Below are 72,089 nucleotides of genomic sequence, written 5' to 3' on the forward strand. Positions count from 1 at the left end.
AATGCAAGTGTTGTGTGTGAGGAGAAATGTTCAAACCTTTGCGGTCCCCAGCAGAGTCGCCAAGCTGTCGTAACCGGTTTTCGTCCGGGCACGAAATATTATTCTTGGCGGTGAAATTGATGTGAATAAATAGTTTTGAAAATAATTTGGGAGTCGCCATTGGCCTTTTGGATCAGGTAGGTCGAATACCTAAATTTTTTTTTTTTTTTTTTTAAAAAAAGTTTTAAGAAAACATCAATAAAAAATTAACTGATCTGCGTTTATAACCAAAAATTCGTTCTTTTTAATAATAAAAAGGGATTCGTGGTCGGTTACGTTTAGGGAAGGATTAGCACCCCTACAACGCCCAAAATTGGTACTTTTTTAATTATAAATTGTCTCTATTATTAAAATTTTAAAAATTCAAAATATATTTAATTTATCCTATTATTTCAAAATTATATAAAAAATTTTTATTTATTTAAAAATATCAGAAAGAACTTCTAGGTGCCTTAAGACAGCTCTTTTCGTTGATATTGATAATATTAATTAAATAATATTGTTTAATTTTAAAATACCAGAACAGGACATCCAGTTGTATTAAGACTGTCCTTTTCTTCGATATTAAAAAAATATTTAAAAATTTAATTACTATTTATTATATATATTTTGAATACATAAAAATTTAAAAATATAAACAAATAAAATAAAAAAACCACTAAAACAATATATTTTAAAAGCAGTAAAATAAATGAAAACATATAAATAAATGACTAAATTACAGTGAAAATAAAATTAAAAATCTAATTCATAATTAATCAAACATTAGGGATTAAACATGCTATTTCTTTATTTTATTTATTAATGACTAAAATAAAATTATCTAAAATTAGGATATATAATAAAATAAATTAAATATATAAACTAAGGATTAAAATATTATTTATTAAAATTAAAGGATTAAATCTGTTATTTATCCTAAATATTATTTTAATATAAAGGACTAAAAAAGAAATTAAAATTAAAGATCTGAATTAAAAGTATTATAAAATTGATTTAGTGACTAAAATGTAAAACATATAAACAGAGAGATTACAGAAAGGGTTTAACATTTATAAAATTACACAAATAGCCCTCCCCAAAACGGCGTCGTTTGGGAAGGGCTATTTAAGCCCGAAACGGCTGGCCCGAAGGGCCAGCTCTCTCATTTCTCAATTTACTCTCTCTCTCTAAACTGAGAGAGTTTAAAAACTCTCTCGCCTCTCTCTAGCTTCCCTCATCGGAGGGAAGCCGGTCACCGGGCGGCAGCCGTCTGCCGCCGTGACCCTCACCGCCGGCCACCGCATAAGGTGGCCGAAAAATTTTATTTTTATACCATCGGATAGATCGGACCGTCCTAAGGACGGTTCCGGTGTTCTTTTCACCTAAATATCTCCTGATCGGAGCGAATCTAAAGAAGTACCTTCGGTTTCCGAAGGTTTTGGTGATGTTCGAAGGGGTCCGATGGCTTCCTCGGTAAGCTCCTTTCTTCTTTCTTTTTTTTTCTTCTGTTTTGGTTTTTGCTTTGTAGTATGTTGCTCTCTGTTTTCGGTTTCTCTCTGTCTCTGTGTTCTCTGTCTCTCTCTCTGTTTTTTTTTTCAGGTTCGGGTGGTGGCTTTTATAGCCACCACCGGTGTGGCCGTCGGACCGGTCTGAAGAGGGGGTTTCGGTGAGTCACCGGACTACCAGTGGTGACTCACCCCTTAGCCATGGCGTGTGGAGGGCAGCTGGTCTTCTGGAGCCTTCGGTTGGGACGTGGCAGCGGCGGAGGCGGCGAGAGAGTGTCGGCAGCGGTGATTGGAAACTGGGGCGGCGCCGCGTGGCCCTAGGGTAATGATACCCTAGGGTTTCTTCTGGCATATCTGAGGACCGTTGGATCTCTCAGATCCAACGGCTGTGATGATGAGGCGGCTGGGATTAGGGTTAGGAAACCCTAACTGAAACCCCTAAATATTTAGGGTTTCTGGTTGGTCTGGACCGGTTCTGGTTTGTTTGTAACTGGGCCGGTCCAGTTGTAATTGGGTCTGTAATTAATTATTTATATATGTATTTAATATATATTTAATAATAATAATAATGATAATAATAATAATAATAATAATAATAATAATATAATAATAATAATAATAATAATAATAATAATATGGGTAAAAAATTAGTATCTTCAATCCTTATATGAATGCAAATTTTGCGAAGGATGCCCTCCTCTCAAGATTAATTAAAAAGATAACATCCAATGAATTAGGACACCATCACATTACTACCATAATAAAATAACATTATCTTATTTGAAAAAACGACGAGAAATTTGAGAATGATACCCGCATATCACGAATAATTAATAAGATAACATCTAGAGCTAGGACACCATCGCGTTAGCTAACATGACCTGAGACCATTGTCTTGGTTTTTAAAAACACAAAAATAACTTTTTGATGAATAAACATGTAAACACCGTTAACCAATACTGCTTCAATAGTTCTGAAATCAATCTCACCGTTAAATGCCCTAGACAATTTAAAAAAAAAAATTAAGTGCAATTATGTTACTCCGCCGTGTTGTGTGTCGTGACGTTGTTGATGTGGTTGCCTCACCAAACGACGTTTTTTAACGTAACTCTTTGATGCTTAAAAAGCCAAAAACAACGTCGTTTGTTTATGAAAAACTATACTTTTAAAGAGATTCAAACTAAAGACCTCTATGAAGTAATACTAAACACTCAACCACCAAACTAACTTAAGAATTTATCATAATATTAACAAAATTAATGTATATGCTAAATAGCACCGATTCAGTTATATAACAGAATAACACCTCACAAAAGATTTTACAAATTGAATTGTATCCTTTATTTTTCTATTAGTAGTTGATTAGTTTATAATTAATTGGTCGTACATAATATGTGATAAGCATTGAATGATTTTCATTTAGAATTGAATTTTAGTAAATTTTAGTCACTCATTTCTTTAGTCATTGTAAGAGATTGACATATTTATTACAATGTGCTTAGAAAGGTGTATTTCAAGTATGGGGAGTGACTAGAAAAATACAAAAATGATGTGTGTTCATATGGTGATTCTTGATTCTCATGGACCTAGGTATGCATCATTTTTCAAAGATATATATCAATACGAAGAAGCTCATGAGTTCCTGCAATGCATGTTACATAGGATTGAAAGCTGTTGACTAAAGCCATGAATGATTTGTCCTTTGTTGTGATTGTCTCATTAAGAAGTTTATCGTGGTCGCCTGGTTAGCATAGTTTAAATGTTGCAACTTGATCATGGGTCGTTATTAGTGACATTTATATTATTTGATGAAATTATTGTCATTTAATATAATTTCTAAGGTGATTTATTTATTATGTCACTGTGTATTTAATAATATGTGACGAAAAATATATATCGGCATATTTGACATTTAGTGACCACTAGCGTGGCGTTCATCGTGACGTTAAATTTACGTCACAAAATATAAACAGACGTAAATGTAAAGTTTCGATGACGATATTTCATATTCCGAATTTGTTGTAGTGAGGTAAATTACACTCTTACTCACTGAACTTACTCTCTCTCCTCTATTTCAATCACCTTACTTTCAATTTTTTCAATTTGCTCACTGAACTTTAGACATTGAGCTTTTTTTTTATCACTGACATGGACTATTTTATTATTTCTCATATGGCTTGTCATGTTTTTATTAATATTTTAATATTTTAGGATTAATGAAAAATAATTTAAAAATAAATTAAAATTCAGTGAGTAAGCTGCAATTTACTCTATGGTATATTTATACCAATCCCATAGTTAAATGGTCTTCAAGTAGTTTACGCTTATATAGTTTGTTTGTTTGGCAATCGGTCGTAAAAGAGATGGGACCAGCTTTATTTTATTTAATTACACATTGCATAGCTGCATCAAATGAATGGGTTAAGAGCAATGTCAGTTTACTTGGTAAACTACACTTCATTCTTTTATATAGTATTTGTGCATTAGATTCCATGAAATGGTTAAAAAGAAAATAAAACAAAGATAACATCCAATGAATTAGGACATCATCACATTGACTACCATAATAAAATAACATTATCTTATTTGAAAAAAACGACGAGAAATTTGACAATGGTATCCGCATATCTCGAATAATTAATAAGATAACATAATGAGATAGGACACCATCGTTTACTTGGTAAACCACGCTTCTTTTTATACTATATGATGCAAATACAAATGAGCATTGGTTTAATCATATTGCCAACTATCACGAGTTATTGAACAAATTTCCCATTTTATGCACAACTATCCCAAAGGGTACCGGTTTCCTCAAAAAATGGTATATCACTTTGTAAATGACAAGCAATTTATAATGCAGAGCAAGTCAGACTCATCTGCTTGGTTTAATCAAAGCACTTCATTTATCTCTTTGTGCTGCATATGCGGCTCCCTAGTCCCTACAATCATCCAGCCAAAAAGTCATCCATAATTATCCAAAAAAAAAATTAGGCCTCATTGAGGAAACAATCCACAAGGTTCTGGACTCGTTCAAAGTTTGTTCCCGTATGTTTAAAATTTTAAGTAATCTAAAACTTATCAGATAACCATATCAGAAGAATACAATTGCCTGTCACCAGATATTTTTTTTTTATAATGATGATTTATTAAAATCAAGAGACGAGAACAACTTATGACCTCATTAAAAACCTCCTTAATCTATTTGGAGGAAAGAGTGCTACATAAGAACAATACAAAGAAAATACCAATATCGAAAGTCAGGCTTACATAGACAACAAAAGCGAATAGAGACAATTCCAATGGAAAACATTGCAACCGACCGAACAAAGCAAGACTACAACCAACTAAAGATACTATCAAATCCATCCGAAGAGGCAACGTTGACTACATCAGCAAACAGAGACAGCACACTTATGATCGTGAGAAAATTTCCATCGGCTGTCACCAGCATAATAATGAAAGTTGTTTCCTAGCCTTACGTTGTGGTGATATCCATTCGTATTAAGAGAAAACAAAGGACATCATCAAATCATTTAACATCCATAAAGAGCATACATAGGATGTCAATACAAGAGATTCTATAACCTTCAATAACCTCCATCCAGACAGAGAGTTTAAACAGATATAGAGAAAACCATACTTTCACTCGGATTTCCTTCATAGGGTGAGGTGTCCACGTTACTCTTATTGGTCACAATATACCCCTGAAATAAGAAATAATACTGGAGAATTTAACATCCACTAATCCCAAAAATTCAGCGAAATGAGAAGCTTAAATGCTTACCTGCAAACCATAACCACAAACCATAATTTGATCTCCTTCATGGTGAACACCGTTAACCAATACTGCAGCAATAGTTGTGAAATCAATCTCACCGTTAAATGCCCTAGACAATTTTTTAAAAAAACAAAACTTCTAAGTGTAATTATGTCACTCCGCCGTTAATAACTTAACAAGACGATAACGTGACTGTGTGTCGTGACGTTGTTGATGTGATTGCCTCACTAAAACGCATTTTTGATGTGACTTTTTGATGCTTAAAAAGCCCAAAACAACGTCGTTTTGTTTATGAAAAACTATACTTTTAAAGAGGTTCAAACTAAAAACCTTTATGAAATAATACTAAACACCCAACCACCAATCTAACTTAAGAATTTATATCTTAACAAAAAATATATATATATATATATATATATATATATATATATATATATATATAATGTTAAATAGAACCGATTAAGTTATATAACAAGAATAACATCGCCGTCATCAAAGTTGAACCTTGTAGGACAGCGTTGATAATGGTTTTTTCAAGAGAGTAGCTAGTGTTGATAATTGTACTTAAAAGTAAATGTTAGTATAAAATTGACAACATTAAATACTTTATGTTATAATGAGTCAAGACTTGAAGTTTACTAATATCTGTTGTAGTTTACCCTTAAAAAGTGATGAGAAGTTTATGAATGATATCTATGTGTCAATGAATAATTAACAAAATAATATCTAATGAGTCAAGACTTTATCACGTTAGCCAACGTGACACGATAACATTACCTTGATTTTTTAAATCACAAAAATAACTTTGTGATGCACGCCTTATATTTATGAAACACAAAAAATATGTTAGTAAAACTATAATAATTAATAAATAAACATGTTGTACCTAATTGTAGGAAAAAGAAAATTAAATAGGTTACCTAACAATTAAAACATGTGATTTAAAGATTAAATTGAGTAACTTACGAAATCAGAAGGGCCAGACGTGAATTTAACCAAAATAAAAATATACTACACAGATCATCAGGACCAACGACATGGATGATAGTGCCAGCAACAACATGATCAATGCCTTGTATAATGATATGACAAGAGATTAACTAATACTAATTTATTTGTGCATTTATCAGATGTAATAGAGAAGCAAATGTATTTCTGTTTCCAATCACCTGTGTCCCTGTGCCGGTTTGATCCCCTTCTTGTTGTTTCTGCATCTGATATAACAAGAGATTAACTAATAATCTATTTGTGCAGTTATCAGATGTGATGGAGAAGCAAATGTATTTCTAAGTTCCAATCACTCGACACTGTGCCGCTTTGATCTCCTTGTGCTTGTTTCAGTAGCTGAATGGTGATGGGGTTCCATAGTGTTAGCATCTCCTTGAGAATCAAAATTGAGGTTGGATTTATCACATCTCACAACATCAGTAATGGTGCAACTCTCTGCATCCACGTAAATTACATGAACTCCACATTTCTTCACCTTGATATGTTTTTTTTCATTCAATGGGAGAGGTTTGATGTAGAATTGAAACGATGCCTCCTCATAGTTCTGGTCTTCTTTAACCATATCCTTACCACATAGAATGAAAACATGATCACCCCTGCAATCCCAAGCAATATCCCCCAAAAACAATTCACTTTCGAACTTTTTAAAACCACCATCACCATCATTACCACTGGCGGCTAACGGTTGATATTCACAGATAAATTTAAGTTTTCGTATGACCACAAGACATATAGCAAAAACTAATAACCTTCTCCCACTACTCCCCCTTGTGGCCATCTTCAAACTTAATGAAGAATTCATGCTTTGATACTCAAATCTATCTGCTGAAATTTTGTTTCCCGGAAAACAATATACCAAATTTGGTTCGGGATCAATCGATAACTTGTGATCATATCGTGATGCCCATTTCTCCGCTAGGAATTGAATTTGAAGCATGTAATTTGCCTCGATGTTATCAACTGAATCTTGATTCAAGCTGAAGCAATAGATATCATTTTGTAGTCTCTTTCACCATCAAAAGAATGGAAATTTTGATCACTGAAGGATACACCTTCTAATGATATGCAACCTCGAGTATCCAAGTACTTCAGGTTTGATGGAAGCTCTGAGAGTAATTTGAGGCTCTTGCAATCAGTCATTGTCAACTGTTGAAGATTATTTGAAGGCTCTGAAGAAAAGGACACTTCTAAAATTTGAGTTTTAGATAAGTCTAAGGAATGTACCTTTCTTGGAATTTTTGGGAATTTGACAATTGGACAATGTCTCAAATCCAATGTTTCAAGTCCGTCCAGATGCTCAATTGAACCAGGCACTTCTTCTATTTGAGTGAATGGTAAATTTAAGTGATTCAACATCTTTGGGAGTTCAGTAAGTTGACCAAACTTAAACAAAACTCACAGTTAAGGCTTTCGAGGTTGATGGCTCCTAATAGATTAGGGATCTTCCTTAACTTATCGCAAAAAGAAACGTCGATTTCCCTTAAATTAACAAGATCCTGTACAAAAAACATATAAAATAATTGTATTACTTGTAAGCATTATCTATTTACTTTAGTCGCATAACATATAATTATAAAATATTAGATTTGATGATCGTGAATTCACTAAACAAATTTTCTTCTTTAAAAGAAGTAGAATATATTATTTTAAAATCTTTTATACTTAATTATATATTTTTTCCTAGATGAAGGAAGCATAAAAGCATATACTTGAAAATCTTCATTCCAGAGTTGTTCCATACTGCCCCCAAATAATTTCAACACTACAAGATTCTTTGGATTAAAATTTAGCGATAAAGATTTGAAGGGATAATAGTTCCACTCAAGATACCTCAACTCATTTGGAAGATATACAATATCAACTCCATTTGTAGGTTGTTTCTCCGTCCAACGCCAATAAACATCAGATTTGACATATCTAAGATTAGACATGTTCTCAAAACATGTAGGACTTAATAGGTTATCAATACGAGACATGTCGAACTTTATTCCTTCAATTCGGTCAGTTCCCTGATATAAAAATCAATTTACCAAAGTATTAGTATAAAAAGATTACATGCATTCTAGTTAAAACATAAATAAATGCAATTATATTAGGAAATGCTTACACTAATTGGACATATCATTAAACATGTTTGTTTTTATTGTCTTTTTATATAAAAGCAGTGCATTAGATATGTAACTAACCCAACAAACACTAGAGCAGATCCTATGCCATATCCTAAGACATATATTTTAAATAATATCAAGTGTGTGTGCGTGCGTGTATATATATATAAATAGTGTGATACTGAACCATAGGACATCATACGAAAGGGCAAAATGAATATAAATACAAACAACTCTTACTTTATTATTGTTGAGCACTTGATACACGTGCTTAGGATTCCACAGCCTTTTACGCTTTTCTGGGTATTCAGATTCTTGATCAACAATATCTTTACCCATTTCTTCAAGCATATCATGCATAGAAATCCGCCCATAAGAATTGATGTCAAATAGGCACTTTGAATATAGCTTAGCACCCAAAATCTTAAGAGCAAGTGGACTGCCATGGGCTAACCGTACAAACTCGTAGGATAGATGTAGAAAATCAACAGAAGGATTCAACTGCTTAAATGCAGTAATAGAAAAAAGTTGAAGAGAATACTTCTCATTTAACTCTTCCACCTTATGTATTTGGGTGGCTCCTCCATTCTTCAACACTTGTCTATCTCTAGACGTTAGAATGATTTTACTTCCATCACCAAAATGTTTAACACCCATCCAGTCTACTTGTTCTGGGTCATACACGTCATCGAGGACAACAATTACTCGTAAATTGTTCAGCCTCTCCCTGTAAGGGTACCCTATGGAAGGGGTGTCTATACGAATTTCTTTGTCCTTTAAAAGTATGGAAAGAAATTCGTTTCGCACGGATTCCCTCCCTTGTTTTTCTATTTTCCCTCTAACATTTTGAAGAAAGTGACAACCTTCAAATGTGGTAGAGACTTCCTTATAAACAGCATCAGCAAGAGTGGTTTTGCCAATACCACCCATGTCCAGAATAACTATTCATCAACTTATTTAATACATATTCAACTGACGCTACGTAATGTAAGGCGCGAATGGTCATCCATCTATAATTTAATCTATTTAATCTAAAATCTAAAATTTATCACCCATTAACTTAATAATTATTATCAGACATTCTTTCTTAATATTATTGATGTAATACTGTTTCTCACAAAGCGCGGATTGTCATCTGCGTCTTTACAGAGTTCTTTTCGAACTAATGCCAAGTCAAGAAAGGCGCGGATTACTATCTGCGCTTTATTCGAACTGACGCTACATAATGTAAGGCGCGAATGGTCATCCATCTACTATTTAATCTAAAATCTAAAATTTAATCTATTTAATTGAAAAAAAGGTAAAAGTGAAATTGATAAAAGAAAAATAAAAACATTAAAAACTGAATTTATATTTTTAAAAAAAATATATTTAAATCTTGAGAAGGAAATGATTTTATATTAAGGTAAATTACATGGATGACCATTTATCTATAGGGTTGTGTCAATATAGTCATTATTTTGAAAATTTCACCAATATAATCACTTAACTATTTAATTGGTTTTAATATAGCTGTTAATATTTGATGGAAGTGCTGACATAGTAGTTAATAAGATTGGTATAGTTACATATTTAATCCTCAATAGTTACACATTCTATTAATGTATAGTCATAGTTTTAATTTAATTAAAAAATAAATCATTTAATCAGGAGGTGTCACATGTCAATAAGTTATTTTAACACATTTTAATAGTGACATGTGTCACACCTTATTAGAGAGTTTTTTAATTAAATTTAATATTTAATTCAATTAATTTTCCCACCAATTAAGTGGTGAGGTGTGACCCTGAAAGCTTGATGCATTTGGTTCAATTCCTCTGAACAATAAATGTTTACTCTCATTTTTCTCTTTAAATTGGCGGTGATATATGTCACCACCTAATTGATGAGAAAATTAATTAAATTAAATAACAAAATTAATTAAAAACTCTTCAATTAGATGGTTACACATGTCATTATTTAAATGTGTCAAAATAACCAATTGTATGACTTTCTTTTTGAATTAAATTAAAACTAAGACAATTTTTTTTGCTCGGCAATTATAATTTTTATTAATATAACTATAAAGACAATAGTCAATGAGAGTGTCTCGTTAAAAACCTCTCTAATTCTAAAAGGATGAAAAAAAATACATTCTCCCCGACAATATAAAAAGAGTCAACACCAAACAACAAAATCACCCAACAAAACACAACCCCAAGCTTACAACACAATCAAGCATTGGAACAACGTTCAAAACAAACACAATCAAAATCTGCTGAACGTGAAGGCACCCTGCAACAACCTGCTGCAATCAATATACCTTGCAACACAAACATAGATAACAGATTGCAACTAAAAACACCTGTAAAACCCATCAAAACCTATTCACCCATGCCAACAGAGCAAAAACAAAACCCCAAAAAACCACCCTAAACCACTAAAACATGAAGCAGAACCAAAGGTTAACTGCAAGTATTCAAATCAACCTCAACCAAACCTAAAGCAGCCACAAACCAGACCATGAATCGCCACAACATAAGACAACGAACAAAAAGAAAATTCTTCAGAACGTTCTCCCCACTTTCCACCACGCTTTGATTAATTCTGTCTACAAAGACCCGCATTTGCAAGAAGATCAGCCATTGCAATTTCGATCTTGAGACATGAACAATTTCAAAGTATCGAAGCAGCACAAATAAACCAAAAACAATTTTGCTTCTCCTCGCAATCGGACTTGAAAGCAGAATTCTAATAATTCATCTATTGTCCTAAGTTACAACCAAATCACCCGCCACCAAACTCTTGTTGACATGACCAATTTATTAACCACTCCCAGACAGTGTTTTTCTCGTTCCAGCAAGCATCTTGCAACTAATCTCCCATACAACGTCCTGCCAGCTTCCATTGCCAACAATTATTTCTACAACAACCAATTTCCTTTGAAGCATCCTGTACAAACGGGGAAAGACATATCTAATATCCTTAGAGCCACACTAACAATCCTCTCATAACATCACTGTTATCTCAGCTGAAGCCATTCATCCTCAACAAAACAAGGCGGTTCCTACTATTTTCCTGTCTGAACCATGTAAAATTCCTCCCGCTAAAGGCATACCAAAAGATCACACTCAGCAACGAACGTGTTGAAAGCTGCAATCTCAGTTTGACTAAAAGAGCAGCCAATTCTCTCACTATGGTTTCGAATGGCATTAAAGTCACAACCATGAATCAATTATTAATTAAATTTCCCCTCTCAACCATATTCTCATTCCATAGTGAGCCTACATGACAAGGAGCATAAGCATTCAACACTGAGCAATTCGAAAACTGTGAAGCATACCTCCCTAATAAAAGAAAGAATATGTCCTTTAAAAAACGACTCTTATCCCACACAGTCAGCAGAGCCCCAACATTACCCACAGCTTTCGAGAATCTAAAATCGACAACATCATCGCACCAAAACCTCGCTATATTCGATTCAGTCAAATCTCTTTTTTAGTTACTTGAATCAAACAATCACACTTATACATCCTAACAATCCTCCGCAATACAGAAATTATATTGGAGTCATTAAATTTTAATATTGCTTTAATTAAGGTTATTATCGTCATATGATATTTTATGTGTATTTTTCCTAGTAAGTTTGTATCTTTGGATAAGATAATAACACATGATATAATTTAATGAAAACTATATATATATATATATATATATATATATATATATATATATATATATATATATATGTGTGTGTGTGTGTGTGTGTGTGGATAGATTATGATGTAATTTGAACCTAAAATTCTAAAATTCTTAAGGAGAGTATAATATTTAATCATAAGATTATTCATTATTATTTTAATTTTAATAAAAATATTATTTAAGTTAAAGTATAATTAAAATTAATTTTATTTATCTATTTTATAAAAGTATATTAATTCTAATAAATTACAAAATGATATAATAATATATTTTGAACATTCCAGAAGTTTTAATGCCGTGTGTCAAGTCACTAGTGGGACCATCTTAAAGTATTGATTTGAATTACACAACAAGCTTAATGGTGCATGCAAGAACTATAAAAAATGATAGGCGGAGCGAGGATCACTCTAAATCTCATGTTTACAGATTTTTCTTCACAAATTTATCTTATAAATTAGAGTCACCGAAAAAATAAACACAATATCAACAATAAAAAATACAAATGACAGGAACAAAAGGAATCGAAAACGGTGGAGTTTATGCAGCAATCTGCATGATTGTCTTTTTTGCTCCGATCGTTCAGTCTCAGAGTACACAGATACCAGAGGACAAATCCAAGGTAAATGATTGGTTCAGTAGCGTTATCAAGCCTCTCAGTCAAAGGGCTGGCACTTTAGACCCAGAATTGGTTCAGGCCGAGGCTGAACCTAAAATCATAAAGGTTAAGCAAGGTGACGGTGGAGATTTCGCTACCATAATGAAAGCCATTGATAGCGTTCCAGCCGGGAACAGCAAACGCGTTATAATATCTATCGGACCCGGATCTTACCAAGAGAAAATCACGATCCCTCGAGACAAGCCTTACGTTACACTGGTGGGGGACCCCAAAAACATGCCCAATTTGACATTTGATGCCACCGCCAAGGACTATGGAACTGTAGACAGCGGCACTCTCCACCTTGTCTAATTACTTTGTGGGTGCTTATCTCAACATAATAGTAAGCTCCAGAATTTAACCAGCACATATGCTTATATTTTAACTCAAATTATAATTGATGTTTAACTTTATAGAGATAGTAAGAGAATATTTTGAGATATTTTAAATAAATAAATATCAAACTTTAGTACACATGAGATATTATGTATATGTATCCTTAGCATGTGGTTGCATGTATATGTTATCTAGGGTAGGCATTGAAATCTAAATTTCTTTAGATTCATTGTTTATTTTATTGATGATGTCTAATCTGAATTTTATTTGTATACGTCCATACAAAAATTTCTATTATTAATACATATGTACATACCCTAGAATATATTTCATGATGAACATGATGATCTATACGTTTATAATGGATTATTATTCTTTTCACCAATAGAAATAAAAAAAATTGAACATCGTTAAATCTCATCTTTTACACGTATTATACATGTTGATATCGTTTTATTTATTTTCTCCACTTATAAATTCTTAACAACATGTTCTTCCTTGAATTGAATACATTGTTAACTTTCAATAATTTGTTATTATACATAGAACAGTGCTCCGAAGCCTGATGGGAAAAGGGAAGGAGCACAAGCGGTTGCCTTGAGAGTATCCGGTGACAGATCGGCATTTTATGGCTGCAACATATTCGGTTTTCAGGATACAGTGTGCGATGACAGGGGGAACCACTTCTTCAAGGATTGCTATATTCGAGGCACCGTTGATTCATTTTTGGAAGTGGAAATCTTTATATCTGGTATACAGTTAGAAAACACATGAAATACGATATATATATATATATATATATATATATATAGATATGCCAGAATTTGATTGGAAAAGTGGGATGCAGGACACGGAAATATTTGTAGAAATAGAACCGAAACTTACAGTAATCACGGCACAAGCTAGAGAAAGTTCATCGGAGGACACCGGGTACTCCATTGTGCACGGAAAAATCACCGGAACGGCAAAGGGTTCATTTTTGGGGAGGGCATGGAAGAGCAGTCCGAGAGTTGTTTATGCTTATACTGAAATGACCGACGTTGTGAATCCTGCCGGCTGGTCTCATGACATGCAACCAGAAAGAGCCAAGTAAGTTGATGGTCACACACTAATCTTATTGATTAATTATGATAATGATAATTATTTTTTTGTAGAACTGTTTACTATGGAGAATACAAGTGCACTGGGTAGGCGCATCTTCCAGTGGGCGGGAGCCATTCACCAAGCAGCTAACCGAAAAGGAAGCCGAACCATTCTTGTCGCTTGACTACGTTGTTGCCACCAAATGGCTGCTCCCTCCTCCGATGATCTGATCAATCTATTGTTAGAGTATACCTAAAGACCAATCATATGATGATTGTAATAATACATTTATTTACCGATTTTATTGAATAAAGGCATTGCCACTATTATTATCAGTTATATGTCTGTGTTTAACAAAAACTGAAAGATAATAAAGTCCATATAATAACATTATTATTATTAAAAGTTTCATAGTCAAAATTATTATGGGCATGAACAATAATAATACGCTTAAGACTAACATGTTATTTAAGACTAACAGTTAAAAAAGGCCATAAAGAGGTGGCGCCTTGCTTTTTGGAGATCGAAAAAGATCTTGTTCGTGTCAGAGGAAGGAAGAGTAAGACTCCTTTGCACTATGTAAGTAAAGTTGCAAACCAGGACTTCTTTCTGGATAGGTTTCTAGAGGCTTGCCCTGATAGTATCCTGGATGTTACAACTCAAAATAGCACTGCTTTGCATATAGCCGTGGAAAACAGAAGGCTAGATGTTCTCCAAGTCCTACTTAGGACACTTATGAAGACAGCCTATCATCGAGAAGTGGTGAATCGAAAGGATGAAAATGGCAACACAGCACTGCACATAGCAGCTAGCAGCAATGAGGCCCAGGTTTGACTCCTTAGTGTTAATAATTAATACTACATTGATTGTTTTGTACTTTATAGAGACGATTAATTGATTAATGTAGCTTTTTTATATCTCAAACTATCAATTAAACAGATGCTTAAACTACTATTAAACTGCAAGGCTGATAAGCATGCCACTGATCAAGCTGGTTTGACGGCACTGGGTGTTTCCCAACAACATGGTTACACAGAAAGCATTACTGGTTTGCGTGGTTGCTTTATTCAAGTTGTTTCAAAGTTTATACCTAAGTTGGAGAAATAAACCGCCAGTTATGTCACCAAAGCATCGTCACTGATTTTCCGTGATATGGATAATATATCAGGCGAGAACCGTAATGCATTACTGGTAATTTTAGGATTAATGCTTCTAACTGCAACCTACCAAGCCACACTTAGCCCGCCTGGTGGTGTTTGGCAGGGTGGAAACGCCTCAAAGAAATTGGGGATATCTGTCATGGACCCTTCCCAGTTTCTTCTTTTCTATATTCCGACCTATGTCGTCTTCATCGTAACCTTTTTCCTAACACTATCCCTGCTTAAACCTTTTCCCTATGGTTTCAGGACAGCAGTTCAAGTGCTACTTGCTTTTCTTGCAGTATGCTTTCACCAATCAATATCTTTCATTGTCCCAACCTCTTCAGCATCAATAATTCTCTCTCCTCTCGGGGATCGTTTTCATCTTAATGGCGTTCATGTGTATCGCATATCAAGTGTCGAAATTCAGTGTTTCGATAGTGGGATGTTGGATTTTACCATTTCACTTCTCAGGTGCTGCAATTCAAGTGTTGTTTTTATTTGTTTTATGTATGATGACTTTGACCCCATAAACTATATCATGCACCCTATAGAATCAATAGGATCGTGGTTAGTCTTTCATCTATGTCGATTCTGCATAAAGCGGAGCACTAAATTGTGTAACTATTTTAAACTTTAAATTTGTAATTAATCCAAGTTTAAGGTGACACTTCTGGTTTATAACGTATCTGCTTGAAATATGTTGAATGTTTTTGTATCATCTTTGTCGTGGAATAAAAAGCAGATATTGTTCAAGAACATATTCCGAATCTCCTTGCAGCCACCATTGCTCCTATGAATAAAACCAAGCCAATTTCCTTCTTGGACGATCTATTCTATACCTAAAATAGAAGACAGGTGAAGAAAATAATTAGGTGCAACTATCACAGATTATTGAACAAATTGCCCATTTTATGTGGTTGGATTTATCACATCTCATGACATCAGTGATGGTGCACCTCTCTGCATCCACGTAAATTACATCAACTCCACATTTCTTCACCTCCATATTCTTCTTCATTGAATGTGCCATGTTTGATGCAGAATTGAAACGATGCCTCCTCATAATCTTGTCTTCTCTAACCATATCCTTACCACACAGAATGTACACATGATCACCCATGCAAATACCATTCGTCCAATGCTTTGCCTCGCAAAATAACTCACTTTTGTACTTTTCAAAACCACCGTCACCATCACTACCACTGGCGGCTACCAGTTGATATTCACAGATAAATTCAAGATCTTTAATGCGACCGCTGTCAGTGAGATCGGCCACAAGACATATAGCAAAAACCAAGAATCTGCTCCCACTACGCCCACTTGGGGCTATCTTCAAATTCAAGGAAGATTTCATGCTATGATTCTCAAACCTATTTGCTGAAATTTTGTTTCCCGGGAAACAACAAATCAGTTTTGGTAGGGGATCCGGAGAGAACTCCTTATAATATCTTGATGCCCATTTCTCACTTAGGGATTGAATATTGAGCATGGCATTTGCCTCAATGTTATCAATTGAATCTTGATTCAAGCTGAAGCAATTAGAGAATATCATAAACATGTAATGAATTAGGACACCATCATATTTAAATTTACAATTTAAAAAGATAACATCCAATATAATCCTTGTCGTAACCGGTTTTCGTCCGGTTATTTTTCTATTAGTAGTTTGATTAGTTTATAATTAATTGGTCGTTACATAATATGTGATAAGCATTGAATGATTTTCATTTAGAATTGAATTTTTAGTAAATTTTAGTCACTTCATTTCTTTATTTATTGTAAGAGATTGACATATTTATTATCAATGTGCTTAGAAAGGTGTATTTCAAGTATGGGGAGTGACTAGAAAAATACAAAAATGATGTGTGTTCATATTGGTGATTCTTGATTCTCATGGACCTAGGTATTGCATCATTTTTCAAAGATATATATCAATACGAAGAAGCTCATGAGTTCCTGCAATGCATGTTACATAGGATTGAAAGCTGTTGACTAAAGCCCATGAATGATTTGTCCTTTGTTGATGATTGTCTCATTAAGAAGGTTTATCGTGGTCGCCTGGTTAGCATAGTTTAAATGTTGCAACTTGATCATGGGTCGTTATTAGTGACATTTTATATTATTTGATGAAATTATTAATTGTCATTTAATATAATTTCTAAGGTGATGTATTTATTAATGTCACTGTGTATTTAATAATATGTGACGAAAATATATATCGGCATATTTGACATTTAGTGACACACCTAGCGTGGCGTTCATCGTGACGTTAAATTTACGTCACAAAATATAAACAGTGACGTAAATGTAAAGTTTCGATGACGATATTTCATATTCCGAATTTGTTGTAGTGAGGTAAATTACACTCTTACTCACTGAACTTTACTCTCTCTCCTATTTCAATCACCTTACTTTCAATTTTTTCAATTTGCTCACTGAACTTTAGACATTGAGCTTTTTTTTATCACTGACATGGACTATTTTATTATTTTCTCATATGGCTTGTCATGTTTTTATTAATATTTTAATATTATTTAGGATTATAATGAAAAATAAATTTAAAAATATAATTAAAATTCAATGAGTAAGCATGCAATTTACTCTATGGTTATATTTTATACCAATCCCATAGTTAAATGGTCATTCAAGTAGTTTACGCTTATATAGTTTGTTTGTTTGGCAATCGATCGTAAAAGAGCTGGACCAGCTTTATTTATTTAATTACACATTGCATCGCTGCATCAAATGAATGGGTTAAGAGCAATGTCAAGTTTACTTGGTAAACTACACTTCAATTCTTTTTATATAGTATTTGTGCATTAGATTCCATGAAATGGTTAAAAAAGAAAATAAAACAAAGATAACATCCAATGAATTAGGACATCATCACATTGACTACCATAATAAAATAACATTATCTTATTTGAAAAAAAACGACGAGAAATTTGACAATGGTATCCGCATATCTCGAATAATTAATAAGATAACATGTAATGAGATAGGACACCATCGTTTACTTGGTAAACCACGCTTCCTTTTTATACTATATGATGCAAATACACAAATTGAGCATTGGTTTAATCATATTAGCCAACTATCACGAGTTATTGAACAAATTTCCCATTTTATGCACAACTATCCCAAAGGGTACCGGTTCCTCAAAAATGGTATATCACTTTGTAAATGACAAGCAATTTATAATGCAGAGCACGTCAGACTCATCCTGCTTGGTTTAATCAAAGCACTTCATTTTATCTCTTTGTGCTGCATATGCGGCTCCCTAGTCCCTACAATCATCCAGCCAAAAACCTCATCCATAATTATCCAAAAAAAAAATTAGGCCTCATTGAGGAAATAATCCACAAGGTTCTGGACTCGTTCAAAGTTTGTTCCCGTATGTTAAAATTTTAAGTAATCTAAAACTTATCAGATAACCATATCAGAAGAATACAATTGCCTGCCACCAGCATATTTTTTTTATAGGAATGATGATTTATTAAAATCAAGAGACGAAGAACAACTTATGAGCCTCATTAAAAACCACCTTAATCTAATTGGAGGAAAAGAGTGCTACATAAGAACAATACAAAGAAAATACCAATATCGAAAGTCAGGCTTACATAGACAACAAAAGCGAATAGAGACAATTCCAATGGAAAACATTGCAACCGACCGAACAAAGCAAGAACTACAACCAACTAAAGATACATATCAAATCCATCCGAAGAGGCAACGTTGACTACATCAGCTCAAACAGAGACAGCACACTTTGATGATCGTGAGAAACAATTTCCATTGGCTGTCACCAGCATATTAATGAAAGTTGTTTCCTAGCCTTACGTTGTGGTGATATCCATTCGTATTAAGAGAAAACAAAGGACATCATCAAATCATATTAACATCCATAAAGAGCAATACATAGGATGTCAATACAAGAGAATTCTATAACCTTCAATATAACCTCCATCCAGACAGAGAGTTTAAACAGATATGAGAGAGGAAACCATACTTTCACTCGGATTTCCTTCATAGGGTGAGGTGTCCACGTTACTCTTATATTGGTCACAATATACCCCTGAAATAAGAAATAAATACTGGAGAATTTAACATCCACTAATCCCAAAAAAATTCAGCGAAATGAGAAGCTTAAATGCTTACCTGCAAACCATAACCACAAACCATAATTTGATCTCCTTCATGGTGAACACCGTTAACCAATACTGCAGCAATAGTTGTGAAATCAATCTCACCGTTAAATGCCCTAGACAATTTTTTAAAAAAACAAAACTTCTAAGTGTAATTATGTCACTCCGCCGTTAATGACTTAACAAGACGATAACGTGACTGCTGTGTGTCGTGACGTTGTTGATGTGATTGCCTCACTAAAACGACGTTTTTTGATGTGACTTTTTGATGCTTAAAAAGCCCAAAACAACGTCGTTTTGTTTATGAAAAACTATACTTTTAAAGAGATTCAAACTAAAAACCTTTATGAAATAATACTAAACACCCAACCACCAATCTAACTTAAGAATTTATTATAATCTTAACAAAATTAATATATATATATATATATATATATATATATATATATGTTAAATAGCACCGATTAAGTTATATAACAAGAATAACATCGCCGTCATCAAAGTTGAACCTTGTAGGACAGCGTTGATAATGGTTTTTTCAAGAGAGTAGCTAGTGTTGATAATTGTACTTAAAAGTAAATGTTAGTATAAAATTGACAACATTAAATACTTTATGTTATAATGAGTCAAGGCTTGAAGTTTACTAATATCTGTTGTAGTTTACCCTTAAAAAGTGATGAGAAGTTTATGAATGATATCTATGTGTCAATGAATAATTAACAAAATATATCTAATGAGTCAAGACTTTATCACGTTAGCCAACGTGACACGATAACATTACCTTGATTTTTTAAATCACAAAAATAACTTTGTGATGCACGCCTTTATATTTATTGAAACACAAAAATATGTTAGTAAAACTATAATAATTAATAAATAAACATGTTGTACCTAATTGTAGGAAAAAGAAATTAAATAGGTTACCTAACAATTAAACATGTGATTTAAAGATTAAATTGAGTAACTTACGAAATCAGAAGGGCCAGACGTGAATTTAACCAAAATAAAAATATACTACACAGATCATCAGGACCAACGACATGGATGCTAGTGCCAGCAACAACATGATCAATGCCCTGTATAATGATATGACAAGAGATTAACTAATACTAATTTATTTGTGCATTTATCAGATGTATTTCTGTTTCCAATCACCTGTGTCCCTGTGCCGGTTTGATCCCCTTCTTGTTGTTCTGAATTTGATATAACAAGAGATTAACTAATAATCTATTTGTGCAGTTATCAGATGTGATGGAGAAGCAAATGTATTTCTAAGTTCCAATCACTCGACACTGTGCCGCTTTGATCTCCTTGTGCTTGTTTCTGTAGCTGAATGGTGATGGGGTTCCATAGTGTTAGCATCTCCTTGAGAATCAAAATTGAGGTTGGATTTATCACATCTCACAACATCAGTAATGGTGCAACTCTCTGCATCCACGTAAATTACATGAACTCCACATTTCTTCACCTTGATATGTTTTTCTTCATTCTTAATGAGTGGGAGAGGTCGGATGTAGAATTGAAACGATGCCTCCTCATAATTCTGGTCTTCTTGAACCATATCCTTCCCACATAGAATGAAAACATGATCACCCTTGTACATGCCAAACCAACCATCTTTCTTGAAAAACAATTCACTTTTGAACTTTTTAAAACCACCATCGCCATCATTACCACTGGCGGCTAACAGTTGATATTCACAGATAAATTGAAGATTTTCAATGTAAATGCGGTTAGTGAGTTCGGCCACAAGATATATACCAAATTTGGTTCGGGATCAATCGATAACTCGTGATCATATCGTGATGCCCATTTCTCCGCTAGGAATTGAATTTGAAGCATGTAATTTGCCTCGATGTTATCAACTGAATCTTGATTCAAGCTGAAGCAATTAGAGAATATCATTTTGTAGTCTCTTTCACCATCAAAAGAATGGAAATTTTGATCAGTGAAGGATACACTTTCTAATGATATGCAACCTCGAGTATCCAAGTACTTCAGGTTTGATGGAAGCTGATACATTTAATTGCATTAGTGTTTCAAGCATAAACACATGATTTTGACATATCTTCCAGTGAAGAGAGAAGATGTGTGATGTTAAAATCTCGATGATTGAGCCAGAATAGATCCATGTATCTAAGGGCTTTCTGACGAGTTTTCACGATGAAGATGAATTTTCAGAAATTTTCTTGAACTCAGAATGTTCGAGTATAATATTTTCAACCATACATTAATGATTGATAATGTTTGATTTTCAGGTTCTACCTTTGAAGCAAATCAAACTTGAGTCTTCACGAAAGGGTAGTGAAGCAAATCATCTGAAAGTCTTCACAAGGAAGTAGTGAAGCAAATCTGAAAATCTTCACAAGGAAGTAGTGAAGCAAAAGAAGATTATTCGAGTTCTTACTCCCTGAAGAAAAAGAGAGCGAGCCCGTAGGAAGATTATTGTTCGAGTTCTACTCCCTGAAGAAAAAGAGAGCGGATCCGTAGGAATATTATTGTTCGAATTCTACTCCCTCAAGAAAAGAGAGCGGACCCGTAGGAAGATTACTATTCGAGTTCTACTCCCTGAAGAAAAAGAGAGCGGACCAGTAGGAAGATTACTGTTCGAGTTCTACTCCCTGAAGAAAAGAGAGTGGACCCGTAGGAAGATTACTGTTCAAGTTCTACTCCCTGAAGAAAAAGAGAGCGGACCCGTAGGAATATTAATGTTCGAGTTATACTCCCTGAAGAAAAAGAGAGCGGACCCGTAGGAAGACTACTGTTCGAGTTCTACTCCCTGAAGAAAAAGAGAGTAGACTCGTAGGAAGATTACTGTTCGAGTTCTACTCCCTGAAGAAAAAGAGAGCGAACCCGTAGGAAGATTATTGTTCGAGTTCTACTCCCTGAAGAAAAAGAGAGCGGATCCGTAGGAAGATTATTGTTCGAGTTCTACTCCATGAAGAAAAAGAGAGCGGACCCGTAAGAAGATTACTGTTCGAGTTCTACTCCCTGAAGAAAAAGAGAGCAGACCCGTAGGAAGATTATTGTTCGAGTTCTACTCCTTGAAGAAAAAGAGAGCGGACCCGTAGGAAAATTACTGGTTGAGTTCTACTCTCTGAAGAAAAAAAGAGCGGACCCATAGGAAGATTATTGTTCGAGTTCTTACTCCCTGAAGAAAAAGAGAACGGACACATAGGAAGATTATTGTTCGAGTTCTACTCCCTGAAGAAAAAGAGAGCGGACCCGTAGGAAGATTATCGTTCAAGTTCTTACTCCCTGATGAAATAGAGAGCGAGCTCGTAGGAAGATTATTGTTCGAGTTCTTACTCCCTGAAGCGATAGAGAGCGAACCTGATTTTGGAGAATTTTTCAAGTCCCACTTATCTTGAAGTTGCAGTGAAGCGGATTCATCTTCTGAATTTTGCATGGTCGGACAAACTTGGCCATCTTTTGATCTTTGCTCTATTCTTGTAGTAGAATAATGAGCAAAGAGGGGCAGCTGTAGATGCTCGATTTGTTCGGGATTATTTGAATTTAATTCGGGTTTATTATTACTAATATAATTTTAAGTTTGGTATTATGTGGTTATTAATATATATATATATATATATGGATAAGTAATTAAATAGTTAAATAATTAAATAATTAAATATATTAAACATGCACTAATATTGTTATTGTTGGTATAGGCCTAAATCAATCCCAAACAGACTGGACCAAATAGGCCCAAGTGGAAATAACAAGCCCAGTTGTTACATGCCTAACTCTGGAAACCCTAAACCCATTAGGGTTCCCTGTCACCAGCCTCCAGCGCCGTATCATGAAGGTCGTTCGATCTGTCATCAAGATCCAACGGTTCCCAGCTATCTTGTGACCCCCGAGCGTGCCCAGAGTCTCGAGCCAGCATGCGCAGATCCCCCAGGAGGAAGATCGAGACAATGCGCCCAGTCCTCCACGAGCCTCGAGCCAGCATGCATAGAGAACCCCGAGGGAAACCTATACTTGTCGGCCACCCACTGAGACAACCACTGCTGTGACCGAGGCCACCATTATCGTCACCCGTGCTCACCATTCTCGAACCGGGGAGTCCTGCACACAAAACAGCAGAACACGAGGAAGCAAGCAATAATAATAGATAACCACCAAATAGAAAAGGAGGTGGGGGATAACCACGAGGGAGGGGTTATCAGCATTCACCAGTGATTACAAAGCATAAAACCAGAGAGACCATTAACAACCAGAGAAAACTAGAGAACACGAAAAAATACACATCGAAAAGGGACATCAACAGAGAGAAAATGAACCATCATCACCAAAAAACAAAACGACCAGTTATCAGTGAGAACCAACAGAAAAGAAAACAAAGAAAAAACTTTACCTTCCGGAGTCGAAGAGAGGAACCGTCGCGGCCGTTTGAAACCCAAGCCCCGTAGAGCTACTAATGGTAATCCACCATTTTCTCTACTTTTTCAGTGTGGGTTTCACTGGGTTTAGATGTAGGAGTGGAGCGGTGGCCTTAGGGTCTAGGTTTACGGTTTGGGTTTTGCTCTGGTGAGGCGAGGATTTGAGGTCTAGGTGGTCATAGGGGCTCGTGGGTCTCGTCGGGGTTGTTTGGTGGTAGCAGCCACGGCGGCTGCTATATTGGATGCTAAGGTGGTTCGTTTAGGGTTTGAGAGGAGCAGTGGTCGTGGCGGCTGGGAGCTTTCCCTTAGGATTTGGACCAGAGAAAGAAGAGAGAGAGAATGACTGAAGGGAGTTTAGATCGAGGGTTATAATGAATTTAAGTTTAGGATTAAACCCTGAAAATTCCATATATCTGGTTAGTGAAGCGACGTCGTTTAATGGTTGGCTGAAACGATGTCGTTTCTGCGTCTAAGAGGGAGGGGAAATTACGTGAAGGGTCCTGCTGGATTCGATGTGTTTCGTTCTAATCTTTGATTTGAATTTTATTTGGGTTTTTGATTTTATCTTTTAATTTTAAGCGTGTTACACTATAGTCCGGAATCCTGTTAGGTCGGTTTTATTGTTGTTTTTACATTGGATGCATAGTTTTAGAAACTTGCATTTTGATCCTATGTAATATTTTGGTTATATCATGTTTGGATTGCCCATAAATGAAAATGTTCTGAAAAAGAACCTGTTGTTTACTTTCTTTATATTTTAGTCCCCTATTTAATATTTTACGCATGATTGTCGATTTTATTTAGAGTTATTTTAAATGTATGCATGTATATAGTATTCTGAGCATGTTGTTAGTATTTTTATATTTAGGTGTAGTGTTTATAGCATGTTGACCTCATTTGCATAACTTAACCTCTATTACATAATCAGATTAAGGGTAATATCCTCCTAATTTAAAATTGTTTACATGGTTTTTCATAACTTACTGGATAGCCATTTTAGACGACTTTAAATTAAAAGTGTATCCCATCATTGTCACTAAAAAAGTTGATTCTTCACTTTAAAATTTTGGGAGTGAAAGAAAAAGAAATATTTGGCTATTTAAATTTATTGAGAAACGGTCTTTAGAACTGACCTAAAGATCTGGTCTCAATATTTTTAAATAATCGAATATTCTTTATTTTTCTAATGACTTGGTAATTTTAATTTAACCTATTTCGTTGTTTTTGCATGTTATAAAATTCGTATTTTGTTGTTTTAAGGGATCAAAAATTAAATTAAAGTTGAACTTGTAAAATTCGTTGCAAAGACATTAATTAATCGACTAGGTACCAATTTAGGGCGCTGTGGGGGTGCTAATCCTTCCCCACGCGTAACCGACTCCCGAACTCAGATTCTGATAACGCAGACCCCTATTTGTCGTTTTAATTAAAATTAACTTTTATTTAAAATGACAACGTTTTTGGGTGTCCAATCACACCCTAATCAAAGATTGGTGGCGACTCCTCGAACCGTATGTTTTATTTTAAAATGGAATCCCAAATTTTTCGAAACGAGATGTTTTCTAAAATCGTATTGTTTTTAATTAAAATTCAATCGTAAAGAGAATAATTAAAAATGATGTGGTTTTCAAAATTTCGCTTCTTTCACCTGAATAAAAAATCGTTTCGACAAATGGTATTGTGTCAGTTTGGACGGTTTGCTATGGTTGTGAGAAGTTAGCATATTTATGTTATCATGATGTACTTTTTTTCCTCCACTCAAGTTTAATTTTTTTAATGAGGCTCATTATAGTGTTTTTGTTTTGCTTGTATATCTTATTTTTTTTAATTAAACTAAGATGATTACAAAATAATATTTATTCTAATTACTCAATCATTTGATAATAAACGTCCAATCACTCTACTACAGTCGCAGGTGCTCGAACCTGTGTCCTCTAGGAACAACAACGATTCGTTTAACAATTAAGGTAAGTTGGTTTGTGTTGTTTATATATCATAAAATACAATACAAAATACCCTTTTCAAAAAAAAGTTTATTCTTTTAATATATGGTTTGGTGATCAAATTTAGTAGATGCATATTAAGAATTCAATAAAAACAAAAAATAAAAAATAATGACGCCAACATGGGATCATAATAAATGTATGAGCTTTCTCAAATTTATCTGGTAAACTACGCTTCATTTTTTATAGCATTGTCAAGTTTACTTGGTAAACTACGCTTCTTAATTATACAAATTAAGCATTAGTTTAATTTTTAATATATGGTTTAATCCAAAAACGATTTGCAACCTTTCAAGTCAAAGGTTGTCATGTCAATAATAAAAATAAGTGAACTATCAGAGTCATTTCAAACATTTTTGGGATCCTGAACGAAACTAAAAAATTGGTCATTATAGAACGAAAGTATATTGCATTACTTTGAATAATTAATCTAATCTTACATTAATAAAGCATAGGAAAATGGATAAATTAGGGGGGCTAAATTATAAAAGTAAAAAGTGGGATTGAAAAAAAATTAAGGGTCTCATTTTATAAAGCTAAAAAATTATATTAAAAAATTTACGGGCCTCAATAATAGAAGTAAAAGTGAGATTAAAAAAATTAGAGGCGTAAACTATAAAAGTAAAAGGGGATTAAAAAAAAGAGGCACCAATTATAAAAGTTAAAAGTGAGATTGAAAAAATTAAGGGTCTCAATTATAAAGATTAAAAGTGAGATTGAAAAAAAAATAAGGGCCTCAATTATAAAGATAGAAATTGAGACTAAAAAAGATAGGGGCCTAAATTATAAAAATTAAAAGTGGGATTGAAATGATTAGAGACCTCAATTATAAAGGTGAAAGTGAGATTGAAAAAAATTTGGGGCCTAAATTATAGAAGTAAAAAGTAGGGTTGAAAAAAAATTAAGAGCTCAATTATAAAGGTAAAAAATGAGATTAAAAAATTAAGAGCTTCAATTATACAGGTAAAAAGTGAAATTGAAAAAAATTATAAGCATCGATTATAAAGATAAAAAGTACACGAATTGAGCGTTAGTTTAATCGTCTATTGTAGTTTGGTGGTACCAATACAAATTTCTCCAAACTGTCCGGTTGGCAGCTCTTGAAAGCAATCTATAGTGATACACGGCATCTTGTTGAAAACAAAGTGGAATTATTAAATTGGCCTATGCCTTCTATGTTGTTGGGAATATCTTGTTCAACATCATTTGCTCATCTCATCAAAGTTGCACATTTCTTCATCTTCGTAGCTCGATTCATCATACCCTGGTCTTCATCCACACAGGCCACTGCATTTCTCCACCTTGATATCATCAAACCTCATCTTTACCTTCTTCCAAACAGCCGAGGGTAGATACCTACATGTAGAACGATTGCATATCATCCATTCATCCTTGATTGCTTCTTTGAGATCTTCCACATCCTCATCAGTAACGACATAGGTACTAGTGCCAGCAATGGCATGTTCAACGCCCTGCATAATGATATAGCAGTAGATTAACTAATAATTTATTTGTGCAGGTATCAGATGCAATAGAGAAGCCAATATTTTGCTAAGTTTCAATCACCTGTGCAGCGCTCTTGGTACCCTGTGCCTCTTTTATCTCTTTGTGCTGCATATACGGCTCCCCAGTCCCTACAGTCATCCAACCAGAAAGTCCCATGAAAGTTGTTTCCTAGCCTTACCTTGTGGTAATATCCATTCATATTAAGAAAAAACAAAGGACATCATCAAATCATGGCTTAACAGGACGATAACATGGCAGAGGTGTGTTGTCGTAATACTAAACACCCAGCCACCAAATTATCTTAAGAATTTATTATAATCTTAACAAAATTAATATATATGTTGAATAGCACCGATTAAGTTGTATAACACGAGAGTAGCTAGTGTTGATAATTGTACTTAAAAGTAAATGTTAGTATTAAAATTGACAACATTAAATACTTGATGTTGTAAATGAGTCGGGGCTTAAAGTTCAATAATATCTGTTGTAGTTTACGCTTAAAAAATGATGAGAAGTTTATGAATGATATCTATGTGTCACGAATAATTAACAAAATAACATCTAATGAGTTGGGACATTATCACGTTAGCTAACGTGACACGATAACATTACCTTGATTTTTAAAATCACAAAAATAACTTTGTGATGCACGCCTTTATATTCATTTAAACATAAAAATATGTTAGTAAAACTATAATAATTAATAAATAAACATGTTGTACCTAATTGTAGGAAAAAGAAAATTAAATAGGTTACCTAACAATTAATACATGTGATTTAAAGATTAAATTGAGTAACTTACGAAATCAGAAGGGCCAGACATGAATTTAACCAAAATAAAAATATACTACACAGATCATCATCAGGACCAACGACATGGATTCTAGTGCCAGCAACAACATGATCAATGCCCTGTATAATGATATAACAAGAGATTAACTAATACTAATTTATTTGTGCATTTATCAGATGTAATAGAGAAGCAAATGTATTTCTGAGTTCCACTCACCTGTTACCCTGTGCCGCTTTGATCTCCTTGTTCTTGTTTCTGCATCAGATATAACAAGAGTTTAACTAATAATTTATTTGTGCAGTTATCAGATGTCATAGAGAAGCAAATGTACTGCTAAGTTCCAATCACCTGTGATCCTGTGCCGCTTTGATCTCCTTGTGCTTGTTTCTGTAGCTGAATGGTGATGGGGTTCCATAGTATTAGCATCTCCTTGAGAATCAAAATTGAGGTTGGATTTATCACATCTCATAACATCAATAATTGGGGTTCCAATTACATGAACTCCACATTTCTTCACCTTGATATGTTTTTCTTCATTCTTAATTAATGGGAGATGTTTGATGTAGAATTGAAACGATGCCTCCACATAATTCTGGTCTTCTTTAACCATATCTTTCCCACATAGAATGAAAATATGATCACCCTTGCAGTTATGAATATTCCAACCAATTTCATCCAAAAACAATTCACTTTTGAACTTTTTAAAACCACCGTCACCATCATTACCACTGGCGGCTAACAGTTGATATTCACAGATAAATTGAAGATTTCTAACGAAATCAGTATCAGTGAGATCGACTACAAGACATATAGCAAAAACTAATAATCTTCTCCCACTACTCCCCCTTGTGGCTATCTTCAAACTTAATGAAGAATTTCTGCTCTGATACTCAAACCTATCTGCTGAAATTTTGTTTCCCGGAAAACAATAAAACAAATTTGGTTCGGGATCAATCGAGAACTCATGATCATATCTTGATGCCCATTTCTCCGCTAGGAATTGAATTTGAAGCATGGAATTTGTCTCGATGTTATCAACTGAATCTTGATTCAAGCTGAAGCAATTAGAGAATATCATTGTGTAGTCTCTTTCACCATCAAAAGAACAGAAATTTGGATCAGTGAAAGATACAATTTCTAATGATATGCAACCATGAGTATCCAAGTACTTCAGGTTTGATGGAAGCTCTGAGAGTAATTTGAGGCTCTCGCAATCAGTCATTATCAACTGTTGAAGATTATTTGAAGGCTCTGAAGAAAAGGACACTTCTTCTATTTTAGTGAATGATAAATTTAAGTGATTCAACATATTTGGGAGTTCAGGAAGCTGGACCAAACTTTTACACGAATTACAGTCAAGGATTTTGAGGTTGACGACTCCTAATAGATTAGGGATCTTCCTTAACTTCTTGCAAAAAGAAACGTCGATTTCCCTTAAATTAACAAGATCCTGTACAAAAAACATAAATAATTGTATTACTTGTAAGCATTATCTATTTACTTTAGTTGCATAACATATAATTATAAAATATTAGATTTGATGATCGTGAATTCACTAAACAAATTTTCTTCTTTAGAAGAAGTAGAATATATTTATTTTAAAAATCTTTTATACTTAATTATACATATTTTTTCCCTAGATGAAGGAAGCATAAAAGCATATACCTGAAAATCTTCATTCCAGAGTTGTTCCATATTGCCCCCTGATAAATTCAACACTACCAGATTCTTGGGATTAAAATTTAGTGATAAAGATTTGAAGGGGTAACACTTCCACTGAAGCCACTTTAACTCATTTGGAAGATATGCAATATCAATATCAATATAAATATCTCCATTTGTAATTAAATTAGCAGCCAACCTCGATAGAAATTCAGGGACATCAAATTTGATATATCAAAGATTAGGCATGCTCTCAAAACATGTAGGACTTAACTTTAGGTTATCACTATAAGACATGTCGAACTTTATTCCTTCAATTCGGTCAGTTCCCTGACATAAAAAAAACAATTTACCAAAGTATTAGTATAAGAAAGATTACATGCATTCTAGTTAAATCGTAAATAAAATGCAATTATTTTAGGAAATGCTTACACTAATTGGACATATCATTAAACATGTTTGTTTTTGTTGTCTTTTTATATAAAAGCAGTGCATTAGATATGTAACTAACCCAACAAACACTAGAGCAGATCCTATGCTATATCCTAAAACATATATTTTACATAATATCAAGTGTGTGCGCGTGCGTGTATATATATATATATATAAATAGTGTGATACTGAACCATACGACATCATACGAAAGGGCAAAATGAATATAAATACTAACAACTCTTACTTTATTATTGTTGAGCACTTGATACACGTCCTTAGGATTCCACAGCCTTTTACGCTTTTCAGGGTATTTAGATTCTTGATCAACAATATCTTTACCCATTTCTTCAAGCATATCATGCATAGAAATCCGCCCGTTAGAACTGATGTCAAATAGGCATTTGTCGAGCAAGCTGCTTAGTCCACTCACAGCACCTTTATACACGCAACTTAGAATTTTTTCTACTTCTTCTTTTGATTTCCCTTTAAAGAAGCATACTAAGTCGAGAAATATATCCTTCTGTAGTTTATCCAACCCATCAAAGCTACTCTTCAAAATCTGTGAAATTTTGGGTTCATCAAACTTGTTTACTTTTTCCAACTCACTTTTCCACTCTTCTTTAGACTTTGAATATAGCTTAGCACCCAAAATCTTAAGAGCAAGTGGACTGCCACGGGCTAACCGTACAAACTTGTAGGATAGATGTAGAAAATCAACAGAAGGATTCAACTGCTTAAATGCAGTAAAAGAAAAAAGTTGAAGAGAATACTTCTCATTTAACTCTTCCACCTTATGTATTTGGGTGGCTCCTCCATTCTTCAACACTTGTCTATCTCTAGACGTTAGAATGATTTTACTTCCATCACCAAAATGTTTAACACCCATCCAGTCTACTTGTTCTGGGTCATTAACGTCGTCGAGGACAACAATTACTCGTATATTGTTCAGCCTCTCTCTGTAAGGGTACCCTATCGAAGGGGTGTCTATACGAATTTTTTTATCCTTTAAAAGCGTGGAAAAGAATTCGTTTCGCACGGATTCCCTCTTTTTTTCTACTATTTTCTCTCTAACATTTTGAAGAAAGTAACAACCTTCAAATGTGGTAGAGACTTCCTTATAAACAGCATCAGCAAGAGTGGTTTTGCCTATACCACCCATGCCCCAGAGTCCTATTACTCGATTTTGCTTAATCAGCTCCAAAATCTTCTTTTTCTGATAATCTATTCCGATAAATTCTTCAGAAGCACTTCCAGAATAACTATTCATCAACTTATTTAATACATATACAACAATATCATTAATGTACTCGGCTTCAGATCTGGCAGATAATAAGAAAAATAAAAGTTAATAAACCAAAGATAAAGTCAAATAAAGAAGATGAGTAAAAATATAGTTTACCTGTCAAATTGGACTCCAGCTATATGCCACCCTTTTAATTTACCGGCTTCAGCAAAGGCAGCTTTCCATCGCTTCAGCTTCACTTTATCAAGAGACCTATCTGATTCATGGACATCATAGGATGCTTTGAAACTGCCACCAAAATTCCGAACGTCAGAGGGATCAACATGATAAAAGATGGGAAGAACAATTTGACCATGAGTGCTCTTGCGGTCCATGATATCGGAGAGTTCAGCCAAGCATGATTTTGAAGAAGCGTAGTCTTTAGACAAAACGATGATGGAGAGTCTCGATGCTTCGATTGCTCGAGAAAGTGCAGGTGAAATACGCTCCCCTCTTTCCAATTCTTCTTCATCGAAGAAGACACCAAATCCCTTCCCCTTCAAAGCTTGGTGTAGATGAGAGGTGAAGTTAAGACGTGTTTCTTCACCCCTAAAGCTCAAGAAAACTTGATACTTCATTGGATGAGAAGAGGAAGAAGAAGCCATGAAAGGGTACTGATTGAAGCAAAAGAGAGAAAATAACAGGGGAGCTCGGCTTGGCTTGTTTTATTCTGGTAAGAAAATAAAGAGTAACATTATTATTGGTGCCTGTTATTGACCCTGGAAGAGACTGGACGCGTTTTCGTTAGACTTGTAGCATTGGGGACGACTTTCTTTAGGCCTTTGTACCGAAATATCACCCATTAACTTAATAATTATTTATCAGACATTCTTTCTCTTAATATTATTGATGTAATATTGTTTCTCACAAAACGCAGATTGTCATCTGCGTCTTTGCGGAATTCTTTCAGAATTAACATCACGTCAAGAAAGACGCGGATTATTATCTATGCTTTATTCGAACTGACGTTACGTAATGTAAGGCGCGAATGGTCATTCATCTATAATTTAATCTATTTAATCTAAAATCTAAAATTTAATCTATTTAATTGAAAAAAAGGTAAAAGTAAAATTGGATAAAAGAAAAATATAAACAATAAAATCTGAATTTATATATATTTTTTTAAAAATATTTAAATCTTGAGAAGGAAATGACTTTATATTAAGGTAAATTACATGGATGACCATCTATCTATAGGGTTGTGTCAATATAGTCATTATTTTAAAAAATTCACCAATATAATCACTTAACTATTTAATTGGTTTTAATATAGCTGTTAATATTTGATGGAAGTGCTGACATAGTAGTTAATAAGATTGGTATAGTTACATATTTAATCCTCAATAGTTACACATTCTATTAATGTATAGTCATAGTTTTAATTTAATTAAAAAAATAAATCATTTAATCAGGAGGTGTCACATGTCAATAAGTTATTTTAACACATTTCAATAGTGACTTGTGTCACACCTTATTAGAGAGTTTTTTTAATTAAATTTAATATTTAATTCAATTAATTTTCCCACCAATTAAGTGCTGAGGTGTGACCCTGAAAGCTTGATGCATTTGGTTCAATTCCTCTGAACAATAAATGTTTCCTCTCATTTTTCTCTTTAAATTGGCGGTGATATATGTCACCACCTAATTGATGAGAAAATTAATTAAATTAAATAATAAAATTAATTAAAAACTCTTCAATTAGATGGTTACACATGTCATTATTTAAATGTGTCAAAATAACCAATTGTATGACTTTCTTTTGAATAAATTAAAACTAAGACAATTTTTTTGCTCGGCAATTATAATTTTTATTAATATAACTATAAAGACAATAACAATGAGAGTGTCTCGTTAAAAACCTCTCTAATCCTAAAAGGATGAAAAAAGTACATTCTCCCGACAATATAAAAAGAGTCAACACCAAACAACAAAATCACCCAACAAAACACAACCCCAAGCTTACAAAATCACTCCTGCAAAAAGGAATCACTGAAGTGCACGACAATACCCATTCTAAAAGCTCACCTAACAATTGCATGAAGAATAGAATAACTTGATGAGATCCTTTACTAATGACCTTGCATGTTTCACATTGTGGTTGGGCTATTACAAACCTTGTTAAACATGAGATAACTGCATGACAAACTGCATACACGAAACTCAAATCAAGCACGACACTCAACAGTTAACACGCCTCCTACAAATTAGACCTTCCAAAACGTTCACAGTTTTTTTTTTGCTCGGCATAAATATTTTATTGATGATAAAGTCAACATGTCCACGCCTAAACTGTGTGCCTCATTAAAAACCTCCTTAAACCTATATGGAGGAAAAGAGTACAACACAATCAAGCATTGGAACAACGTTCAAAACAAACACAATCAAAATCTGCTGAACGTGAAGGCACCCTGCAACAACCTGCTGCAATCAATATACCTTTCAACACAAACATAGACAACAGATTGCAACTAAAAACACCTGTAAACCCATCAAAACCTATTCACCCATGCCAACAGAGTAAAAACAAAACCCCAAAAAACCACCCTAAACCACTAAAACATGAAAGCAGAACCAAAGGTTAACTGTAAGTATTCAAATCAACCTCAACCAAAAACCTAAAGCAGCCACAAACCAGACCATGAATCGCCACAACATAACACGAACAAAAAGAAAATTCTTCAGAACCGTTCTCCCCACTTTCCACCACGCTTTGATTAATTCTTGTCTACAAAGACCCGCATTTGCAAGAAGCAGCCATTGCAATTTCGATCTTGAGACATGAACAATTTCAAAGTATCGAAGCAGCACAAATAAACCAAAAACAATTTTGCTTCTCCTCGCAATCGGACTTGAAAGCAGAATTCTAATAATTCATCTATTGTCCTAAGTTACAACCAAATCACCCGCCACCAAACTCTTGTTGACATGACCAATTTGTTAACCACTCCCAGACAGTGTTTTTCTCGTTCCAGCAAGCATCTTACAACTAATCTCCCATACAACGTCCTGCCAGCTTCCATTGCCAACAATTATTTCTACAACAACCAATTTCCTTTGAAGCATCCTGTACAAACGGGGAAAGACATATCTAATATCCTTAGAGCCACACTAACAATCCTCTCATAACATCACTATTATCTCAGCTGAAGCCATTCATCCTCAACAAAACAAGGCGGTTCCTACTATTTTCCTGTCTGAACCATGTAAAATTCCTCCCCGCTAATGGCATACAAAAAAGATCACACTCTACAACGAACGTGTTGAAAGCTGCAATCTCAGTTTGACTAAAAGAGCAGCCAATTCTCTCACTATGGTTTTGAATGGCATTAAAGTCACCAGCCATGAATCAATTATTAATTAAATTTCCCCTCTCAACCATATTCTCATTCCATAGCGAGCCTACATGACAAGGAGCATAAGCATTCAACACTGAGCAATTCGAAAACTGTGAAGCATACTTCCCTAATAAAAGAAAGAATATGTCCTTTAAAAAATGACTCTTATCCCACACAGTCAGCAGACCCCCAACATTACCCACATCTTTCAAGATGCCTCAACTCATTTGGAAGATTATTTGAAGGGTCTGAAGAAAAGGGCACTTTTTCTATTTGAGTGAATGATAAATTTAAGTGATTCAACATCTTTGGGAGTTCAGGAAGTTCGACCAAACTTATACACCACTGACAGTTAAGGATTTCGAGGTCGATGGCTCCTAATAGATTAGGGATCTTCCTTAAATTATAGCAACTAGAAACGTCGATTTCCCTTAAATTAACAAGATCCTGTACAAAAAACATATAAAATAATTGTATTACTTGTAAGCATTATCTATTTACTTTAGTCGCATAACATATAATTATAAAATATTAGATTTGATGATCGTGAATTCACTAAACAAATTTTCTTCTTTAAAAAAATAGAATATATTTATTTTAAAAATCTTTTATACTTAATTATACATATTTTTTTTCCTAGATGAAGGAAGCATAAGAGCATATACCTGAAAATCTTCATTCCAGAGTTGTTCCATTTTGCCCCATGATAAACTCAACACTACAAGATTCTTTGGATTAAAATTTAGTGATAAAGATTTGAAGGGGTAACACTCCCACTGAAGACACTTTAACTCATTTGGAAGATATGCAATATCAATATCTCCATTTGTAAGTGATCTCTCAAAGACATCAAATTTGATATATCTAAGATTAGGCATGCTCTCAAAACATGTAGGACGTAACTTTAGGTTATATCTATGAGACATGTAGAACTTTATTCCTTCAATTCGGTCAGTTTCCTGATATAAAAAAACAATTTACCAAAGTATTAGTATAAGAAAGATTACATGCATTCTAGTTAAATAGTAAATAAAATGCAATTATATTAGGAAATGCTTACACTAATTGGACATATCATTAAACACGTTTGTTTTTATTGTCTTTTTATATAAAAGCAGTCCATTAGATATGTAACTAACCCAACAAACACTAGAGAAGATCCTATGCCATATCCTAAGACATATATTTTACACAATATCAAGTGTGCGTGCGTGCGTGTGTATATATATATAAATAGTGTGATACTGAACCATAGGACATCATACGAAAGGGCAAAATGAATATAAATACAAACAACTCTTACTTTATTATTGTTGAGCACTTGATACACGTGCTTAGGATTCCACAGCCTTTTACGCTTTTCAGGGTGTTCAGATTCTTGATCAACAATATCTTTACCCATTTCTTCAAGCATATCATGCATAGAAATCCACCCATAAGAATTGATGTCAAATAGGCACTTGTCGAGCAAGCTGCTTAGTCCAATCACAGCACCTTTATACAAGCAACTTAGAATTTTTTCTACTTTTTCTTTTGATTCCCCTTTAAAGAAGCATCTAAGTCCAGAAATACATCCTTCTGTAACTTATCCAACCCATCAAAGCTACTCTTCAAAATTTGTGAAATTTTGGGTTCATCAAACTTGTTTACTTTTTCCACCTCACTTTGAATATAGCTTAGCACCCAAAATCTTAAGAGCAAGTGGACTGCCATGGGCTAACCGTACAAACTCGTAGGATAGATATAGAAAATCAACAGAAGGATTCAACTGCTTAAATGCAGTAATAGAAAAAAGTTGAAGAGAATACTTCTCATTTAACTCTTCCACCTTATGAATTTGGGTGGCTCCTCCATTATTCAACACTTGTCTATCTCTAGACGTTAGAATGATTTTACTTCCATCACCAAAATGTTTAACACCCATCCAGTCTACTTGTTCTGGGTCATTCACGTCATCGAGGACAACAATTACTCGTAAATTGTTCAGCCTCTCCCTGTAAGGGTACCCTATGGAAGGGGTGTCTATACGAATTTCTTTGTCCTTTAAAAGTATGGCAAGAAATTCGTTTCGCACGGATTCCCTCCCTTGTTTTTCTATTTTCCCTCTAACATTTTGAAGAAAGTAACAACTTTCAAACGTGTTAGAGACTTCCATATAAACAACATCAGCAAGGGTGGTTTTGCCAATACCACCCATGCCCCAGAGTCCTATTACTCGATTTTGCTTAATCAGCTCCAAAATCTTCTTTTTCTGATAATCTATTCCGATAAATTCTTCAGAAGCACTTCCAGAATAACTATTCATCAACTTATTTAATGCATATTCAACAATATCATTAATGTACTCGGCTTCAGATCTGGCAGATAATAAGAAAAATATAGTTTACCTGTCAAATTGGACTCCAGCTATATGCCACCCTTTTAATTTACCGGCTTCAGCAAAGGCCGCTTTCCATCGCTTCACTTCATCACGAGGCCTATCTGATTCATGGACATCAAAGGATGCTTTGAAACTGCCACCAAAATTCCGAACGTCAGAGGGATCAACATGATAAAAGATGGGAAGAACAATTTGACCATGAGTTTTCTTGCGGTCCATGACATCGGAGAGTTCAGCCAAGCATGATTTTGAAGAAGCGTAGTCTTTAGAAAAAACGATGATGGAGAGTCTCGATGCTTCAATTGCTCGAGAAAGTTCTGGTGAAAGAAGCTCCCCTCTTTCCAATTCTTCTTCATCGAAGAAGACACCAAATCCCTTCCCCTTCAAAGCTTGGTGTAGATGAGAGGTGAAGTTGATAAAAAAAATAAAAGAAAACTGAATTTATATTTTTATTAAAAAAAATATTTAAATCTTGAGAAGGAAATGACTTTATATTAAGGTAAATTACATGGATGACCATCTATCTATAGGGTTGTGTCAATATAGTCATTATTTTAAAAATTTTACCAATATAATCACTTAACTATTTAATTGGTTTTAATATAGCTTTTAATATTTGATGGAAGTGCTGACATAGTAGTTAATAAGATTGGTATAGTTACATATTTAATCCTCAATAGTTACACATTCTATTAATGTATAGTCATAGTTTTAATTTAATTAAAAAAATAAATCATTTAATCAGGAGGTGTCACATGTCAATAAGTTATTTTAACACATTTCAATAGTGACATGTGTCACACCTTATTAGAGAGTTTTTTTAATTAAATTTAATATTTAATTCAATTAATTTTCCCACCAATTAAGTGGTGAGGTGTGACCCTGAAAGCTTGATGCATTTGGTTCAATTCCTCTGAACAATAAATGTTTCCTCTCATTTTTCTCTTTAAATTGGCGGTGATATATGTCACCACCTAATTGATGAGAAAATTAATTAAATTAAATAATAAAATTAATTAAAAACTCTTCAATTAGATGGTTACACATGTCATTATTTAAATGTGTCAAAATAACCAATTGTATGACTTTCTTTTTGAATTAAATTAAAACTAAGACAATTTTTTTTGCTCGGCAATTATAATTTTTATTAATATAACTATAAAGACAATAGTCGATGAGAGTGTCTCGTTAAAAACCTCTCTAATCCTAAAAGAATGAAAAAAGTACATTCTCCCCGACAATATAAAAAGAGTGGAGACATCTATCATGGACCCTTCCCAGTTTCTTCTTTTCTATATTCCGACCTATGTCGTCTTCATCGTAACCTTTTTCCTAACTCTAGCCCTGCTTAAACCTTTTCCCCGTGGTTTCAGGACAGCACTGCAAGTGCTACTTGCGTTTCTTGCTGTATGCTTTCACCAATCAATAACTTTCATTGTCCCAACCTCTTCAGCATCAATAATTCTTTCTCTCCTCTCGGGGATCGTTTTCATCTTAATGGCGTTCCTGTGTATCGCATATCAAGTGTCGAAATTCAGTGTTTCGATCGTGGGATGTTGGATTTTACCATTTCACTTCTCAGGTGCTGCAATTCAAGTGTTGTTTTTATTTGTTTTTATGTATGATAAGTTCTGGAAAGGCACCATTGTAGTTGTAGGTTATTGTTTATCATTTGCAGTTTATTCTATGGTTGATGATGACTTTGACCCTATAAACTATATCATGTACCATATAGCATCAATAGGATCGTGGTTAGTCTTTCATCTATGCCGATTCCGCATAAAGCGGAGCACTAAATTGTGTAACTATTTTAAACTAAGACAATTGTAAGACTTTCTTTTTGAATTAAATTAAAACTAAGACAATTTTTTTTGCTCGGCAATTATAATTTTTATTAATATAACTATAAAGACAATAGTCAATGAGAGTGTCTCGTTAAAAACCTCTCTAATCCTAAAAGGATGAAAAAAGTACATTCTCCCCGACAATATAAAAAGAGTCAACACCAAACAACAAAATCACCCAACAAAACACAACCCCAAGCTTACAAAATCACTCCTGCAAAAAGGAATCACTGAAGTGCACGACAATACCCCTTCTAAAAGCTCACCTAAAAGCTCACCTGACAATTGCATGAAGCATAGAATAACTTGATGAGATCCTTTGCTAATGACCTTGCATGTTTCACATTGTGGTTGGGCTTATTATCACATTAAAACCCACAAGCTTGCTTGATCGTAAACAACTGAGATAGCTCTACAAAAGCCTTGTTTCATGCCAGAAAACTGCATTACACGAAACTCAAATCAAGCACGACACTCAACAGTTAACACGCCTCCTACTAATTAGACCTTCCAAAATGTTCACAGTTTTTTTTTTTGCTCGACATAAATATTTTATTGATGATAAAGTCAACATGTCCACGCCTAAACTGTGTGCCTCATTAAAAACCTCCTTAAACCTATATAGAGGAAAAGAGTACAACACAATCAAGCATTGGAACAACGTTCAAAACAAACACAATCAAAATCTGCTGAACGTGAAGGCACCCTGCAACAACCTGCTGCAATCAATATACCTTGCAACACAAACATAGACAACAGATTGCAAATAAAAACACCTGTAAACCCATCAAAACCTATTCACCCATGCCAACAGAGCAAAAACAAAACCCCAAAAAACCACCCTAAACTACTAAAACATGAAAGCAGAACCAAAGGTTAACTGCAAGTATTCAAATCAACCTCAACCAAAACCTAAAGCAGCCACAAACCAGACCATGAATCGCCACAACATAAGACAACGAACAAAAAGAAAATTCTTCAGAACCATTCTCCCCACTTTCCACCACGCTTTGATTAATTCTTGTCTACAAAGACCCGCATTTGCAAGAAGATCAGCCATTGCAATTTTCGATCTTGAGACAAGAACAAATTTCAAAGTATCGAAGCAGCACAAATAAACCAAAAACAATTTTGCTTCTCCTCGCAATCGGACTTGAAAGCAGAATTCTAATAATTCATCTATTGTCCTAAGTTACAACCAAATCACCCGCCACCAAACTCTTGTTGACATGACCAATTTGTTAACCACTCCCAGACAATGTTTTTCTCGTTCCAGCAAGCATCTTGCAACTAATCTCCCATACAACGTCCTGCCAGCTTCCATTGCCAACAATTATTTCTACAACAACCAATTTCCTTTGAAGCATCCTGTACAAACGGGGAAAGACATATCTAATATTCTTAGAGCCACACTAACAATCCTCTCATAACATCACTGTTATCTCAGCTGAAGCCATTCATCCTCAACAAAACAAGGCGGTTCCTACTATTTTCCGGTCTGAACCATGTAAAATTCCTCCCCGCTAAAGGTATACAAAAAAGATCACACTCTACAACGAACGTGTTGAAAGCTGCAATCTCAGTTTGACTAAAAGAGCAGCCAATTCTCTCACTATAGTTTCGAATGGCATTAAAGTCACCAGCCATGAATCAATTATTAATTAAATTTCCCCTCTCAACCATATTCTCATTCCATAGTGAGCCTACATGACAAGGAGCATAAGCATTCAACACTGAGCAATTCGAAAACTGTGAAGCATACCTCCCTAATAAAAGAAAGAATATGTCCTTTAAAAAACGACTCTTATCCCACACAATCAGCAGACCCCCAACATTACCCACAGCTTTCGAGAATCTAAAATCGACAACATCATCGCACCAAAACCTCGCTATATTCGATTCAGTCAAATCTCTTTTTTAGTTACTTGAATCAAAACAATCACACACTTATGCATCCTAACAATCCTCCGCAATACAGAAATTATATTGGAGTCATTAAATTTTAATATTGCTTTAATTAAGGTTATTATCGTCATATGATATTTTATGTGTATTTTTCCTAGTAAGTTAGTATCTTTGGATAAGATAATAACACATGATATAATTTAATGAAAACTATATATATATATATATATATATATATGGATAGATTATGATGTAATTTGAACCTAAAATTCTAAAATTCTTAAGGAGGGTATAATATTTAATCATAAGATTATACATTATTATTTTAATTTTAATAAAAATATTATTTAAGTTAAAGTATAATTAAAATTAATTTTATTTATTCTATTTTATAAAAGTATATTAATTCTAATATAAATTACAAAATGATATAATAATATATTTTGAACATTCCAGAAGTTTTAATGCCGTGTGTCAAGTCACTAGTGGGACCATCTTAAAGTATTGATTTGAATTACACAACAAGCTTAATGGTGCATGCAAGAACTATAAAAAATGATAGGCGGAGCGAGGATCACTCTAAATCTCATGTTTACAGATTTTTCTTCACAAATTTATCTTATAAATAAGAGTCACCGAAAAAATAAACACAATATCAACAATAAAAAATACAAATGACAGGAACAAAAGGAATCGAAAACGGTGGAGTTTATGCAGCAATCTGCATGATTGTCTTTTTTGCTCCGATCGTTCAGTCTCAAAGTACACAGATACCGGAGGACAAATCCAAGGTAAATGATTGGTTCAATAGCGTTATCAAGCCTCTCAGTCAAAGGGCTGGCACTTTAGACCCAGAATTGGTTCAGGCCGAGGCTGAACCTAAAATCATAAAGGTTAAGCAAGGTGACGGTGGAGATTTCGCTACCATAATGAAAGCCATTGACAGCGTTCCAGCCGGGAATAGCAAACGCGTTATAATATCTATCGGACCCGGATCTTACCAAGAGAAAATCACAATCCCTCGAGACAAGCCTTACGTTACACTGGTGGGGGACCCCAAAAACATGCCCAATTTGACATTTGATGCCACCGCCAAGGACTATGGAACTGTAGACAGCGGCACTCTCACCACCTTGTCTAATTACTTTGTGGGTGCTTATCTCAACATAATAGTAAGCTCCAGAATTTAACCAGCACATATGCTTATATTTTAACTCAAATTATAATTGATGTTTAACTTTATAGAGATAGTAAGAGAATATTTTGAGATATTTTAAATAAATAAATAAATATCAAACTTTAGTACACATGAGATATTATGTATATGTATCCTTAGCATGTGGTTGCATGTATATGTTATCTAGGGTAGACATTGAAATCTAAATTTCTTTAGATTAATTGTTTATTTTATTGATGATGTCTAATATGAATTTTATTTGTATACGTCCATACAAAAATTTCTATTATTAATACATATGTACATACCCTAGAATATATTTCATGATGAACATGATAATCTATACGTTTATAATGGATTATTATTCTTTTCACCAGTAGAAATAAAAAAAATTGAACATCGTTAAATCTCATCTTTTACACGTATTACGTTTTATTTATTTTCTCCACTTATAAATTCTTAACAACATGTTCTTCCTTGAATTGAATACATTGTTAACTTTCAATAATTTGTTATTATACATAGAACAGTGCTCCGAAGCCTGATGGGAAAAGGGAAGGAGCACAAGCGGTTGCCTTGAGAGTATCCGGTGACAGATCGGCATTTTATGGCTGCAACATATTCGGTTTTCAGGATACAGTGTGCGATGACAGGGGGAACCACTTCTTCAAGGATTGCTATATTCGAGGCACCGTTGATTTCATTTTTGGAAGTGGGAAATCTTTATATCTGGTATACATTTAGAAAACACATGAAATACGATATATATATATATATATATATATATATAGATATAGATATCCCAGAATTTGATTGGAAAAGTGGGATGCAGGACACGGAAATATTTGTAGAAATAGAACCGAAACTTACAGTAATCACGGCACAAGCTAGAGAAAGTTCATCGGAGGACACCGGGTACTCCATTGTGCACGGAAAAATCACCGGAACGGCAAAGGGTTCATTTTTGGGGAGGGCATGGAAGAGCAGTCCGAGAGTTGTTTATGCTTATACTGAAATGACCGACGTTGTGAATCCTGCCGGCTGGTCTCATGACATGCAACCAGAAAGAGCCAAGTAAGTTGATGGTCACACACTAATCTTATTGATTAATTATGATAATGATAATTATTTTTTTTGTAGAACTGTTTACTATGGAGAATACAAGTGCACTGGGGTAGGCGCATCTTCCAGTGGGCGGGAGCCATTCACCAAGCAGCTAACCGAAAAGGAAGCCGAACCATTCTTGTCGCTTGACTACGTTGTTGCCACCAAATGGCTGCTCCCTCCTCCGATGATCTGATCAATCTATTGTTAGAGTATACCTAAAGACCAATCATATGATTATTGTAATAATACATTTATTTACCGATTTTATTGAATAAAGGCATTGCCACTATTATTATCAGTTATATGTCTGTGTTTAACAAAAACTGAAAGATAATAAAGTCCATATAATAATATTATTATTATTAAAAGTTTCATAGTCAAATATTATTATGGGCATGAACAATAATAATATGCTTAAGACTAACATGTTATTTAAGACTAACAGTTAAAAAAGGCCATAAAGAGGTGGCGCCTTGCTTTTTGGAGATCGAAAAAGATCTTGTTCGTGTCAGAGGAAGGAAGAGTAAGACTCCTTTGCACTATGTAAGTAAAGTTGCAAACCAGGACTTCTTTCTGGATAGGTTTCTAGAGGCTTGCCCTGATAGTATCCTGGATGTTACAACTCAAAATAGCACTGCTTTGCATATAGCCGTGGAAAACAGAAGGCTAGATGTTCTCCAAGTCCTACTTAGGACACTTATGAAGACAGCCTATCATCGAGAAGTGGTGAATCGAAAGGATGAAAATGGCAACACAGCACTGCACATAGCAGCTAGCAGCAATGAGGCCCAGGTTTGACTCCTTAGTGTTAATAATTAATACTACATTGATTGTTTTGTACTTTATAGAGACGATTAATTGATTAATGTAGCTTTTTTATATCTCAAACTATCAATTAAACAGATGCTTAAACTACTATTAAACTGCAAGGCTGATAAGCATGCCACTGATCAAGCTGGTTTGACGGCACTGGGTGTTTCCCATCAACATGGTTACACAGAAAGCATTACTGGTTTGCGTGGTTGCTTTATTCAAGTTGTTTCAAAGTTTATACCTAAGTTGGAGAAACAAACCGCCAGTTATGTCACCAAAGCATCGTCACTGATTTTCCGTGATATGGATAATATATCAGGCGAGAACCGTAATGCATTACTGGTAATTTAGGATTAATGCTTCTAACTGCAACCTACCAAGCCACACTTAGCCCGCCTGGTGGTGTTTGGCAGGGTGGAAACGCCTCAAAGAAATTGGGGATATCTGTCATGGACCCTTCCCAGTTTCTTCTTTTCTATATTCCGACCTATGTCGTCTTCATCGTAACCTTTTTCCTAACACTATCCCTGCTTAAACCTTTTCCCTATGGTTTCAGGACAGCACTTCAAGTGCTACTTGCGTTTCTTGCAGTATGCTTTCACCAATCAATATCTTTCATTGTCCCAACCTCTTCAGCATCAATAATTCTCTCTCCTCTCGGGGATCGTTTTCATCTTAATGGCGTTCATGTGTATCGCATATCAAGTGTCGAAATTCAGTGTTTCGATAGTGGGATGTTGGATTTTACCATTTCACTTCTCAGGTGCTGCAATTCAAGTGTTGTTTTTATTTGTTTTTATGTATGATGACTTGACCCCATAAACTATATCATGCACCCTATAGAATCAATAGGATCGTGGTTAGTCTTTCATCTATGTCGATTCTGCATAAAGCGGAGCACTAAATTGTGTAACTATTTTAAACTTTAAATTTGTAATTAATCCAAGTTTAAGGTGACACTTCTGGTTTATAACGTATCTGCTTGAAATATGTTGAATGTTTTTGTATCATCTTTGTCGTGGAATAAAAAGCAGATATTGTTCAAGAACATATTCCGAATCTCCTTGCAGCCACCATTGCTCCTATGAATAAAACCAAGCCAATTTCCTTCTTGGACGATCTATTCTATACCTAAAATAGAAGACAGGTGAAAAAATAATTAGGTGCAACTATCACAGATTATTGAACAAATTGCCCATTTTATGTGGTTGGATTTATCACATCTCATGACATCAGTGATGGTGCACCTCTCTGCATCCACGTAAATTACATCAACTCCACATTTCTTCACCTCCATATATTCTTCTTCATTGAATGTGCCATGTTTGATGCAGAATTGAAACGATGCCTCCTCATAATTCTTGTCTTCTCTAACCATATCCTTACCACACAGAATGTACACATGATCACCCATGCAAATACCATTCGTCCAATGCTTTGCCTCGCAAAATAACTCACTTTTGTACTTTTCAAAACCACCGTCACCATCACTACCACTGGCGGCTACCAGTTGATATTCACAGATAAATTCAAGATCTTTAATGCGACCGCTGTCAGTGAGATCGGCCACAAGACATATAGCAAAAACCAAGAATCTGCTCCCACTACGCCCACTTGGGGCTATCTTCAAATTCAAGGAAGATTTCATGCTATGATTCTCAACCTATTTGCTGAAATTTTGTTTCCCGGGAAACAACAAATCAGTTTTGGTAGGGGATCCGGAGAGAACTCCTTATAATATCTTGATGCCCATTTCTCACTTAGGGATTGAATATTGAGCATGGCATTTGCCTCAATGTTATCAATTGAATCTTGATTCAAACTGAAGCAATTAGAGAATATCATAAACATGTGATGAATTAGGACACCATCATATTTAAATTTACAATTTAAAAAGATAACATCCAATATAATCCTTATATGAATGCAAATTTTGCGAAGGATGCCCTCCTCTCAAGATTAATTAAAAAGATAACATCCAATGAATTAGGACACCATCACATTACTACCATAATAAAATAACATTATCTTATTTGAAAAAACGACGAGAAATTTGAGAATGATACCCGCATATCACGAATAATTAATAAGATAACATCTAGAGCTAGGACACCATCGCGTTAGCTAACATGACCTGAGACCATTGTCTTGGTTTTTAAAAACACAAAAATAACTTTTTGATGAATAAACATGTAAACACCGTTAACCAATACTGCTTCAATAGTTCTGAAATCAATCTCACCGTTAAATGCCCTAGACAATTTAAAAAAAAAATTAAGTGCAATTATGTTACTCCGCCGTTAATGGTTTAACAGGACGATAACGTGGCTGTTGTGTGTCGTGACGTTGTTGATGTGGTTGCCTCACCAAAACGACGTTTTTTAACGTAACTCTTTTGATGCTTAAAAAGCCAAAAACAACGTCGTTTGTTTATGAAAAACTATACTTTTAAAGAGATTCAAACTAAAGACCTCTATGAAGTAATACTAAACACTCAACCACCAAACTAACTTAAGAATTTATCATAATATTATCAAAATTAATATATATGCTAAATAGCACCGATTCAGTTATATAACAAGAATAACACCTCACAAAAGATTTTACAAATTGAATTGTATCCTTTATTTTTCTATTAGTAGTTTGATTAGTTTATAATTAATTGGTCGTTACATAATATGTGATAAGCATTGAATGATTTTCATTTAGAATTGAATTTTTAGTAAATTTTAGTCACTTCATTTCTTTAGTCATTGTAAGAGATTGACATATTTATTATCAATGTGCTTAGAAAGGTGTATTTCAAGTATGGGGAGTGACTAGAAAAATACAAAAATGATGTGTGTTCATATTGGTGATTCTTGATTCTCATGGACCTAGGTATTGCATCATTTTTCAAAGATATATATCAATACGAAGAAGCTCATGAGTTCCTGCAATGCATGTTACATAGGATTGAAAGCTGTTGACTAAAGCCCATGAATGATTTGTCCTTTGTTGATGATTGTCTCATTAAGAAGGTTTATCGTGGTCGCCTGGTTAGCATAGTTTAAATGTTGCAACTTGATCATGGGTCGTTATTAGTGACATTTTATATTATTTGATGAAATTATTAATTGTCATTTAATATAATTTCTAAGGTGATGTATTTATTAATGTCACTGTGTATTTAATAATATGTGACGAAAATATATATATCGGCATATTTGACATTTAGTGACACACCTAGCGTGGCGTTCATCGTGACGTTAAATTTTACGTCACAAAATATAAACAGTGACGTAAATGTAAAGTTTCGATGACGATATTTCATATTCCGAATTTGTTGTAGTGAGGTAAATTACACTCTTACTCACTGAACTTTACTCTCTCTCCTATTTCAATCACCTTACTTTCAATTTTTTCAATTTGCTCACTGAACTTTAGACATTGAGCTTTTTTTTATCACTGACATGAACTATTTTATTATTTTCTCATATGGCTTGTCATGTTTTTATTAATATATTAATATTATTTAGGATTATAATGAAAAATAAATTTAAAAATATAATTAAAATTCAGTGAGTAAGCATGCAATTTACTCTATGGTTATATTTATACCAATCCCATAGTTAAATGGTCATTCAAGTAGTTTACGCTTATATAGTTTGTTTGTTTGGCAATCGATCGTAAAAGAGCTGGACCAGCTTTATTTATTTAATTACACATTGCATCGCTGCATCAAATGAATGGGTTAAGAGCAATGTCAAGTTTACTTGGTAAACTACACTTCAATTCTTTTTATATAGTATTTGTGCATTAGATTCCATGAAATGGTTAAAAAAGAAAATAAAACAAAGATAACATCCAATGAATTAGGACATCATCACATTGACTACCATAATAAATAACATTATCTTATTTGAAAAAAAACGACGAGAAATTTGACAATGGTATCCGCATATCTCGAATAATTAATAAGATAACATGTAATGAGATAGGACACCATCGTTTACTTGGTAAACCACGCTTCCTTTTTATACTATATGATGCAAATACACAAATTGAGCATTGGTTTAATCATATTAGCCAACTATCACGAGTTATTGAACAAATTTCCCATTTTATGCACAACTATCCCAAAGGGTACCGGTTCCTCAAAAATGGTATATCACTTTGTAAATGACAAGCAATTTATAATGCAGAGCAAGTCAGACTCATCCTGCTTGGTTTAATCAAAGCACTTCATTTTATCTCTTTGTGCTGCATATGCGGCTCCCTAGTCCCTACAATCATCCAGCCAAAAAGTCATCCATAATTATCCAAAAAAAAAATTAGGCCTCATTGAGGAAACAATCCACAAGGTTCTGGACTCGTTCAAAGTTTGTTCCCGTATGTTAAAATTTTAAGTAATCTAAAACTTATCAGATAACCATAACAGAAGAATACAATTGCCTGCCACCAGCATATTTTTTTTATAGGAATGATGATTTATTAAAATCAAGAGACGAAGAACAACTTATGAGCCTCATTAAAAACCTCCTTAATCTAATTGGAGGAAAAGAGTGCTACATAAGAACAATACAAAGAAAATACCAATATCGAAAGTCAGGCTTACATAGACAACAAAAGCGAATAGAGACAATTCCAATGGAAAACATTGCAACCGACCGAACAAAGCAAGAACTACAACCAACTAAAGATACATATCAAATCCATCCGAAGAGGCAACGTTGACTACATCAGCTCAAACAGAGACAGCACACTTTGATGATCGTGAGAAACAATTTCCATCGGCTGTCACCAGCATATTAATGAAAGTTGTTTCCTAGCCTTACGTTGTGGTGATATCCATTCGTATTAAGAGAAAACAAAGGACATCATCAAATCATATTAACATCCATAAAGAGCAATACATAGGATGTCAATACAAGAGAATTCTATAACCTTCAATATAACCTCCATCCAGACAGAGAGTTTAAACAGATATGAGAGAGGAAACCATACTTTCACTCGGATTTCCTTCATAGGGTGAGGTGTCCACGTTACTCTTATATTGGTCACAATATACCCCTGAAATAAGAAATAAATACTGGAGAATTTAACATCCACTAATCCCAAAAAAATTCAGCGAAATGAGAAGCTTAAATGCTTACCTGCAAACCATAACCACAAACCATAATTTGATCTCCTTCATGGTGAACACCGTTAACCAATACTGCAGCAATAGTTGTGAAATCAATCTCACCGTTAAATGCCCTAGACAATTTTAAAAAAAAACAAAACTTCTAAGTGTAATTATGTCACTCCGCCGTTAATGACTTAACAAGACGATAACGTGACTGCTGTGTGTCGTGACGTTGTTGATGTGATTGCCTCACTAAAACGACGTTTTTTGATGTGACTTTTTGATGCTTAAAAAGCCCAAAAACAACGTCGTTTTGTTTATGAAAAACTATACTTTTAAAGAGATTCAAACTAAAAACCTTTATGAAATAATACTAAACACCCAACCACCAATCTAACTTAAGAATTTATTATAATCTTAACAAAATTAATATATATATATATATATATATATGTTAAATAGCACCGATTAAGTTATATAACAAGAATAACATCGCCGTCATCAAAGTTGAACCTTGTAGGACAGCGTTGATAATGGTTTTTTCAAGAGAGTAGCTAGTGTTGATAATTGTACTTAAAAGTAAATGTTAGTATAAAATTGACAACATTAAATACTTTATGTTATAATGAGTCAAGGCTTGAAGTTTACTAATATCTGTTGTAGTTTACCCTTAAAAAGTGATGAGAAGTTTATGAATGATATCTATGTGTCAATGAATAATTAACAAAATAATATCTAATGAGTCAAGACTTTATCACGTTAGCCAACGTGACACGATAACATTACCTTGATTTTTTAAATCACAAAAATAACTTTGTGATGCACGCCTTTATATTTATTGAAACACAAAAATATGTTAGTAAAACTATAATAATTAATAAATAAACATGTTGTACCTAATTGTAGGAAAAAGAAAATTAAATAGGTTACCTAACAATTAAAACATGTGATTTAAAGATTAAATTGAGTAACTTACGAAATCAGAAGGGCCAGACGTGAATTTAACCAAAATAAAAATATACTACACAGATCATCAGGACCAACGACATGGATGCTAGTGCCAGCAACAACATGATCAATGCCCTGTATAATGATATGACAAGAGATTAACTAATACTAATTTATTTGTGCATTTATCAGATGTATTTCTGTTTCCAATCACCTGTGTCCCTGTGCCGGTTTGATCCCCTTCTTGTTGTTTCTGAATTTGATATAACAAGAGATTAACTAATAATCTATTTGTGCAGTTATCAGATGTGATGGAGAAGCAAATGTATTTCTAAGTTCCAATCACTCGACACTGTGCCGCTTTGATCTCCTTGTGCTTGTTTCTGTAGCTGAATGGTGATGGGGTTCCATAGTGTTAGCATCTCCTTGAGAATCAAAATTGAGGTTGGATTTATCACATCTCACAACATCAGTAATGGTGCAACTCTCTGCATCCACGTAAATTACATGAACTCCACATTTCTTCACCTTGATATGTTTTTCTTCATTCTTAATGAGTGGGAGAGGTCGGATGTAGAATTGAAACGATGCCTCCTCATAATTCTGGTCTTCTTGAACCATATCCTTCCCACATAGAATGAAAACATGATCACCCTTGTACATGCCAAACCAACCATCTTTCTTGAAAAACAATTCACTTTTGAACTTTTTAAAACCACCATCGCCATCATTACCACTGGCGGCTAACAGTTGATATTCACAGATAAATTGAAGATTTTCAATGTAAATGCGGTTAGTGAGTTCGGCCACAAGATATATACCAAATTTGGTTCGGGATCAATCGATAACTCGTGATCATATCGTGATGCCCATTTCTCCGCTAGGAATTGAATTTGAAGCATGTAATTTGCCTCGATGTTATCAACTGAATCTTGATTCAAGCTGAAGCAATTAGAGAATATCATTTTGTAGTCTCTTTCACCATCAAAAGAATGGAAATTTTGATCAGTGAAGGATACACTTTCTAATGATATGCAACCTCGAGTATCCAAGTACTTCAGGTTTGATGGAAGCTCTGAGAGTAATTTGAGGCTCTTGCAATCAGTCATTGTCAACTGTTGAAGATTATTTGAAGGCTCTGAAGAAAAGGACACTTATAAAATTTGAGTTTTAGATAAGTCTAAGGAATGTACCTTTCTTGGAATTTTTGGGAATTTGACAATTGGACAATGTCTCAAATCCAATGTTTTGTTGAAAATTCAATATTAGCCTAAATAAGTTCACACCTAAATTAATTTGATGTCATTGCTTACATCAATTTTGTTTTGATGTCATTGCTTACATCAATTTAGTTAGGTGAAAATTAAGTATTTTTCTCATGTTTTAATTTCAACGGTTTAGATTATTTAGTGCTTATTTTAATGAGTGGTTTAGATTGTTTCTTGTAACCTATAAATACCCTACTTGTATTTGAGTTTTATCATCCAACAATCAAAGCTTAATTATAAGCATTAGAAAGCTTTCTTAAGAGTTCTTCCCTTTTGCAATTTTGTGTGATTATTCTAAAGAGTTTTTTCTTCTTCTCGATACTCTATTTGATTCAACAATTGGTATCAGAGCCACGTTTTTAAGGTCTCTTGAAATTCTGAGTATGCTCTGTGGCTGCAGTTTTTAACTGATCTTCCACATCAGAAAATATTTCTTGAGTTATTGTCGGGGTTATTACAAACCTTGTGGAGCTTCTTTGTGTTTAGGGTAATTTAGTACTCTGCACGTTTGTTACTCAAGCTTGTTCGGTGTAGTCAAAGCCTTGCCGTTAAGATGGGTGATCTTCAAGTAGTTGAAGGGATCAAGAAGCTCAACAACAAAAACTACAACACGTGGGCAACATGTATGGAGTCATACTTACAAGGTCAAGACCTTTGGGAGGTTGTCGGCGGTGGTGAAGTTACACAACCGGCGCAGAAGATGCCAATGGAATCTTACGAAAGTGGAAAATTAAAGCAGGCAAAGCAATGTTTGCTTTAAAGACCACAATTGAAGAAGAAATGTTGGAGCACATTCGGGATACTAAAACACCAAAGGAAGCATGGGACACTTTTGTTACACTCTTTTCGAAGAGGAACGATACAAAATTGCAACTTCTCGAGAATGAACTTCTATCAATGGCGCAATGCGACATGGCGGTTGCCCAATACTTTCACAAGGTGAAGTCGATATGTCGCGAAATTTCAGAATTAGATCCGATAGTTGCTATTGGGGAAGCCAGGATAAAAAGAATAATTGTCCATGGTTTGAGACCCGAATATCGAGGGTTTGTTGCCGCTGTACAGGGATGGCCGACACAACCATCGCTTGTTGAGTTCAAAAATTTGCTTGCAGGTCAAGAAGCCATGGCCAAGCAAATGGGAGGAGTCTCGCTGAAGGGTGAAGAGGAAGCGCTCTACACCAGTAAAAGCAGAGGCACTTTTCAGCGGTATACTGGCAGTGGATCTAAAAAGGATGGTGACAAAGTGAAAAATTACCAAGGAAAAGGAGGCCCTCATTCAGGGGGAGCATCCAAGAATCGCGGTAATAGTAGAAAGTTCGATGGCAAGTGTTATAACTGCGGGAAGATGGGTCACATGGCAAAAGACTGTTGGACCAAGAAAAAGCCTGTTGAAAGTAATACTGCTACTTCTTGTTCGAAGGAGAATAGTGAAGATGGTTGGGATGCTGAAGCGTTATTTGCTACGGAGGAAGAAGACTTAGCTCTCACAGTAACAACACCAGAACGGATTGACTACAAGAATGATTGGATAGTAGATTCTGGCTGCTCAAATCATATGACGGGTGACAAACAGAAGTTACAAAACCTGTCTGAGTATAATGGAGGTCGTGTGGTGGTGACAGCTGACAACTCAAGGTTACCGATAACTCACATCGGTAAGACAATAGTTACGCCTCGATATAATACTAATCAGGTGCAACTCCAAGATGTTTACCATGTCCCAGGAATGAAGAAAAATTTGCTATCTGTGGCTCAACTAACATCATCAGGCCATTATGTCTTATTTGGTCCCCAAGACGTGAAGGTTTATCGTGACGTCAAAATCTCAGAAACACCAACAATGGAGGGACGACGTTTGGAATCAATTTACGTGATGTCAGCAGAGTCTGCATATGTAGACAGGACAAGGAAAAATGAGACATCAGATCTATGGCACATGCGGTTAGGTCACATTAGCTATTCCAAGCTAAGTGTGATGGTGAAAAAGTCGATGCTTAAGGGGCTTCCTCAACTAGACGTGAGAACAGACACGGTCTGTGCGGGATGCCAGTATGGTAAAGTACACCAATTACCATATGACGAGTCGAAGTTTAAAGCAAAAGAACCGTTGGAGTTGGTTCACTCTGATGTGTTCGGACCGGTTAAGCAACAATCAATTAGCGGTATGCGGTACATGGTAACATTCATTGATGACTTCTCCAGGTATGTGTGGATTTTCTTTATGAAAGAAAAATCTGATACTTTCTCAAAGTTTAAAGAGTTCAGAGACTCAGCTGAAGGAGAAGTGGGAAAGAAGATATGTTGCTTGCGCACAGACAACAGAGGAGAATATAGATCAAACGAGTTCTCTCAATACCTAAGGGAATGCCGAATACGTCATCAGTACACTTGTGCCAACACGCCACAACATAATGGTGTAGCAGAAAGAAAAAACCGGCATCTTGTAGAAATTTGTCGAAGTATGCTACATGCAAAGAATGTACCTGGAAGGTTTTGGGCTGAAGCAATGAGGACTGCAGCCTTTGTGATCAACAGACTTCCTCAACCAAGGTTAGAATTTGTTTCACCCTTTGAGAAACTATGGAACATAAAACCTACAGTTAGCTACTTTCGAGTATTTGGCTGTGTATATTATGTGTTTGTTCCTGATCATTTACGGAACAAATTTGACAAGAAAGCTGTTAGATGTATCTTTGTGGGATATGACAGCCAGAGAAAGGGGTGGAAATGTTGTGATCCAATTAGTGGAAGATGCTACACGTCACGAAATGTGGTATTTGATTAAGCATCTTCTTGGTGGTCCTCAGAGAAGGAGGTGTTGCCAGATTCGAGAGAATTTGGAGACAAGCTACAACAAAAGATGGGGGAGCATGCTATTCAACTCCAAACAAGTTCAGATGAATTAGAAGATCCAAATGGCGATGATGTCGAACAAAGAGTGACTCAGAATCCTTGGCAAACTAGCGTGTATCAACAACCAAACGAAGAAGGTGGGCCTAGTGAAACAGAAGAATCAATTCCACAATCTCAACTCCGAAGGTCAACAAGAATACGAAGGCCAAATCCCAAATACGCCAATGCAGCCATAATTGAAGAAGCAACGGAGCCTGAGATGTTCGAAGAAGCATCGAAGAGTTCTGAGTGGATGACAGCTATGAAAGAAGAGATCGATGCACTTCAACAAAATCAAACTTGGGATATTGTACCAAAGATAAAAGATGTGAAACCCATATCTTGCAAATGGGTTTACAAGATAAAGCGCCGTCCAGATGGGTCAATTGAGAGGTACAAAGCGCGATTGGTAGCTCGTGGTTTCTCTCAACAGTATGGACTAGACTATGATGAAACATTTAGTCCAGTGGCGAAACTTACAACCGTACGAGTCTTACTTGCACTTGCAGCCAACAAAGACTGGAACTTGTGGTAGATGGATGTGAAGAATGCTTTTCTTCATGGAGAACTAGATCGAGAGATCTACATGACCCAACCAATGGGTTTTCAGAGTCAAGATCATCCTGAATATGTGTGTAAGCTGCGAAAAGCACTCTATGGATTGAAACAAGCACCTAGGGCGTGGTATGGTAAGATTGCTGAATTTCTAACGAAAAATGGTTATTCAGTAACACCTGCAGATTCTAGCTTGTTTGTCAAAGACAATGAAGGTAAGCTAGCTATAGTGCTAGTGTACGTGGATGACTTAATCATAACCGGTGATGATGAGGCAGAAATTCTTCAGACGAAGGAGAATTTATCAGTTCGTTTCCAGATGAAGGAACTTGGACAACTTAAGCACTTCCTTGGTCTAGAGGTTGATCGTACACACGAAGGAATATTTCTATGTCAACAGAAATATGCTAAAGATTTGTTGAAGAGGTTTGGAATGCTCGAATGCAAGTCAACCTCAACGCCAATGGAACCAAATATCAAAATGTGTGCACATGAAGGAAAAGATTTGGAAGATGCAATAATGTATCGACAATTGGTAGGTAGTCTGATCTACTTAACCTTGACTCGACCTGACATTTCTTATGCAGTTGGTGTGATGAGTCGGTTTATGCAAAATCCAAAGAAGCCTCATTTGGAAGCAGTTCGACGAATACTGAGATATGTGAAGAATACAATTGACTATGGTCTTTTGTACAAGAAAGGTGAAGACTGCAAGTTAGTTGGTTATTGTGATGCTGATTATGCAGGAGATCATGACACCAGGAGATCAACAACTGGATATGTGTTTAAGCTTGGCTCCGGAACAATTTCTTGGTGTAGCAAAAGACAACCAACGGTATCATTGTCAACCACTGAAGCTGAGTATCGAGCAGCAGCAATGGCAGCTCAAGAGAGTACATGGTTGATACAGTTGATGAATAATCTACATCAACCAGTAGATTATGCAATTCCGTTGTATTGTGACAACCAATCGGCAATTCGGCTGGCGGAGAATCTTGTCTTTCATGCAAGAACTAAACATGTGGAAGTACATTACCACTTTGTTAGGGAAAAAGTTTTGCAAGAAGAGATTGAGATGAGGCAAATCAAGACAGATGAGCAAATTGCTGACTTGTTTACAAAAAGCTTGAGTGTTGGAAAGTTTGAACATTTCCGTCGTCAGCATGGCGTGATTCAAAGAATGGAGGCTAACATTGAGGGGGAGTGTTGAAAATTCAATATTAGCCTAAATAAGTTCACACCTAAATTAATTTGATGTCATTGCTTACATCAATTTAGTTTTGATGTCATTGCTTACATCAATTTAGTTAGGTGAAAATTAAGTATTTTTCTCATGTTTTAATTTCAATGGTTTAGATTATTTAGTGCTTATTTTAATGAGTGGTTTAGATTGTTTCTTGTAACCTATAAATACCCTACTTGTATTTGAGTTTTATCATCCAACAATCAAAGCTTAATTATAAGTATTAGAAAGCTTTCTTAAGAGTTCTTCCCTTTTGCAATTTTGTGAGATTATTCTAAAGAGTTTTTTCTTCTTCTCGATACTCTATTTGATTCAACATGTTTCAAGTCCGTCCAGATGCTCAATTGAACCAGGCACTTCTTCTATTTGAGTGAATGGTAAATTTAAGTGATTCAACATCTTTGGGAGTTCAGTAAGTTTGACCAAACATAAACAAAACTCACAGTTAAGGCTTTCGAGGTTGATGGCTCCTAATAGATTAGGGATCTTCCTTAACTCCATGCAATAAGAAAGGTCGATTTCCCTTAAATTAACAAGATCCTGTACAAAAAACATATAAAATAATTGTATTACTTGTAAGCATTATCTATTTACTTTAGTCGCATAACATATAATTATAAAATATTAGATTTGATGATCGTGAATTCATTAAACAAATTTTCTTCTTTAAAAGAAGTAGAATATATTTATTTTAAAAATCTTTTATACTTAATTATATATTTTTTTCCTAGATGAAGGAAGCATAAAAGCATATACCTGAAAATCTTCATTCCAGAGTTGTTCCATACTGCCCCCAAATAATTTCAACACTACAAGATTCTTTGGATTAAAATTTAGCGATAAAGATTTGAAGGGATAATAGTTCCACTCAAGATACCTCAACTCATTTGGAAGATATACAATATCAACTCCATTTGTAGGTTGTTTCTCCGTCCAACGCCAATAAACATCAGATTTGACATATCTAAGATTAGACATGTTCTCAAAACATGTAGGACTTAATAGGTTATCAATACGAGACATGTCGAACTTTATTCCTTCAATTCGGTCAGTTCCCTGATATAAAAATCAATTTACCAAAGTATTAGTATAAAAAAGATTACATGCATTCTAGTTAAAACATAAATAAAATGCAATTATATTAGGAAATGCTTACACTAATTGGACATATCATTAAACATGTTTGTTTTTATTGTCTTTTTATATAAAAGCAGTGCATTAGATATGTAACTAACCCAACAAACACTAGAGCAGATCCTATGCCATATCCTAAGACATATATTTTAAATAATATCAAGTGTGTGTGCGTGCGTGTATATATATATAAATAGTGTGATACTGAACCATAGGACATCATACGAAAGGGAAAAATGAATATAAATACAAACAACTCTTACTTTATTATTGTTGAGCACTTGATACACGTGCTTAGGATTCCACAGCCTTTTACGCTTTTCTGGGTATTCAGATTCTTGATCAACAATATCTTTAAATCTTGAGAAGGAAATGACTTTATATTAAGGTAAATTACATGGATGACCATTTATCTATAGGGTTGTGTCAATATAGTCATTATTTTGAAAATTTCACCAATATAACCACTTAACTATTTAATTGGTTTTAATATAGCTGTTAATATTTGATGGAAGTGCTGACATAGTAGTTAATAAGATTGGTATAGTTACATATTTAATCCTCAATAGTTACACATTCTATTAATGTATAGTCATAGTTTTAATTTAATTAAAAATCATTTAATCAGGAGGTGTCACATGTCAATAAGTTATTTTAACACATTTTAATAGTGACATGTGTCACACCTTATTAGAGAGTTTTTTAATTAAATTTAATATTTAATTCAATTAATTTTCCCACCAATTAAGTGGTGAGGTGTGACCCTGAAAGCTTGATGCATTTGGTTCAATTCCTTTGAACAATAAATGTTTACTCTCATTTTTCTCTTTAAATTGGCGATGATATATGTCACCACCTAATTGATGAGAAAATTAATTAAATTAAATAACAAAATTAATTAAAAACTCTTCAATTAGATGGTTACACATGTCATTATTTAAATGTGTCAAAATAACCAATTGTATGACTTTCTTTTTGAATTAAATTAAAACTAAGACAATTTTTTTTGCTCGACAATTATAATTTTTATTAATATAACTATAAAGACAATAGTCAATGAGAGTGTCTCGTTAAAAACCTCTCTAATTCTAAAAGGATGAAAAAAAATACATTCTCCCCGACAATATAAAAAGAGTCAACACCAAACAACAAAATCACCCAACAAAACACAACCCCAAGCTTACAACACAATCAAGCATTGGAACAACGTTCAAAACAAACACAATCAAAATCTGCTGAACGTGAAGGCACCCTGCAACAACCTGCTGCAATCAATATACCTTGCAACACAAACATAGATAACAGATTGCAACTAAAAACACCTGTAAACCCATCAAAACCTATTCACCCATGCCAACAGAGCAAAAACAAAACCCCAAAAAACCACCCTAAACCACTAAAACATGAAAGCAGAACCAAAGGTTAACTGCAAGTATTCAAATCAACCTCAACCAAAACCTAAAGCAGCCACAAACCAGACCATGAATCGCCACAACATAAGACAACGAACAAAAAGAAAATTCTTCAGAACCGTTCTCCCCACTTTCCACCACGCTTTGATTAATTCTTGTCTACAAAGACCCGCATTTGCAAGAAGATCAGCCATTGCAATTTTCGATCTTGAGACATGAACAAATTTCAAAGTATCGAAGCAGCACAAATAAACCAAAAACGATTTTGCTTCTCCTCGCAATCGGACTTGAAAGCAGAATTCTAATAATTCATCTATTGTCCTAAGTTACAACCAAATCACCCGCCACCAAACTCTTGTTGACATGACCAATTTATTAACCACTCCCAGACAGTGTTTTTCTCGTTCCAGCAAGCATCTTGCAACTAATCTCCCATACAACGTCCTGCCAGCTTCCATTGCCAACAATTATTTCTACAACAACCAATTTCCTTTGAAGCATCCTGTACAAACGGGGAAAGACATATCTAATATCCTTATAGCCACACTAACAATCCTCTCATAACATCACTGTTATCTCAGCTGAAGCCATTCATCCTCAACAAAACAAGGTGGTTCCTACTATTTTCCTGTCTGAACCATGTAAAATTCCTCCCCGCCAAAGGCATACCAAAAAAGATCACACTCTGCAACGAACGTGTTGAAAGCTGCAATCTCAGTTTGACTAAAAGAGCAGCCAATTCTCTCACTATGGTTTCGAATGGCATTAAAGTCACCAGCCATGAATCAATTATTAATTAAATTTCCCCTCTCAACCATATTCTCATTCCATAGTGAGCCTACATGACAAGGAGCATAAGCATTCAACACTGAGCAATTCGAAAACTGTGAAGCATACCTCCCTAATAAAAGAAAGAATATGTCCTTTAAAAAACGACTCTTATCCCACACAGTCAGCAGACCCCCAACATTACCCACAGCTTTCGAGAATCTAAAATCGACAACATCATCGCACCAAAACCTCGCTATATTCGATTCAGTCAAATCTCTTTTTTAGTTACTTGAATCAAAACAATCACACACTTATACATCCTAACAATCCTCCGCAATACAGAAATTATATTGGAGTCATTAAATTTTAATATTGCTTTAATTAAGGTTATTATCGTCATATGATATTTTATGTGTATTTTTCCTAGTAAGTTTGTATATTTGGATAAGATAATAACACATGATATAATTTAATGAAAACTATATATATATATATATATATATATATATATATGGATAGATTATGATGTAATTTGAACCTAAAATTCTAAAATTCTTAAGGAGAGTATAATATTTAATCATAAGATTATACATTATTATTTTAATTTTAATAAAAATATTATTTAAGTTAAAGTATAATTAAAATTAATTTTATTTATTCTATTTTATAAAAGTATATTAATTCTAATATAAATTACAAAATGATATAATAATATATTTTGAACATTCCAGAAGTTTTAATGACGTGTGTCAAGTCACTAGTGGGACAATCTTAAAGTATTGATTTGAATTACACAACAAGCTTAATGGTGCATGCAAGAACTATAAAAAATGATAGGCGGAGCGAGGATCACTCTAAATCTCATGTTTACAGATTTTTCTTCACAAATTTATCTTATAAATTAGAGTCACCGAAAAAATAAACACAATATCAACAATAAAAAATACAAATGACAGGAACAAAATGTAACAACCCGATTTTCAAAATAATATATTATTAAATTGAAGTTGGAGGCTTTAATTGTGAAAATTGGTAAAATGTGAGGACTAAATTAAAAGATTTTAAAACTTGGAGCTTGTTTTAGAGTTCAAGAAAATTCAGGGACCAAGCTCTGAATTTACCCAATAAAATTAGGTAAGGATGGTATTATATGTTGTATCGCGGTTTTCTGTTTCAATCAGAAAACCACGCCCAAATCCTCTCCCGAACGCCCAACTTCAAACCCCGATCTAGACACCGTCCGAATTCCGATCGTTGTTTTGAAACCACCGTTGTGTTCATCTTCAAGCGAGGAACAAACCCTTCAAATTAATTGAAGTGAAACGCTGCCAAACGTCGGGAATTTACAGTCAAAGTCTCAACGTTATTTTTAGATCCATCGCCGAGAAAAACTTAAATTCACCGCCGATCGTTGTTCCGTTTACGACACCTCCTGCACCATCGTGTTCCTTGTGTCGTTCCGAGTCCGCCGGTGTCAACCTTGTTCGTCGTTGACGACGGCGCGTGAGGAGGTGGAGCAGTCTAAGATTCGGCCGAGTGGGAATACGAGCTCTCCGCCGTTCAAAAATTTGAACCGATCGTTGTAAGTATCTCGAAATCGCTCAAAATAATTTTTAGAAATTTTTCCGGGAATTTTCCGACACTGTGGCACTGTTCACGCGCCGCACGCGCCGCCGCAGGGAGAGTGAGCTGCTGGAAAACCGGTTTGACCAGTTTTGAACCGGTCTGAACCGGTTTGACCGGTTTGACCGGTCTGAACCGGGTTGACCCGACCCGACTGACCCGGCCTGACCCGACTGTTGACCCGACCCGACTGTTGACCCGACCCGACCGTTGACCGTTGACCGTTGACCGTTGACTTTCTTTGACCAAAACTTAAAATGGCTTTGACCGAGCATTAAACGACCGTTAATCTTTTCCGAGTATACCTATCCTGATAGTTTTCGATGTGCCGAATCCGTTTCCGTGGTCTGTTTTGTCAAATTCGAATCCGAAGGTCTCCAAATCTACGGTCAAAGTGGTTGACTTTGACTTTGACCAAGAATCTGAATTTTCAAAAAGTCATACTTTATGTTTTTCGACGTCCTGATTCCGATTCCGCAGTCCGTTTGGCCAAATTCAGACTCGAAATACCCCAAAATGATAGTCAACCCCGAAAAATGCTTATATACTTAAGAATTCTAGCTTTGAACAATTAAGTAAGATTTGGGGCTGATTAATTATTATTGTTTGAAGGTACAAGAGACTCTCCGGATCGTTCGATAGCTCGACCCAACTCTTCTAGATCAGTTAAACCACGCATACCAGTATTCACTCGTAAGACTCGTAAATTTTATGAGTTTAGAGATTTATTTATGTTACCCATTAGTAATATAGTGATATTATAAATTAGGTTCGAAAACTGTAGCAGAGCGTGGTGAAACCAGCAATCAGTAGATCCACGATTTGAACATATTATCGAGGTGTGTTCCCTATTTATTACTGAACTGTTTTATTTGTTTTAATATGTGGTACACTGAATTCTTTGGTTTTCGTATTGTTGATGCACCGATTTAATGTGATGATTTATGGATTATGACTGTTATCTGATAATTGTTTTGAAATGGTATATGATTACCATGTTTATGGATTTATGGAATTTATAACACGGTGCAATTGAATTTTTGGAATACGAATTTATAAAGTACAGCTCTGATCAAGCTGGAAAATTTTACAGACCTAATGTGACTCTTAGGTAGGCTCTGCGGCCCTGAGATTATTCTCGGGTAGGCCCTGCGGCCCTAAGATGTGTTCTTAGGTAGGCCCCACGGCCCCGAAATCTATCTTGGGTAGGCTCTCAGGCCCTAAGATGTTCCCTTAGGGTAACGCTTTTTAAAGAGATTTACTGCAGTATAATTTTATGAGACTTTTTGGACTATGATATGTTTAGTGTACCTATAGCGATTTTATGATAATATTGGGACACACTGAGCCTAGCTCACTTTTCGAAAATGTTTTTCCCCTGTCAGATACTGTTGGTTAGATACCCTGGATTGAGCACTTGGAGGATCAACATATCTCTTGAAGTATATCTGATTGAAATGTTTTTACCTTACAAGTTGACTTTATTTTGTTGACATGGACCTTATTTTAAAGTATGAGATTTTAATATGATGACATTTTTACTATTACTATTCGGGTTATCGTGATTTGATTTTTAAGATATGTTTTAAATTAATTTATTACTTATTGGTATTATATTTACAAGTTAGGTTTTGATAGTATGATTTATTATAATTTCATGTCATTTATAATGTGATTTTACATTGTTTGAATAACGGTTTCGGAAAAATGTCTTAAAGAATCATAATGTGACCCCCTAGACTTAGTCGAAGGGTAACGCTTTTTAAAGAGATTTATTGCAGTATAATTTTATGAGACTTTTTGGACTATGATATGTTTAGTGTACCTATAGCGATTTTATGATAATATTGGGACACACTGAGCCTAGCTCACTTTTCGAAAATGTTTTTCCCCTGTCAGATACTGTTGGTTAGATACCCTGGATTGAGCACTTGGAGGATCAACATATCTCTTGAAGTATATCTGATTGAAATGTTTTTACCTTACAAGTTGACTTTATTTTGTTGACATGGACCTTATTTTAAAGTATGAGATTTTAATATGATGACATTTTTACTATTACTATTCGGGTTATCGTGATTTGATTTTTAAGATATGTTTTAAATTAATTTATTACTTATTGGTATTATATTTACAAGTTAGGTTTTGATAGTATGATTTATTATAATTTCATGTCATTTATAATGTGATTTTACATTGTTTGAATAACGGTTTCGGAAAAATGTCTTAAAGAATCATAATGTGATCCACTAGACTTAGTCGAAACGCATAGGCTGGGTCTAGGGGGTTACATTTATTGGTATCAGAGCTTTTGGTTTTTAACCCTCGGACTGTGTATGAGTCCACATGGAAGATACGATTTTGAAATATTTTACAAAACAAGATACAAAGGTCATATCACAAAGTTATTAAAATTTTTAACTGTGTTCGAGACTCCAAGTGCTTATATAACCCTAAGTTTTATCTTCTGTAGTAAACTTGAGATCCATCAAAATGAGTGCTAGACGTGGTCGTCGAACTAGCCGTGGACGAGGTCGAGTGGCTAGATTTGCAGATCCGATCGATGAGATACGAGTAGATCCCCCACCTCCGATAGGTGATCCTGCTCCTACGACCCCAACGAATCTGCCTCCTACCGATGGTATTGGCATGACTACACCGATCATAGGAGCGACAGATATTGAGTCAGAATCTACCGGAGTTGCTTTGGATGAGACTTTTGGTAGACAATTTCTGCAGTTGATACAGGGAGCAGTCAGAGCTGCTGGTGTTGTATCTGAGGTTCCTATTTCGCAGACTCTAATTGCTAATGGGGTCAGGACTTTTGGAGGACAGCTTGGAGGAATTCCTACTGAAGCAGAAGATTGGCTACAGGATACAGAAAGACGCATGGATCAGTTGGGTTTGGACTCAGCAAAGAGATATTTGGGGGCAGTAGCGATGTTAGATGGAAATGCCCACACATGGTGGGAGTCAGTGACCAGTAGTGTTTCTACTGATCGTTTGACATGGGATTTCTTCAAGGAGCGCTTTCAGAGCCGATTCTTGGGTGACCGCTACTTAGTCCAGAGACGACAGCAGTTTCAGGACTTGGTTCAGGGTGACATGACTGTTTCAGAGTATGAGATAGAGTTCTTGAAATTGTTAAAGTATGGAATCAGTCTGGTGCCTACCGAAAGAGATCGATGTCGTAAATTTGCCTTTGGACTCAGATACGAGCTACGTAGGCAGGTGGTAGCCCTTCAAGATGAGATTTTTGATGTGCTGGTAAGCAGAGCCAAGGATGCTGAGGAGATGGAGGCGTTAGCTTCTGGTAGAGAGCGTGTTGATCAGGAGCGATCTAGGAAATCTTTTGGCCCTACTGAATCATCCGCACATTCCGGTAAGAGGACTCGTACTTCAGCCCCTCAGAGGAGCAATACACGCTTCAGGTCTACTGTATCATCACCTTCAGCTGTTAGTAGAGGTGGTTCTTCGGTTCCGGTTCTAGTGCCTCAGTGTGACTTTTGTGGGAAACGGCACACGGGAGAGTGTTATAGGAAGACCGGAGCATGTTTTCATTGTGGATCTAGTGGACATTTTCGGAGGGATTGTCCTCAGCTAGCTTCGTCTGAGCGGATCGCTACCCAGACTCCTGTGCGTTCTCAGACTACAGTACATACTCCAATTAGAGATCGTAGCCAAGTAAAGGCTCGTGGTTCAGCGTCCAGGACAGACAGTAGAGCTCGACCTCAGCAAAATAGAGGGCCAACAGTTTCTGAGGCTAGACAGCCAGCCTTGGTTTATGCCACTAGACGTCGGGATGACAGAGATGAGCCTGAGGTTATTGCAGGTACATTTACTATTTATTCTATCCCATACTTTGCATTACTGGATAATGGCTCCACTCACTCCTATGTATCGAGCTCAGTATCTCGAAACCTTCAGATTCCGATAGAGAACACTGAAAATACTGTTACAGTTACAAGTCCAGTAGGACAAGCGGTATTAGTGAATAAGGTATTTCGGCGTTGTCCTTTGGAGGTGCAGGGAGAAATTTTTCTCGCTGATCTTATGGAGCTTCCTCTAGAGGAGTTTGATCTAATTCTTGGGATGGATTGGTTGAATAAACACAAGGTAAATCTGGATTGCGAGTACAAGCGAGCTACCCTAAAGACTTCAGATGGTCGGACTGTTGTGTTAATTGGTGAACGGCGTGGCTATCTCTCCAATATAGTTTCAGCGATGGAAATTGATCGTATGATCCGAAAGGGATATGAGACGTTCATTGCCTGTATTTTGAACACTAAAGGTGCATTGTCCACAATCGAGGAGATTCGTACAGTTAGCGAGTTTCCTGATGTTTTTCCTGAAGAGTTGCCTGGGTTACCTCCTGATAGAGAGGTAGAGTTCGAGATTGAGACTTATCCGGGATCTTCACCTATTTCTATGGCACCTTATCGCATGGCTCCAAAGGAACTTAAGGAGTTGAAGGTCCAATTGCAAGAATTATTCGATCGAGGATTTATCCGACATAGTACTTCACCATGGGGAGCTCCAGTTCTATTCGTGAAAAAGAAGGATGGGTCGCTAAGATTATGTATTGACTATCGGAAATTGAACAAGATGACGGTCAAGAATAAATACCCATTACCCAGGATTGATGACTTATTTGATCAATTGCGAGGAGCTACTGTATTCTCTAAGATTGATCTTCGTTCGGGGTATTATCAATTGAAAGTTAAAGGATCTGATGTTGCAAAAACGGCCATTCGCACTAGATATGGTCATTATGAATTTTTAGTGATGCCTTTTGGTTTGACGAACGCTCCTGCAGCTTTTATGGATTTGATGAATCGGGTGTTCCGACCATATTTGGATCAATTTGTGGTGGTCTTCATTGACGATATTCTGATCTATTCTCGTACTGAGGCAGAGCATGACGAGCATTTGAAGATCGTTCTGCGGACTTTGAGAGAGCATCGTCTATATGCCAAACTAAGCAAGTGTGAGTTTTGGCTTCAAGAAGTGTCATTTCTGGGGCATATTATTTCTGCGCGAGGTGTTCAGGTTGATCCCAGCAAGATAGAGGCTATTATGAATTGGAAACGACCTAAGAACGTATCTGAAATCCGCAGTTTCTTGGGCTTGGCTGGTTATTATCGACGTTTTGTTGAGGGCTTCTCGATCATTGCTTCTCCTTTGACAAAGTTGTTAAGGAAGAATGTGTTTGACTGGGGCGAGGCACAACAGGAGAGCTTTGAGAAATTAAAGGCGGTTTTGACTCAAGCACCGGTGTTGATTCAACCGGAGTCCGGGAAGGATTTTACAGTGTATAGTGATGCTTCACATTCAGGACTTGGTTGTGTTTTAATGCAGGAAAGTAAGGTGGTGGCTTATGCATCCCGTCAGCTGCGGCCGCATGAGAGTAATTATCCTACTCACGATTTAGAGTTGGCAGCAGTAATTTTTGCCTTGAAGATTTGGAGACACTATCTTTATGGAGAGAAGTGTTACATTTTCACAGATCATAAGAGCTTAAAGTATCTTCTGACCCAGAAGGAACTTAATTTGAGACAGCGTCGCTGGTTAGAGCTTCTAAAAGATTATGATTGCGTGATTGATTACCACCCTGGTAAAGCTAACATTGTAGCAGATGCTTTGAGTCGAAAGACGGTATCGGAGTTGAGGTCTTTAATGGCCAAGATGAATTTATATGACGATGGCACTTTGTTAGCAGAATTGCAAGTTAAGCCGACCTTGGTTGATGAGATCAAAGCTAAGCAGCCCCTTGATAGCTCCTTGTTTTCCATCTTTGAGCAAGTAGAGCAGGGGACAAACACAGATTACGCAATTGATCAGGATGAAGTTTTATGCTTTAAAGGTAGATATTGTGTGCCTGATGACGCTGAATTGAGGCAGACTATCCTTACTGAGGCTCATAGTAGTCCATATGCTATGCACCCCGGAGGAGATAAGATGTACCAGAATTTGAGAGAGAGGTATTATTGGACTGGTATGAAGAAAGACATATCTGACTTTGTGGCTAGGTGTTTGACTTGTCAGCAAGTTAAGGCAGAACATCAACATCCATCAGGTTCGTTACAGCCTATCAAGATTCCTGAATGGAAATGGGAGCGTATTACTATGGATTTTGTTACTGGCTTGCCTATGACTCCTTTGAAAAAAGATTCAGTTTGGGTGATTGTTGACAGACTTACAAAGTCAGCTCACTTCATTCCTGTGTGAGTAAATTATACTTTGGATAAGCTGGCAAGATTGTATATTTCAGAGATTGTCAGATTGCATGGTGTTCCATTGTCTATTATTTCTGATCGATATCCGAGATTTACTTCGAGATTTTGGAAGGCGTTACATACGGCTTTGGGAACAAGATTGGATTATAGTACGTCCTTTCATCCACAAACTGATGGTCAATCTGAGAGAGTAATTCAGATTCTGGAGGATATGTTGCGGGGTTGCGTAATCGATTTTCATGGTAGTTGGGAGAACTTTTTGCCGTTGGCTGAATTTGCTTACAATAACAGTTATCAGACCAGTATTCATATGGCACCCTATGAAGCACTCTATGGGCGTAAATGTCGCACTCCGATCTGTTGGACTGAGTTGCGTGATAGGAAAACGTTGGGACCTGAGTTAGTGCGAGAGACGGAGGACACAGTCAGATTAATCCGTGACCGTCTGAAAGAGGCATTTGATAGGCAGAAATCTTATGCAGATCAAAGAAGGAAGGATATACAGTTTGAAGTGGGAGATCGGGTCTTTTTGAAAGTTTCACCCTGGAAGAAAGTATTAAGATTCGGGCGTAAGGGTAAATTGAGTCCAAGATTTATTGGACCATTTCGTATCTTGAAGAGGGTAGGACCTGTTGCATATCAGCTTGAGTTGCCTTCTGAGCTAAGTCGTATTCATGATGTCTTTCATGTATCAATGTTGAGGAGATACCATCCAGATCCAGGTCACATTATTTAGGTTGAAGAAGTAGAGCTGAGACCTGATTTGTCATATGAAGAGGAGCCCATTCAGATCTTGGAGAGAGATGAATGAGTTCTTCGGAATAGACGAATTCCAATGGTCAAAGTTCAGTGGAGGAATCGAGGCCCCTCAGAAGCTACTTGGGAGACATTGGAGTCAATGGAGGCTCAGTTTCCTCAACTATTCTCATAAGGTAAATTTCGAGGACGAAATTTCTTGTAGAGGGGGAGAATTGTAACAACCCGATTTTCAAAATAATATATTATTAAATTGAAGTTGGAGGCTTTAATTGTGAAAATTGGTAAAATGTGAGGACTAAATTAAAAGATTTTAAAACTTGGAGCTTGTTTTAGAGTTCAAGAAAATTCAGGGACCAAGCTCTGAATTTACCCAATAAAATTAGGTAAGGATGGTATTATATGTTGTATCGTGGTTTTCTGTTTCAAACAGAAAACCACGCCCAAATCCTCTCCCGAACGCCCAACTTCAAACCCCGATCTAGACACCGTCCGAATTCCGATCGTTGTTTTGAAACCACCGTTGTGTTCATCTTCAAGCGAGGAACAAACCCTTCAAATTAATTGAAGTGAAACGCTGCCAAACGTCGGGAATTTACAGTCAAAGTCTCAACGTTATTTTTAGATCCATCGCCGAGAAAAACTTAAATTCACCGCCGATCGTTGTTCCGTTTACGACACCTCCTGCACCATCGTGTTCCTTGTGTCGTTCCGAGTCCGCCGGTGTCAACCTTGTTCGTCGTTGACGACGGCGCGTGAGGAGGTGGAGCAGTCTAAGATTCGGCCGAGTGGGAATACGAGCTCTCCGCCGTTCAAAAATTTGAACCGATCGTTGTAAGTATCTCGAAATCGCTCAAAATAATTTTTAGAAATTTTTCCGGGAATTTTCCGACACCGTGGCACTGTTCACGCGCCGCACGCGCCGCCGCAGGGAGAGTGAGCTGCTGGAAAACCGGTTTGACCAGTTTTGAACCGGTTTGACCGGTCTGAACCGGTTTGACCGGTTTGACCGGTCTGAACCGGGTTGACCCGACCCGACTGACCCGACCCGACCCGACTGTTGACCCGACCCGACTGTTGACCCGACCCGACCGTTGACCGTTGACCGTTGACCGTTGACTTTCTTTGACCAAAACTTAAAATGGCTTTGACCGAGCATTAAACGACCGTTAATCTTTTCCGAGTATACCTATCCTGATAGTTTTCGATGTGCCGAATCCGTTTCCGTGGTCTGTTTTGTCAAATTCGAATCCGAAGGTCTCCAAATCTACGGTCAAAGTGGTTGACTTTGACTTTGACCAAGAATCTGAATTTTCAAAAAGTCATACTTTATGTTTTTCGACGTCCTGATTCCGATTTCGCAGTCCGTTTGGCCAAATTCAGACTCGAAATACCCCAAAATGATAGTCAAACCCGAAAAATGCTTATATACTTAAGAATTCTAGCTTTGAACAATTAAGTAAGATTTGGGGCTGATTAATTATTATTGTTTGAAGGTACAAGAGACTCTCCGGATCGTTCGATAGCTCGACCCAACTCTTCTAGATCAGTTAAACCATGTATACCAGTATTCACTCGTAAGACTCGTAAATTTTATGATTTTAGAGATTTATTTATGTTACCCATTAGTAATATAGTGATATTATAAATTAGGTTCGAAAACTGTAGCAGAGCGTGGTGAAACCAGCAATCAGTAGATCCACGATTTGAACATATTATCGAGGTGTGTTCCCTATTTATTACTGAACTGTTTTATTTGTTTTAATATGTGGTACACTGAATTCTTTGGTTTTCGTATTGTTGATGCACCGATTTAATGTGATGATTTATGGATTATGACTGTTATCTGATAATTGTTTTGAAATGGTATATGATTACCATGTTTATGGATTTATGGAATTTATAACACGGTGCAATTGAATTTTTGGAATACGAATTTATAAAGTACAGCTCTGATCAAGCTGGAAAATTTTACAGACCTAATGTGACTCTTAGGTAGGCTCTGCGGCCCTGAGATTATTCTCGGGTAGGCCCTGCGGCCCTAAGATGTGTTCTTAGGTAGGCCCCACGGCCCCGAAATCTATCTTGGGTAGGCTCTCAGGCCCTAAGATGTTCCCTTAGGGTAACGCTTTTTAAAGAGATTTACTGCAGTATAATTTTATGAGACTTTTTGGACTATGATATGTTTAGTGTACCTATAGCGATTTTATGATAATATTGGGACACACTGAGCCTAGCTCACTTTTCGAAAATGTTTTTCCCCTGTCAGATACTGTTGGTTAGATACCCTGGATTGAGCACTTGGAGGATCAACATATCTCTTGAAGTATATCTGATTGAAATGTTTTTACCTTACAAGTTGACTTTATTTTGTTGACATGGACCTTATTTTAAAGTATGAGATTTTAATATGATGACATTTTTACTATTACTATTCGGGTTATCGTGATTTGATTTTTAAGATATGTTTTAAATTAATTTATTACTTATGGGTATTATATTTACAAGTTAGGTTTTGATAGTATGATTTATTATAATTTCATGTCATTTATAATGTGATTTTACATTGTTTGAATAACGGTTTCGGAAAAATGTCTTAAAGAATCATAATGTGATCCACTAGACTTAGTCGAAACGCATAGGCTGGGTCTAGGGGGTTACACAAAAGGAATCGAAAACGGTGGAGTTTATGCAGTAATCTGCATGATTGTCTTTTTTGCTCCGATCGTTCAGTCTCAGAGTACACAGATACCAGAGGACAAATCCAAGGTAAATGATTGGTTCAGTAGCGTTATCAAGCCTCTCAGTCAAAGGGCTGGCACTTTAGACCCAGAATTGGTTCAGGCCGAGGCTGAACCTAAAATCATAAAGGTTAAGCAAGGTGACGGTGGAGATTTCGCTACCATAATGAAAGCCATTGACAGCGTTCCAGCCGGGAACAGCAAACGCGTTATAATATCTATCGGACCCGGATCTTACCAAGAGAAAATCACGATCCCTCGAGACAAGCCTTACGTTACACTGGTGGGGGACCCCAAAAACATGCCCAATTTGACATTTGATGCCACCGCCAAGGACTATGGAACTGTAGACAGCGGCACTCTCACCACCTTGTCTAATTACTTTGTGGGTGCTTATCTCAACATAATAGTAAGCTCCAGAATTTAACCAGCACATATGCTTATATTTTAACTCAAATTATAATTGATGTTTAACTTTATAGAGATAGTAAGAGAATATTTTGAGATATTTTAAATAAATAAATATCAAACTTTAGTACACATGAGATATTATGTATATGTATCCTTAGCATGTGGTTGCATGTATATGTTATCTAGGGTAGACATTGAAATCTAAATTTCTTTAGATTCATTGTTTATTTTATTGATGATGTCTAATCTGAATTTTATTTGTATACGTCCATACAAAAATTTCTATTATTAATACATATGTACATACCCTAGAATATATTTCATGATGAACATGATGATCTATATGTTTATAATGGATTATTATTCTTTTCACCAGTAGAAATAAAAAAAATTGAACATCGTTAAATCTCATCTTTTACACGTATTATACATGTTGATATCGTTTTATTTATTTTCTCCACTTATAAATTCTTAACAACATGTTCTTCCTTGAATTGAATACATTGTTAACTTTCAATAATTTGTTATTATACATAGAACAGTGCTCCGAAGCCTGATGGGAAAAGGGTAGGCGCACAAGCGGTTGCCTTGTGTTATGTATGGCTCATAAAAAGTCTCGTTGTGGGGTTACGAATTATGTGGGTTGGGGGTGTGGGGGCGCAGCCCCCGCGGTACGGTACAGGGTTGATTTTGTAATTATGTACCAGGGTTTTCTATTATAAATAGAAATGTAACCTAGACCTAAAAAAGATCATTGAATAAAATTCTAGCGCCGCCTAGGCATCGAGGACGTAAGCACATTGCCGAACCTCGTAAAATTCTCGTGTTCTTTCGTTTTCTTTACCCGTTTTCGTCAACAATTGGTATCAGAGATCAGGAGCAAAATTCGAAGTCGCGA

At 35.4% G+C, this 72,089-nt stretch overlaps 7 protein-coding genes and 1 pseudogene across 7 annotated transcripts in view; 5 read left to right on the forward strand and 3 right to left on the reverse strand.

The window, feature by feature from the left end:
- The first annotated feature begins 12,605 nt into the window (after window positions 1-12,605).
- LOC120176657 lies at window positions 12,606-14,409 on the forward strand (annotated as a pseudogene).
- A 194-nt stretch (window positions 14,410-14,603) lies between these two features.
- On the forward strand, window positions 14,604-16,120 carry LOC120176618 (ankyrin repeat-containing protein BDA1-like). Its single transcript, XM_039183014.1, has 6 exons — window positions 14,604-14,607; window positions 14,660-15,006; window positions 15,118-15,226; window positions 15,347-15,491; window positions 15,585-15,791; window positions 16,063-16,120. Exons 1-6 carry the CDS (start codon window positions 14,604-14,606, stop codon window positions 16,118-16,120), a joined length of 870 nt encoding a protein of 289 aa, XP_039038945.1.
- A 10,761-nt stretch (window positions 16,121-26,881) lies between these two features.
- Window positions 26,882-30,027, reverse strand: LOC120176653 (disease resistance-like protein DSC1). Its single transcript, XM_039183039.1, has 5 exons — window positions 29,818-30,027; window positions 28,501-29,602; window positions 28,369-28,407; window positions 27,420-27,487; window positions 26,882-27,325 (listed from the first exon to the last, which is right to left on the reverse strand). Exons 1-5 carry the CDS (start codon window positions 29,845-29,847, stop codon window positions 27,125-27,127), a joined length of 1,440 nt encoding a protein of 479 aa, XP_039038970.1. The 5' UTR covers window positions 29,848-30,027; the 3' UTR covers window positions 26,882-27,124.
- Window positions 30,027-32,178, reverse strand: LOC120176652 (TMV resistance protein N-like). The gene is made up of 3 exons (XM_039183038.1): window positions 31,649-32,178; window positions 30,494-31,568; window positions 30,027-30,144 (listed from the first exon to the last, which is right to left on the reverse strand). The coding sequence occupies exons 1-3, from the start codon at window positions 32,134-32,136 to the stop codon at window positions 30,049-30,051; spliced, it is 1,659 nt and encodes a 552-aa protein (XP_039038969.1). The 5' UTR covers window positions 32,137-32,178; the 3' UTR covers window positions 30,027-30,048.
- A 3,996-nt stretch (window positions 32,179-36,174) lies between these two features.
- On the reverse strand, window positions 36,175-40,150 carry LOC120176619 (disease resistance protein RUN1-like). The gene is made up of 4 exons (XM_039183015.1): window positions 40,003-40,150; window positions 39,825-39,884; window positions 37,254-37,635; window positions 36,175-37,223 (listed from the first exon to the last, which is right to left on the reverse strand). Exons 1-4 carry the CDS (start codon window positions 40,148-40,150, stop codon window positions 36,527-36,529), a joined length of 1,287 nt encoding a protein of 428 aa, XP_039038946.1. The 3' UTR covers window positions 36,175-36,526.
- A 1,519-nt stretch (window positions 40,151-41,669) lies between these two features.
- On the forward strand, window positions 41,670-43,473 carry LOC120176654 (pectinesterase PPME1-like). Its single transcript, XM_039183040.1, has 4 exons — window positions 41,670-42,167; window positions 42,698-42,904; window positions 43,005-43,246; window positions 43,313-43,473. The coding sequence occupies exons 1-4, from the start codon at window positions 41,670-41,672 to the stop codon at window positions 43,470-43,472; spliced, it is 1,107 nt and encodes a 368-aa protein (XP_039038971.1). The 3' UTR covers window position 43,473.
- Window positions 43,474-43,689: 216 nt separating this feature from the next.
- LOC120176620 (ankyrin repeat-containing protein BDA1-like) lies at window positions 43,690-44,771 on the forward strand. Its single transcript, XM_039183016.1, has 4 exons — window positions 43,690-43,706; window positions 43,792-44,071; window positions 44,183-44,434; window positions 44,649-44,771. The coding sequence occupies exons 1-4, from the start codon at window positions 43,690-43,692 to the stop codon at window positions 44,769-44,771; spliced, it is 672 nt and encodes a 223-aa protein (XP_039038947.1).
- A 23,660-nt stretch (window positions 44,772-68,431) lies between these two features.
- The window catches only part of LOC120176622 (pectinesterase PPME1-like), an 8,582-nt gene continuing 4,924 nt past the window's right edge, over window positions 68,432-72,089 (forward strand). Inside the window, exons 1-3 of the mRNA XM_039183017.1 lie at window positions 68,432-68,454; window positions 70,682-71,189; window positions 71,729-71,781. Of these exons, the coding sequence (XP_039038948.1) occupies window positions 68,432-68,454; window positions 70,682-71,189; window positions 71,729-71,781 (584 nt within the window). The remainder of the gene's footprint in view (window positions 68,455-70,681; window positions 71,190-71,728; window positions 71,782-72,089) is intronic.

The sequence above is a fragment of the Hibiscus syriacus genome, unplaced genomic scaffold (assembly GCF_006381635.1).
Source record: "Hibiscus syriacus cultivar Baekdansim isolate YM2019G1 unplaced genomic scaffold, ASM638163v2 tig00112249_pilon, whole genome shotgun sequence".
NCBI classification, from domain to species: domain Eukaryota; kingdom Viridiplantae; phylum Streptophyta; class Magnoliopsida; order Malvales; family Malvaceae; genus Hibiscus; species Hibiscus syriacus.

Excerpts from the sequence above, each read along its gene's own strand:
- LOC120176654 (XM_039183040.1), top strand. The coding sequence starts at position 41,670 with ATGACAGGAACAAAAGGAATCGAAAACGGTGGAGTTTATGCAGCAATC. Across the intron at positions 42,168-42,697 it reads GTGCTTATCTCAACATAATA|AACAGTGCTCCGAAGCCTGA; the intron begins GTAAGCTCCAGA and ends TATTATACATAG. Across the intron at positions 43,247-43,312 it reads ATGCAACCAGAAAGAGCCAA|AACTGTTTACTATGGAGAAT; the intron begins GTAAGTTGATGG and ends TTTTTTTTGTAG.
- LOC120176620 (XM_039183016.1), top strand. Across the intron at positions 44,072-44,182 it reads CTAGCAGCAATGAGGCCCAG|ATGCTTAAACTACTATTAAA; the intron begins GTTTGACTCCTT and ends TCAATTAAACAG. Across the intron at positions 44,435-44,648 it reads AGAACCGTAATGCATTACTG|GACAGCACTTCAAGTGCTAC; the intron begins GTAATTTAGGAT and ends CTATGGTTTCAG.
- LOC120176618 (XM_039183014.1), top strand. Across the intron at positions 15,007-15,117 it reads CTAGCAGCAATGAGGCCCAG|ATGCTTAAACTACTATTAAA; the intron begins GTTTGACTCCTT and ends TCAATTAAACAG. Across the intron at positions 15,792-16,062 it reads TTTACCATTTCACTTCTCAG|ATATTGTTCAAGAACATATT; the intron begins GTGCTGCAATTC and ends AATAAAAAGCAG.
- LOC120176652 (XM_039183038.1), bottom strand. The coding sequence starts at position 32,136 with ATGGCTTCTTCTTCCTCTTCTCATCCAATGAAGTATCAAGTTTTCTTG. Across the intron at positions 31,569-31,648 it reads GCTGGAGTCCAATTTGACAG|ATCTGAAGCCGAGTACATTA; the intron begins GTAAACTATATT and ends ATTATCTGCCAG. Across the intron at positions 30,145-30,493 it reads AAGTGCTCAACAATAATAAA|GGAACTGACCGAATTGAAGG; the intron begins GTAAGAGTTGTT and ends TTTTTATGTCAG.
- LOC120176653 (XM_039183039.1), bottom strand. The coding sequence starts at position 29,847 with ATGGAACAACTCTGGAATGAAGATTTTCAG. Across the intron at positions 28,408-28,500 it reads AAAGCGGCACAGGATCACAG|AAACAAGAACAAGGAGATCA; the intron begins GTGATTGGAACT and ends TATCTGATGCAG. Across the intron at positions 27,488-28,368 it reads AAAGCGGCACAGGGTAACAG|GGACTGGGGAGCCGTATATG; the intron begins GTGAGTGGAACT and ends GGATGACTGTAG.
- LOC120176619 (XM_039183015.1), bottom strand. The coding sequence starts at position 40,150 with ATGGCTGATCTTCTTGCAAATGCGGGTCTTTGTAGACAAGAATTAATC. Across the intron at positions 37,636-39,824 it reads GTCTATGTTTGTGTTGCAAG|CTTTGAAGGGGAAGGGATTT; the intron begins GTATATTGATTG and ends ATCTACACCAAG. Across the intron at positions 37,224-37,253 it reads GCTGGAGTCCAATTTGACAG|ATCTGAAGCCGAGTACATTA; the intron begins GTAAACTATATT and ends ATTATCTGCCAG.